Source organism: Magnolia sinica, chromosome 4 (assembly GCF_029962835.1).
Source record: "Magnolia sinica isolate HGM2019 chromosome 4, MsV1, whole genome shotgun sequence".
Taxonomy (NCBI): domain Eukaryota; kingdom Viridiplantae; phylum Streptophyta; class Magnoliopsida; order Magnoliales; family Magnoliaceae; genus Magnolia; species Magnolia sinica.
Window position 1 is genome coordinate 106722105 of NC_080576.1, and position 60948 is coordinate 106783052.

Here is a 60948-nt window from a genome sequence, read left to right on the forward strand (position 1 = left end):
ACACTGTTTCATGTAATGTGGTCCACTTGAGATTGGGTTATACCTCATTTTTTGTCTCAGATCATAAAATGATCTAGAAAAATAGATGGACGACATGGATGAAACACATACATGATGGTGGGCCCACATAGCACCGAGTGGCAGGGGAGTAGCCAATACGTTTCCAATGGAAACCGTGGACGCGGATTCACGGGGAAAGCCTTTTGCATGAAGTTCCAGCCTGGGATGTATGGTGGGGTCCACCATGATGTTTATAAGAATTCCAATCCATTCATCCGTTTTTAGAGCTCATTTTAAGACATGTAACCAAAAATTAGGATGATTAAAAACTCAACTGGGCCATACAAGATGAAACAATGGAGAAAGAAATTCCTACCGTTGAAACCTTCCTGGGCCTCTTGATGTTTATATGCCATCTAAACTGTTTATAAGGTCATTTTTATTAGGATTAAGTGAAAACACCAAAATATTAGACCGATGCAAAACTTTTGTGGCCATATAAATATTTCAACGGTGGACACTAAATCCCCATTGTTTCCTCTTGTGTGGCCCATTTGAGTTTTGTATATTCATTAGTTTTGGTATGATGTCCTAAAATGATATCTAAAAATAGATGAACGGGTTGGATTTATCACAAAAGTCGTAGTGGACCCATTTGGAATCCTTGCGCAGGAAGATCCTGCAAAAGGCTTATGCAGGTGTCCCGTTAGACACGTGAAATCGGATTGCATACGAGTCTTCTCGTACTGAGTGAACTCTATTAGGCCCACTGTGAATTCATGTGATTTATCCACGCCGTCCATCCATTTTTTCAAATCATTTTAGGAGTTGAGCCCAAAACTGAATTATATCAAAAGCTCAGGTAGACAATACCAAATGAAACAGTGGAAGTATTGATTTTCACCATTGAAGTATTTTCAAGCCCCCAATGATTTTTATTTTTCATCCAAACTGTTCATAAGATCGCAGAGACATAGATGAATGGAAAAAACAAATATCATCTTGATATAAAACTTCCGTGGGCCCCAACGACTTTTCAGCGGTAGAATTCAATTCACACTGTTTCAAGTGGTGTGGTCCACTTGATCTTTGGATATGATTAATTTTTGTTGTAAAACCATAAAATTAGATGGTAAAAGAGATGGATGGAGAATGGAATTGGTATGATGCACGAATGACAATGATGGTCGGCTCCACAGACTTTACTCATTACACTTACCGTACTAAGTTACTCAGCACGCAAACCGCTTCCGTTTAACGTCTCCGTTGGAAGCGGATTGCCTACTGAGTAACTCAGTAAGCTAAGCGTATGGAGTAAACTCTGTGGGGTTCACCTTGATTTATGTATTTTATCCACTCTGTCTATCCATTTTACCTGATAATTTTAGCGCTCTATCGAAAAATGAATTATATCCAAATCCTAATTGGACCACACCACAGGAAACAGTGTAAATTGAACATTTACCATTAAAAATTTCTTGGGGGCCATAGAAATTTTGGATCCAGCTTGTATTTGTGATTTCCCCTCATCCATGTTTTTGTGATCTTGTAAACAGGTTGGATGAGAAATAAACATCACTGTGGGCCCTATAAAGGTTTCAACAGTGGAAATCATTATTCCAACTGTTTCCTTTGGTATGATCCATTTGATCTTTGGGTATGCTTAAATTTTTGTCTCAACCCCTAAAATAAGATGGAAAAATGGATGGACGGCGTGGATACACCAGATACATTCATGGTGGGCCCAACAGAGTTTACTCAGTACGGTAATAGCGTACTGAGTAACTCAGTACGCAATCCGATTTCGTCTCCGTTATAGTTCTTATTAAATGTACTTTTTTTAATATATTTGAAATAATTGATGACGTGGCATTTTCAGTGACGTTGACCAATGAAAACGCTGGAGTCAGGGAATTCCTGCCTTCAGGAAACAGAGGATCCGCACTCTTTAAATATGGGTGGTTATGTTTGATTCTAATAAAAATGCGTGGTTCTTTCTACCACAATATGGGTGGAATTTTCTAAAGATTTCTAATTTAAATTTGGGATAATGACCAAATAGCCCATTGTTTATACTGGTCGGACCTATTACAGCAATCTTTATATTTTCCTTACAAACTATACGGCATGTCTAATAAGCAACTACCTAAGTTTTGCGTAAAAAAGATATTTTAGTATAGTTGAGTTATAAAGAAAAAGTTGTTGACTTTTAAACTATTTCAAGGTTTAACCTAGATTGAGTCCGGGTATGGCCCGGACTAATCCAGTCTGAGTCCAACACAGTCACAAGGATTGAGTCAGGTCGGGTTGAACTTTGCTTCTTCTTCTTCTTCTTCTTCTTCTTCTTTTTTTTCTTTTTTTTTTAGTTGAGTAGGGTTGTTAGATAATTAGTTATTTATATTTTTTTCATTTATATACTATGGAACCCAAGTCAAGTCCGGTTTCAGATCGGTTGAGTCTGAACTAGTCAAATTTTGGGTCAGGTTGAGTCTAGTTACTGGGTGACTCAGACTTTACTCGGTTTGAGTTCGGATTGGGTGAAGCTTACTTGGTTCAGATCGACTCAACCACTTAGTTCGAGTAAAATCAGATCCGAATGAGTCAAATGAGTTGAGTTTGCCAAGTCAACTCACCCGGTGCACACAACTCTGAATACCATTCCCAACGCCCTTTCGCGCTACTGTTGAAGCTTGGTGGGCCCTAGCTCCTGATCTTTGTGATAAATCCACCTTATCTCCCAGCTTGGCCATATCATTTTAGATGGTGGGTCAAAAAACATGGCAGGAAAAAGTGAGGTGGTAATTTGCTGCTGTTGAAACATTCCCAAGATCCACTATGATGTTCTTATGCCATCCAAAAAAATCTGTTTATAAGGTCATTTAAACACTTTGTAAGGTCATTCCTACTGCTATTAATAATATGCATGATCTTTAGAGCCACTCTTTTTTTTCTTTTTTTTTTAGCTCACGCCCTAATTAAATGATCCAGCAGAACTGATAGATGGGATGACTTTCTCACAAACATTATGCGGGCTGCATGACAGGTTGAAAGGTGGGCATTGGATACCCATTGTTTTTTACCTAGTGGCCCAGTTGAGTTTTGAGACTACCTCATTTTTGGTCCTACGTCCTAGAATGATTTTGAAAAACTAGTGGATGGCATGGATTTCTGAAAAACATTATGGTATACCCCGCAATCTAATCAACATGTGCATTTAATTAACACTGTTTACCTCGGAGTGAGTGAGAGAGTTAGCTTCAACTTTGGGCGTGCAATGCTAACTATTTCCTACCTTCTAATCCACTAGAGTTTTGGATCTGCCTCATTACCATGCCCTAATATGATATGGTGAGATTTCTGGACGGGCTGGATTATCACAAACTTCATGGTGGCCCTCAAGTGTTTCAACGGTGTTCGTTTAATGTCCATTATTTTGTTTCATGTGGCCCACTTGAGCTTTGGATCTGCCTCATTTTTTGGCCCACCACTTAAATTGATCTGGCAAAACTGGTGGATGATATGGATTTGTCATAATCATCATGGTGAGCCCTGTGATCTTGTTAATAGTGAGTGTTTAATATAAAAGGAGAGAGAGAAATATGATTTCAATGATCGGCCTTCAATATCCTGGCTTCCTGCCCATATGTTCCACTTGAATTTTGGATTTACTTCATTTTTGGGCCACGCCCTAAAATGATTGGGCAAAAATGGTGGAATGGATTGGATTTGTCACAAACATCATGGTATGCCTGTGGGATCGCTATTTCTTAGCTCAGAGGCCTACTCGGGCATTAGATCTACCTCATCTTTAGGTCCACCACATAAAATAATCCAGTGAAACTGGTGGATGGGTTGGTCCTGTCACAACATAACAGTTGACCCTTGCCTTTTTTGTGGCCCACTTGAGCTTTTGATTGCCTCAATTTTGGGCCACCACCTAAATTCATCTAATGAAACTAGTGGATAGGATGTATTTATTAGAAACATCACAGTGGGCCATATGATCTTGTCAAGGTAGGGGGTTTTAGTGTGCACCGTTTACAAAATGCAAGATTGAGAGAGTTGACTTCAATAATGGATGTTTAATTCTCACTCTGTCTTGCTGTGTGGTGCACTTGAATTTTCGATCTACCTCATTTTTAAGCCCACGACCTGAAATGATTTGGTGAAAATGATGGATGGGATGGATTTGTCACAAACGTCACGATGTGCCCCAAGAGATTCAATGGTGGTTGTTCAATACTCACTATTTCCTTCCGTGTGGCCCGCTTCAGGCTTGTAACTGCCTCATCCTTGGGTTCACCACCTAAAATGATATGGCCAAACTGGTATACGGGATGAATTTTTCATCGATCCAAAACAATAAGGTCCCACCACAAGAACCTGTGAGGATTGAATGACCACCATTGAAAAAACTTGGGGCCCACAAAAGATTAGGTTTTGGGTGATGTTTGTTTTTTCCCTCCATCTTGGTGGAAGTCACCTTGTGAACAGTTTGGATTCATTATAAACATCAACGTGGGGCCCTTGGCTAGCCAGGATAAACAATTTGAAATAGTCGGTACTTCCGTTTTCAATCATATCCAAAGAGAGGGCAACGGACCGGCAGATGGCATGGCCCGTGAAGGTAGCAACAGACAGTCACTCGCCATTCATCTCCTCGCAACATCTCTTCCTCTCCAAGTACGGGAACTGATCTTCCTAGACCGTCTTGGACTAGGAACTCTCAGAACTACAATGGTATAGTCGGTCCCCTGTTTTTTGGGTCCTTTTTCGGTATGTTTCGTATATGATAGGCGAGTCTCTCAATTTTATTGAGGCTCTCCTGAAGCGATGTAAATTCCATGTGATTAATGAAATTGTGGCAACAGTCCACTTCTCTTATAAAAAAAAAAACATCAAGGTGGGCCTCAGGAAGGTTTGAATGGTGGGTGTTTCAATCCTCACTGTTTCTTGTAATGTAGCCCACTTGATTTTTGGATCTAACTCATTTTTGGGCTCAAGTCCCAACATGAGATGGAGATATTGATGGATGGATTGGATGTTAGACGAGCATTGAGATGGGCTCCACATGGCTCTTAGTTGGATGCACAATATTGCTTCCATACCTTGAGCACAACATGGCCCAAGCTCAATAGGGCCCACCATGATATATATGTTTGACAACTTGATTATAGTTGCATTTCCTTTCTCAACTAGGATTGAGGGGAAGGATTGCATGGAGTTGACTGTGGGGCCCACCACAATGTGTCTATGACATCTTACCCGTGCATCATGTGCACCCCCCTCATGCTATTGCTATTTGCTAGGCCAAGATACTAAAAATCAGCCACACTGGAAGAAACAACGAAAAAAGTCATGCATAAAACCTATAAACCACAAGATGTGCCCTGCCTGACTTTTGAATTGGGCTGATTTTGGTTAGTCCCTTCCTCCTGATGGGTGCACCTTTTCAATGGGTTGGATTAGATATACACACCATAATGGGCCCCTACACAGCATCTTGAAAGTTTCAATGATGTGGCCTACTTGAGTCTTGGGTAAGGCTGACTTTTCACCTTAGGGTAGGAGAAGGAAGAATACCTGACAGAAGTGGTACTGGATATCATATAAGACAAGGTGGGCCCAACATAGCTCAACCATATTTATAATTATCTCTTGTATTTCTTCCAATCCAAAGAATAGTATTTTACATAGAAATTTCAGAGTCACAAACCCATTTGGTTTAGACAGGCTATATTTCACATAGAAATTCCATTACAGTCGCAAACCCATTTGCTTTAGGCTTTAGAGTAGCTCTATTTCACACCGGAAAATCTATATTCACAAACCCATTTGATTTAGAGTAGCTATATTTCAAATAAATAAAAAAACCATAGTCACAAACCCATTAGTATTAGAGATATTTCATAGACACAAACCCTTTTGGTTTAGAGAAGCTATGGACATGTGTGTCGTTATTACACAAAAAGAGGAGGTTACCCAAGGCAAGATGTGTTGGTATTACTCAAAATGGAGGTCTATAAAAGAAAAATGCCCATTTGAAATTGTTACATCGGATCTTTGCTAAATTCTCGTCCTAGATTTTTCTTTTCTTTTCTCCCTTCTCATAACAGAAATCATGGCTGATGGACGACCCTTTCCCTTTGACAAGTACGAAAATCTAAAGAAAAAATTAGATAAACAAAAGAAGTCAGGGAAGGGGTTACAATTGATATGTGAGGAGACATTGCCTAGAGACAAGGCGACTGGTTTGGAAGTAAAAGGTCATGAAGGGATTGAAAAATGTCTCAGTGGCTATGGTTCTAGTGGCTCAGCAGTTACAGTTAATTGCTATGGTGTGAATGGAGACAAATGGAAATTGCCTCTGAGCAAGGAGCAGAACGAGTACGTCTTCAGAGGGGATTTTAAGAAGATGATAGATAAAATCACGGACCAAGAAAGCAAAATACAAATATGGGGCTGCCCAAAGGCAAGTTGGGGGGACGGTGTCTGCTTGGTGTTTAGCTTCGACCTTTAGTGCATGAGAGTGATTGTGAAAGAAAGGCTGCGATAGTGACACATGAACAAGTCCACGTGTGTGTGGCATAGGATAGATGGATAGTTAAGTACCATTACACATATAATAAACATTGAGTCCTGGATACACATGCATGCATCTATAATATACCATGGCTTTTTTTCTTTCTATTTTTTGGTGATCTCTTCTTTTATTTTTTCTGATGACAGCGTTATATGAGCCCCGCCATGATATATGTGTTTTATCCACGATGTTCATCTATTTTTCTAAATCATTTCAGGACATGATCCCAAAAACGAGACAGATCCAAATCTCAATTCAACTACACCATAAGAAAACAGTGGTGATTGAACGCCCACCGTTAAAAACTTCTTATGGCCCACCATAATATTTATTTGCCATCCAACCTGTTGATTAGGTCACATAGACCTGGATGAAGGGAAAGAAAAGAAAAGGAAAAAAAAAAAACTGAGCTTCATTCAAAACTTCTGTGGCCCCTAAGAAGTTTTTAATGGTAGACGTTCAATCACCACTGTTTCCTGTGGTGTGGTCCAGATGAGATTTGGATTTGTCTCATTTTTGGAATCATGCCCTAAAATGATATGGAAAAATGGATGGATAACATGGATAAAATACATATATCATGGTGAGGTCCACACAGAAGCAATAAATTTTTGACACATCACTTAGAAGGTTTTTATTTGTTGGGTGTCCTCTCCCAACGGTTCCGATGGCGTGGCCCACCTTAGTTTCTGATTATGCTGGTTGTTGGCCTCATTGACTAACATAAAAGGGGTAGATCGGATGCACATATCAAAGTGGGCCCCACAGAGGTCATCTCTACTAGAACTTACCCTCTAGTTGATATTATACGATCATTTTCCTTGAAATAAACCAAAAAAATGGACCCGACTCAATCTGTGGGTTGGACATGGAAGTTGATATTATACGATCATTTTCCTTGAAATAAACCAATAAAATGGACCCGACTCAATCTGTGGGTTGGACATGGACTGGGTTTTTAGGTCTGATAATCAACTGGGCTGCACGTGCTAAATGTCCAAACAACTTCGCCTAAACAAGTCTGATTTCTGTTGTTGACATGTTGAGTATTTCAGTAGTGGGCCTATTCCAGATTTCCAGCTCAGTTCCTTATCCTCATGGACAGCTCGGACTTTGGGCTTTAGCTCATGGACTGTATCTGGACTTGATTGGCCCGTCCCAGTCAGACCGCACGTGGTCCAAATGCTGAAACTAAAACAGGTGGTTTGCTTGTACATTTGGTTGCATTTTCGCAATCCCTCATCTGAACCACCTTCAAGCAAACAAGTATACTAGTATTAGAAGCTAGAAATCAATTGGATTGGTTTTCTACGAGTGGACGAACAAAATCAGAATTAACTCCCTTTTGCGTGAATTGCATCCAAATGGGCCCTCTTGAGTTCCTGATACTGCTGAATTTTGGGATATCCTATAACCTAGAAGGGACCCACCAAATGCATAGAGTGGATGTCCGATACACATCACAGTGGGGCCCACACAGTTCAAGCTCATAGGAAGCTCCCATGAGGTCGACTTCGTGGCACCATTTCTAGTGCTATGAATTGGCCTGGATCCATGTCTGAATATATTCCAAAAATCCCAAAAAAAAAAAACCTAGCTTCATTCAAAACTTCTGTGGCCCCTAAGTTTTTAATGGTAGAAGCTCAATCACCACTGTTTCCTGTAGTGTGGTCCACATGAGATTTGGATTTGTCTCATTTTTGGAATAATGCCCTAAAATGATATGGAAAAATGAATGGACAGCATGGATAAAATACAAATATCATGGTGAGGTCCATAGAGAAGCAATAAATTTTTGACACATCACTTAGAAGGTTTTTATTTGTTGGGTGTCTTCTCCCAACGGTTCCGATGGCGTGGCCCACCTAAGTTTCTGATTATGCTGGTTGTTGGCCTCATGGACTAACGTCAAAGGGGTAGATCAGATGCACACATTAAAGTGAGGCCCACAGAGGTCATTTCTACTGGAACTTACCCTTGAGTTGATATTATATGATCGTTTTCCTTGAAATAAACAAATAAAATGGCCCCGACTCAATCTGTGGGTTGGACATGGACTGGGTTTTTAGGTCTGATTATCTGTCTGCATATTGTCCAAACAAATTCGCCCAAACAAGTCCGATTTCTATAGTTGGCGTGTTGAGTATTTCATTAGTGGGCCTATTCCAGCCCAAGTTCAGTTCCTTATCCTTACGGTTAGCTTGGACTTTGGGCTTTAGCAGATGGGCTGTATGTGGACATGATTGGCTCGTCCCAGTCGGACCGCACGTGGTCCAAATGCTGAAACTAATACACAATACGTTAACAACTTGGGGTCATTTCTTTTGGGTCTGTTTGGATGCAGCCGCAGGTGGTTTTGGTTTGCTTGTACATTTGGTTGCACTTTCGCAAACCCTCACCTGATCCACCATCAACCAAACAAGTAGTAGTGAGATAGAAATCAATTGGATTGGTTTTCCACGAGTGGACCAAACAAAATCAGGATAACTCCCTTTTGCGTGAATTGCATCCAAATGGTCCCTCTTGAGTTCCTGTTACGGCTGATTGTTGGGATATCCTATAACCTAGAAGGGACCCACCAAATGCATAGAGTGGATGTCCAATACACATCACAGTGGGGCTCACACGGCTCGAGCTCATAGGAAGCTCCCATGAGGTCGACTTCGTAGCACCATTTCTGGTGCTATGAATTGGACTGGATCCATGTCTGAATATATTCCAAAAATCCCAACAAATTCACCCATACTATTGGTAAAACACCATGTAAATCCGAATTAGATTCCCAGCATTTTGCCAAGATTTCAGAATTATCCCTTGGGATGTATTTGGATTCACATGGAATCCAATTCAACATTAAATATGAGGGTTGCCAAACATAGAGAAAACTCACATTTACCATCAATTCACACCAAATGCAGCCATCCAAAAGACTTCTGGTTCGTTGTTACAATTGATCTGCGAGAAGAGAATGGCTCGAGCTGATGCGAGTAACTTCGTTATAGATGATGATTTAGCCATGGCTGGTATCTGTAGTTGCTTCAGTGGTCCCAGTGATCAAATGATCTATGTTAATGGCTACGATCAGAGGGGAAGGAAATGGAATTTGTGTATGAGGAAGCAGCCCAACGGAGTGGAGTGGGCGGATATGATAAAGTCATGATGCGACGCTTCTGAATTTATTGCTTTCACTTTTGCCATTGAAAGTATCGGAATTGTCTGTTATAGAAAAAAAAAATTGTGGTAGGACTACTCATCTAACTCATATCCAACTAAGGCATGTCAACTCAGTTTCAGTCAGTACTTGACTCAAAGCAACCGAATCGAAAAGCCATGGTTGTAGATTAAGGGGACCTATTCTCAGTTTCCAGAGCACCACCGGCTTCAAACTATCCTAATTAGAAAATCGGAAAACCATTCATTTGGATTGCCAAATGCTGTTCTTGAGTGTAGATGCTTGTACTGGTTACTCGAAGGAGAGATACCTCTCCTGGATTTTATTGGCCAATTTGGATTTAGCCAATAAAAAGATCCAAACAAGATAAACCGTACATTCACCAATAAAAATGTGTGGCCCACTTAACAAGCCCATCTCATAAATTTCAGGCTAAACTGAGATGGTCAATGGAATTCACAGCACACATTGGAAGCAACTACAGCAAACAAATAGTGGTTTTCTGATAATCCTATCCATCCAACCACTCAATTCTACCAATCAAATACGGATCATTTGCTCTCTCTTTTTCTTTTTTCTTTTTTTCACTACCCATTTCTTAGCTGTCCATTTTTTGGCTTCTAGTGACAGCTAAGATAATCCAATCACTATTTTTGGGACTTTCCTAAAAATGGGCCAGAATGCACCCAAATGAAATTTCAATGAGATTTGTAATACAGATTTGTAATACACCTCAAAATGATAACAATAAGCGTTTTGTAATACAGTTTATGTCACAACGAAATCAATAGCTATTTGAATCTGTACTCAAATTGCATGCTGCCAATCGGATGACCATTTTCACCAACTGAATTCCATCCTCTGATGCATTTTGCTGTATTCAGCATTTGGCTGCAATCATTGTAGAAGCCTTTGGATTTGCAGAAGACGGTCACATTCCAGAGGAAAAATCAGTGGTGCCAAGCTCGACGCAGAGTGGTTTTAGCCCAGGTTCATCCAACAAGCTAAATGCACAAAACCCATAGTAGGTATGGTAGAGATCCGGCAGCTCCTTTGGGAATTTACTGAAACCACCGTACTGGTGCAGGAGAATCAATAGAATTAAAAGAAGAGCTCCAGAATGACATTAGTTACAATTGATGATCCTGGCTGATCCAATGGGTCCCACCATGGATGGAACACGGCCCAAAATCTCCAGGATGTGAAGATCCTGACCAATCTTTGGATCCTCGTTCCTATTAAATGTTTGCTGCATTTCTTAACTGTTTATGTCCCCATATGGGTTGGGGATCCAAGACACTGGTAGAAGGTTAGGATCATCCTGTCCAGGAGGTTTGGGGGGCTTGATCTATTGTGGGGCACATCAGATCAATAGCCTGGATCCCAATTGTATAGCATGGGAGTCTGAGGATGCTATTCATATCCTTACAGATAGCATAAATACAGGAATGAAAACTCTCCATACGGCACATACATGGTGTTCCAAACCATCCATTCACAGGCACAAGGATGAATGTCTTATGGACCAAAAAATAAAATAAAAAATTACAGCAATAGGACAATAGTAATCCAGCTGACAGTTTTTTGTACAACATATGTTTCACAATTAGGTTGTCCGATCGGAGTGATTTTTGGTGTAGGATCCATTTATTGAGCCTTACGATGAATGGATGGTTCAGCTCAACATACATGTACGCCACATATACAGTGTAAACCTTGGGAGGATTAAAATGGACTGCATCTACAATTAATAATAGAGCTATGACAGCAGAGAGAGAAGGTGAAGAACCATGTACCGGGGTCTGACAGGAAAGCAAAAAAGCACGCAGAGCATCCTTGTCAAAGAAGTGGTGAGCTCCTAAGATCTTCAAAACACTGCCGACCCTGAATGCCACATTGCCCTTTTTAAACATCACACCAAATGCAGCTGCAGACTCTTAGGGGCCTGTTCGGATTGATGGAATCCAAAGTGTAGATTTGGAAAGGAAAATGTCATATCTGAGGGAAACTGTGGATGAGGAAATCCATTGAAAAGAATCTAAAAAAGGTTGCTTGTTTTAGTTTCCATCATGTTCAGAGAATTGTGGAATAGTCAATGGTCAAAAAGTAAAACCGGTTTCTCAAAAAATTTGTGGAAATGAGGACAATCAAGTTTTTTGGAGGAAAGGGAAAGACCCTTTTTTGAGGAAAATCTTGGAAAAGAAAATCGTATTCCACAGGTTACTTTCTTGTCACAATGGGTGGAAAATGACAGATCTACAGAAGACATTTTCTTTTATACAGTTACTTTTGGATTCCATCAATCCAAAAGAGGCCCTTAACTTCATGGCTATGTGGGCTTACCAAAATGCATAACATGTGTCACTAGGCTTGTTGGTTCGGCCTTGAAATCCACCATCAATTGTTTGCCTCTGTAGTAGGAAAAGGGAATGGCGTAAACTTTCACATTCAAATGCTAACATCTGCAGAGGTTGTCACTAATATTAGAGTACAGAGGGCAGCAAAATGCACCCTGTCGAATTTGTATCGCAAGATCACAATATCCAACCATCTAATACATTTCAGAAATGACATCAGGTGCTTATTATGACACTTCAATCTTAAGCCTGAAAGCACAATCCATGATGAGGAAATCTATGATGTTGATTGAGAATTTGCTTGGCCTGCATTTTGGTGATTGAAATCGTCCATATTGTGGGCCACATGGGGGATTGGAGATCCCTAAAGATGGCACTCCTCGTACAATTCGGGCCTCATTAAATGCGGACTATCGGTTGCAATCATCCATTTTCATGATGCAGAAGAATCCTGCAGCTACCTTAGGAATGGTGTATCACAAAAATATTGATATCACATACTGCTTTGAGACTGACAAAAGAAGAAGAAGAAGAAGAAGAAGAAGAAGAAGAAAAGAAAGAAAGAAAGAAAACAAAAGAGGAGAAGAAAAGACACCTCTAAGCTCCACTCCAGCAACGCTGGCACGTTGATGACAGAAGATGAAATGAATTTGGATAGAATATCATCTTTGATGAATCCCATCAACCGTAGAGCTGCAACCGCACAGTAAGTCGCACCACCTGTGTTGCTAAGACAGTTATAGATAGTAAGCTTTCATACAGATGAGTTGACTTTAAACTAATAAAATCATAGGTGGTATGCTCCCACGATACCTCCCCCCCCCCCCCCCCCCCCCCCCCCCCAAAAAAAAAAAAAAAAAGATGTCAAGTTGGAAAGAAAGGGGTGTACTATTTTAGTCTATTTGATGCTTTCTTTGAAAATGCATATGCCAAAGATGTGATTCTTCACAAGCGCTCATCATTTTATTTGTTTGGGTTTTCCCAAAGTCATGATTTTATGACACAGACATCAGGAGGATTGCCTGAAAAACAAACAATCTGAACGAAGACCATACATTGTGACATCCAGATTGAAACCAGAAAAGCTGTAAATGGATCTATACACGAATAAAGACATTCCATCCCTCACTGACGTAATCACAGCAGCAATTCAAATTGCTATGTGTGTGTTTGGACTTAGGATAAGTGCCAAATTGTGCATCAGTGATAATTCCAGTGTGGCAGTTGAAATAAAGGCGTGCTTCCAGAAATATATTAAGTGCATAACTGCATTCTGCATCAGACAGTATGAGTTTTAAAAATCAGCATGAATTGCCCTCGAGCTCCCTTGTAGGACAAGAAATAAGAACGGTGGCAATTTGGGAAAATGGGCTTTCGGCGCAATGGGAGCTTAATAATTCCCCCACAGACCCTGAAATTTAAAGCAACCTCTTGCAGTTTCGGCCCCTCATACTTCGACAGAAGCTGATTCAAGCCCATGCTACAAAATTGTCAAAGCTTATCTTGACAGTGAAAGAAAATCCTCCAGTGTTAGTCATGGACATGAGGAAGAAATGGTCTATTTAAACTCGGTAGGAGAGTTCAGGAATTATCGAGTCAAAGTTAGACTGCCACTAAGGAGCAACTTGACTTGTCCAGCAATGTCACTCCAAATGGTGTTGGATTAACAGAATTGCTATATACACACCATATAAAACCTGTAAATATGAATAGAAAAGAACTCCAAAAAGAAAACATAGCCACAGAAGCTGCCAACGAGTTATTGCATCTTCGAAGTTACTTTTTTATTTCTTTTTTTCTTCTTTTTCTTCTTTTTTTTTTTTTTTTTTGTTTTGGGATCACTATCAGGGAATGAACCCTGGATCGCTCACACACACTACACAGTCTCCACCAGCTCATCTAATGAGCAGGAGACATCTTCGCAGTGAGTTTATGTGTGGAACCAACATCTTTCCATTGATATCTTTATAAAACCATTTAGTTACTTTTCTCAAGCGATAAACATGGATATATATTCATGAAGCTGTGGATGGACCCACACAGTTTAATTAATCATGACCCATGCGGACCTATCACCTATTTATCCGCAAAAAGAGGTAGGCTACAGCACTGCTTATGGGCCAAGATATAGCATGTTTTTTGGGTTAAATCTAGCGGTCTTTTCTTTCTGTTTGAATCAGACAGGTTGGAAATTTCAAGGATAGGTTTTTAGATAATCAGGAGCTGAGATGATCCTAGAATCAAGGGCTGAGATTTATCCCCAGATTTTGTTTTATGTATATACACATTTTAATGGGATTCTTACTAGAGTGATTGATATTCTTTTTGCTGGAATCTTTTTCGAGAAGGGTTTTCTCTTTTTCCATAGCTGTGATTTCTTGAAGTTTATCCAAGAGGTACCCTCCTTATGGTGCTTCTCCATTAATCTCTTTTAGTGAATTTTGGATTGTTTTTCTCAAGTTTAAGGTGAATCAGATGACTCATCCATACAACAGCCCCTTGTTTGCACCATATATGTACATAAATGAGCCTTGCCAATCCCACATGAGTGCAGGACCCAGCCATCATAACAGCAGCGCATGTGCCAAGATGTACGAGATTGAAGCCATCCAACAGGTTGGTCCACTGTGTAGATGACCTGGCCAAAAAATCAGGCTGCTCCACTCATTAGGTCAATTACAATGCAAAAACCAAATGGACGGTTAAAAAACAAAATCAGCCAAGTTTCCTTAGTCATATTTTGTATAACGTCGCCACCTGATGAGTGGACATGCCTAATTTTTGGGACAGAACATCTACAAGCTGGAACCAACCAATTATTGCATTAAAAACCAATATTTGAAACATGAACGACAACCAATTTCTGCACTAAAAAACGCAATAGTTGAAATATGTAAGTCGCGTGATAATATGGACTTTGCAGTATCTACTTACCATGAGATTCTGAGCCCGGAACTAAGCCAAAACCACCATCATATGACTGCAAATGACAGCTGGAATATTTAGTGTAGATGCATGACAAACCCAACATCTTTGAAAGGCATTTTATCAGGAAAAATGGTGGCAGCATAGAGCGGAAAAATCACAAAAGAAGGAGCACTAGCCACAGACCTGGCAATTGAGTATATATTCGTTGGCTTTCTTTCTGTCCATTCCACTCCAATTATTTAACATAGAACAGATGGCAGCTGAAACATCGATGGAGCCTAATGACATTTGGGAGAAGTATATCTCATATGCATTAATGAAATGATATATGCACGAATTTCTTACCAGCACAGTATATAAATCGGAGGTCCTTCTCTGCCCCTGTATGAATGGGCATAAAGCTGCCAAATGTATTAAATTAAGATCAAAAGCTAAGATATAAAATTAAAATCAATACAAACAAACCCTGTGTATTATATTACAAATATTTTTTATGGTGTGCATTTATTATATTCTAGGGGTGTGGCACATGCAACGCACGTGGGCATGGAGAGAGGTGTGGCGAGAGGAAGGAAGAGAGAAATAGAGGAGAGAAAAATCCACGCCTAGAGGGCAGAGAAAGTCGGTCGAGGCTTTCTGCAGGTAAAATACAAGCCATTGGCTGGCTTTTGTGGAAGAAATCTGAGCCATCTGTCAAACACCAGCCACATTTTCAAGTTCTTGAAATATCCCTAGCTTTACTTAAAAGGTCTTTCAAGTTCTCGAAATATTCAATGTTCTATGCCCTCTGGAAGTAATTGCAGGGGCAAAATTGGCAAAACACTACTCGTGTTATATGTAGTACAGATGATGTAAAATAAATGAAGTTCATCATAAAAATAATAATAATAATAATAATAACAGCCACCAAACACGTGAGGGGCCAAGGTAGAAAAGGACCAAGTTTGCCATCAAAATCTACTCTCCAAGACATAGGTATGTTACAAGAACACTTCACAGCTTGAAAATTTGCCCTGTCGGGTACATGTGTTGATGCAGGAATTATGGAAACCCTGGGATCATAAGTCATAATGGTTCCTCCATCTCAGCATTACCGTAAATGCTTTAAAACTTTATGTATGAATATATAAGCAAATGTGAGAGAGGGTGAAATCCTCTCCATTTCCACTTGGAATCAGGAACCAGTGCAAAACAAGCTTGATGGGTTCATTTCCAAATGCTTGCATCATCTCCAGGATCAAGAATTGAAGCCTGTTTGGATTTAGGCATAGTTGCATCGTGGTTAACATCTATGGCATGTTGTTGTCAATGCTAGTTGACAAACACCATGGATCATAGACAAGATAGATTGTGGAACATGTAGGGAATTAAAGTTTAATTGGTAGCACACATAGAAGTGCACATTGGCACATGTATCACATTTTTTAGTTCTTGAAGATTGATAGAGATACATATGCACATGTGGGATGCTTGGACAACCGCACACATGGCACATTGAAACATGTCATGCATGTGTATGGATAAATATGATCCTCATGTCCACTGAAACTACAAAGTGCCATTAACAAGTAGTTCCACTTCTCCACAGGAGACACATTCCATGGTCTAGTGGTTACACTACACATCCATGATTACTTGTCCAAAAGTGCATTGATTCCCATGCACACGGGGGGTTGACAAACCATGAACATTAACGGTTGTCCATGACGACTGGTTGAGACACAACTTTGCCCAAATCCAAACAGCCCGTTAAAGCATCATTCCATTAAGAGAGCGAAATCCTCCAATTCGTCTTCTTTGCAGTTCCTTCTATAAGTAATGTTCTAAACTAGCTAAAGTTAAAATAATAATAATAATAATAAATGTTCTAAACTAGCTTGCTCCCCAACTCTTCATTGCATTCTTGCACAAGGGATTCCTCAGTAGAAGCCTCCCAATAGAGGCTAGGGAAATGGATGTCATAGAAACATTCGCACCCAAATGTCTACCTAGCATCCAACCTTTCAGTCACCCACAATCTCACCTCTATCCCTCTTCTTTACTTTGAATCTCACCTTTATCCCTCTTCTTCACTTTGAATCTAGTTCCTGTGGACAAAAATTTTGATCAATAAGTTCGAGGAACTTGGGTTTCCATGCTTCAGAACCAAATCTACTTCCTCTAGAAACGGAAGTTCTTTGAACTTATTGACCACAATCTTTGTCCATAGCACTTTGTTCGTCTCCAACCCCTTGCTGCCATTCACAAAGAACCCCCTTCTCTCCATGATTCTCCCACACCAAGACAGCCTTCTTTTTGCTTGCTTGAACTTCACTTGATTGTGTGGAATTTATGTTTCTCTCCCTTGCCTTCACAATCTTAATCTCTTGAGATTAGTCTCACAAGCTTCGGTAGCACATCCAATCACCAATAATTCTACAAGAATTCCCAAGCATTAATAGTTACTAATAGTCCAAGCTTCACCGGAGTGCACTACAAAGGGTGAAATTAAGGTTTGGAATCAGTATGTCACATGATGCATCATTCACCACCGATACCGCTATATATCGCCATGTATTGGGCTGTTCCAAGCTGATATGGGACTGATACACCCGTATCATTCATGGTCAATACCGGTACATATCAAGTGAAATGTACCGATTTCAGACGATACGTTGAAATGGCAAATATAGGATATGGGGATGAAATGGTTGCTAGAGCTAAGGACAGAAAGACATGGGTGTGGATGGGATCAATGGCATTGTGATGCAAGATATGAAAATTAGATATGACGTGCAAGATTTTAGGCTTTAGATCATAATAATTTAGAAACAATCACAATAATTCCACATCCCACATAAAGTCAAGCATTCAACAAGGGGAATCTACAAGAGTGAAAGCCTACACATGTTAGGGTTGAATCAATTAAAAATTATAGACCAAACAATGCTCGAAGGATAGTAGATTCATCCACACATGCAAATAATTATTTTCCAATACAAGGGATTTTCACGTTTCAATTCGGGAAAACCAAAGGTTTCAAAAGTGGAATAGAACTTGGGGATTTGAGATGATCTAGGGTTAGGGTTATAGAAACAAGGCGAAAGAGGAATAAAATAGAGACGAGAGGGAATCTGTGACCAACCCGCACGTGTGGACAGCAAACCGGCCTGACGCACGTGCGTGGATGGTGGCCCACACGTGTGCGGGGCCCACGAATCTGGAATCGACCAGATAGGGCCTGGTCGGCCAGGGATGGGCCACCTTCCCTCCAAATTTCAGGCCAAACGGATGATCGGTTTGAATACGATGCTCCACCGAAGTTTCAGCCCTCCTGCAGGGCCACATTCTGAAAATCTGTTGTATGAGAAAAATTAGCTGCAAACGTGGGTGGATTTGACGAGGGGATGGTTGTAGGAGATGAGGAATATGGAAGGTAGGAAATGGGGGCGATTTGGGATGAGTATGGCTTCGCACCACGATAGAGCCCGTCGAAGAATAAAGGGTTTCGCACCTACATAGGTTTCCACAACTCAGAGAATTAGAGAAGCAGGAAAACGCATAATTTTATTAATTATCTTCAATGAAAAAAACCTACAAGGGGTTGCCTATTTATAAGAAAAACATATACCCCAAAAGTTGCGCCATGTGCGCATACTATTAATTAAAGACAAAATAATCAAAAATAATAACTAATTAATGCAATTTAAACCGTTCATGATGTTCCTAATAACGGTAATAAGCAAAACTCAAAGTCTTAGGTCACCTAGGGTAGTGGGCCACGATCATGAGATCCAATGATGGGATCCACATGATGATCGGGTCTACCCCAAGAAACCAAAACACAATCTTCTAACTAGGAAGTCCTCTATGGATGTCGTCATCGATTCAGTTCGAAGGCGGGGCCCTCCTTGCATACGTGCGTAAGGGGGGCATGCGTATGTGCGAGATGTCCCCATCACATTGGTTTGGTTTTCTCTGGTTTTAGAAGAAACTTCTTTTCCATTGTAGTCATCATCACCATCATAGCCCTGCCCCGACTTAGTTGGGGTCGCTTTTCATGTTTTGCATGCCCATCCAACATCGACCATGGTCCTTTTCATGGGATGGGGACTGGGTGGCGTGCTGCTACCAAATGGAACCTCTTCTAAAAGTTTTTGAAGATGGACCAAACAAAAAGATCTGGGAAATGCACAGCCATGACAATTCATCAATATAAAATCACTATTTCCGAAACTTACACAATAAGGCGTACGCTCATTTATCAAGGAAAATTGAAGCTCTACTTCCTTGTCACCTATGCTAGTAAATAGAAATGCTAACTAGCCAATCTGATGAATGCTCACCAAAACAAATGTTACACTATTAACAAAAAGGAGTTCTTGTACAAAGCTAAGCAGAATGAAATGGAACATTTCGCTTAGACCTGCAATCATGGATTTAAATATCATCTGAAATGTAGTCGAAACAGAATCGGTGGAGAATGAAACAAATCATTGGAGTCACACTCAGAACAAGAATGAGATCGACCAGAGTGGAGGTTTTTTTTTTTTTTTTTTTGAATGATTTCGACTAGAGTTGTGGGTGTTTTTGTATGGCTCGATGATTTTGTTGTTTATATCTGTAGGAAATTCTCTTTGATGATGATAAAAAATAAAAAATAATAATACAAGAATTTGACGCAAATTTGGTCGTGCACTACTCTTTCATTAACCAGATTTGGTCTCAAATCCTTCTTGCGTTTCGTATTTCCTGGTGTTTCCCGACCTCAACTGGCTCTCTTCTGAAGGCGTGGCATGGCGTTCGTTTTGGTATCCAAAGAACTCCTATCTGGAGAATAGCCCTTTTGGTTGTCTGGTGGTAGGGGTGTACACGAACCAAGCTAGCTCGATTAGCTCACTCGACTCAACTCGAAAAAGCTCGATTCAACTCGGTTCGAAGCTGAGTTCGAGCCGAGTCAAGTTGATTTTTTTAGCTCGAAAATGAGTTTGAGCCGAGTTCGAGCAGGCCCCAGCTCGACTCAACTCGGATCGAATCCAACTCGAATCGAACTCGGATCGAACCAGTTCTATGACTTGGTTACTTTGCCATTGATGTTGCTCACCAAGTGTTTGATAAAATGACTCAACAAAGTGTGGCTGGTGGCAAGGAAGGTATGTACATGAAACAAATACCCTTTTTTTGTTGGTTTTTCTTGGTTTTTATGTTGCTTAGAAGGTATTTGATAAAATACCTGTAAAACCATTGCTTTTGTTTCACATACAGAGGGATTTTGAAGGTGCAGTCTAGGTGTTTGTGGAAATGCTTCGATGGCGAACTCGGCCCAAGCTGGCCCGAGCTGCTGACCGAACCAAGCTGAGCTGGCCAGTCAGGCTCGAGGACCAAGCTGAGCCAAGTTCGAGCCGAGGTCAGCTAGTGGCCGAGCCGAGTCGAGCTGAGGCCAGCTCGACTCGATTCGACTCGATGTACACCCTTATCTAGTGGATTGTCTGGGAAGGGAGAAATGGCAGATGTTTTAGAGACAAATCTAATTCCGCAGCGTCCCTAGTGTGCAGAGTTAAGCAGTTTATTGTAGAATGGGCTGCTAGCGTAGACAAGCTTAAGGGTTGTAATCTCCTTTTCCTTGGAGCCTAGTCAGCCAGCTACTGTGTTTGTTTTTGTTTCTTGTTTCTGTTTTGTATTCTCCTTTTTCCTTTTAATATAATTTTCGTGACTCTTCAAAGAAAAAAAAAAAGAAGAAGAAGAATTTGAGGCATAGCGTAGATTACACTGGGAGCTTGGGCCCACTTGTATGGTTGCTTGAGCAGAGAATGTTTCCTCTAAATCAAGATATTTTGAAACCATACAACTTGTACATAAAGCAATCCAGAACCACAGAGAAAAGGAAACACAGAAGAAGACGAAGAAGATCGGTAGTTACAAATTCAGAAAAGATCAAATACGGGCTTTATAAATGTACGCAAACTTTCACATATAGCCTCATCTTTCCTACAACACGTCACTTGTGTAGGATATCTGAGCCATGCAAAAGGTGGGTTGCAACGTGAAGATCGTCTTGGGACGAAAATAAGAGTGGCCTGCCTGATGTCAAAATCAATCAACAACCAATAGGCAGACTCACATGCAGGTGCAGCTGCCTAAAGAGCAGATCAGCCTGATTTTCATAACAGGAAATCTTCATAGTGCAGCCTATCTTTTCTGCTGTTCGGATGTCCTTCACGAATAGCACGTTGGTGGGAAACATTGGAACAGCGCCTGCATGTGATAATTTCTCATTACAAACATACCTCCCATCAGGCTGTTGCAGGTGTTTCATCGAGACCACGATTGACTCCGAATCAATACTCAACAAGTCATAACCGACCATCTTCAATATGGCTAGTGCACAGTATGTACTTGCTAAGTGGCTATCATTGCGACTCGAAACCTGTCCATGTTACAACATAAAATAGGCTCTAGATAATGTATTAAAAAAATCTCAATATGAAAGTTCACTTCCAATTCATACCCCGACATCATGTGCTTGAAATTGAGAAGTTCTTGAGCTATGAAATCCATAGAATTCTCCTAAAACAGACCAATAACTCATCAGCATCAGTACATAGTATGCTAATACATTAAACTGAAATGCTATTTTGATGCAAGCTTGAGGTTTGCGAAGCCCGCACGTGTGTACAGGTCAGCTGATAGAGATGCGACCACATGTGCTAGCATGGCACACATGAAAAATCCAAGCCCTTCATCATGTGGACCTCACCTAGTAGACAACACTGCCGAAAGATAAAGTTCGTCCACTCAGTAAGTGTGCCATGGTATTAGAAATAAGTGGGCGAGTTAGAAAACTTCGGGTGATTTTTTTCCTCATCCGCACATTTGTTTACTTAATGGTGGCCTACCAGATCTAGTGGACCAATCTGATTCCTGGCATAGGAAATCTACATGGTGGTACCCTTCTGATGGATGACTTGGATGGTCCACATGTATGCCACGTTGGCATATGTGGTAGCATGTGCATTAGTTCACTTTTAAATGGTATGCGCCTAGCGAGGCTCTGAAAGCTTCCTAGAATTCATGTGAGTTCCAAGCATGGCCACATATGATCGCAGGGAACCATTTGATAGGAGGGGTCCACCATGATTGAACATGGATCCAGTACACCCCAACCAGGTGTTTACCTCAACCTACTGGCTTCAGTACATCCTACTCTGCTTAATTCATTCATTTAGCGCAAGGCGTCAACGCTTCCTCTCTCTGCTTCATTCCATAAGGCGAGTGCTAGCCTAAAGCCCAGCAAACAACGGCTTCAAAGCTTATTACTAAGGTAAAATGAACTAGCACGCCTGAATTTAGTCTTTTTTTTTTCCTGGGTCATGTGCAATATATGGTGGGTTCCTCCTATCCAATGGTCTTTATTGATCATAAGTACACTAGGCTGACTAAGCTCTACATGGAAATTTTGCCATAATAAGGTATAGAGAATCCGCATTGTATCATAGCTCCTATGACCATTGATTTGGTGGGTCACCACATAACTGGCCAAAAGCCAAAAAGTCACAATGATCAGCCAACCCTATCTAGCTGTTACAAACTGTGCATGTTGAATCTGGACAATTGCCCTTTTTTCATCCGGCATCAAGTGAACTGTCCATTTACAGGCCACCAATTGGTCGGCTACCATTGTCCATTCACCTTGATCTTTAGGCTGTGGTCCATCCAGATGACGGTCCATAAAATCCAAGGTCTAGCTCACCAAAGATGTGCCCAATGTATGGTGGAGAGGCTTAGGTGCCCACTCTAGAGTAGTCCAGGTATAAAATCATAGAAAACAAATAGGAATTATATCATACACAGCTCCTGTCTTTGTATGGTCTACGTGGTTCAAAATTCTGGCACGTGGGCATATGGCTGGACAATCCAGACCATTATTCCATTGTATCCTTCCACGGATGGACTGTGCCCCAATAACCTCCCAGATTGGAACATCCCAGTGACCAGTCTTGGACCTTCTTTCAGTTGAACACGGAACATCATCGCATTTCTCTTTCTTAACCATCTATTTGTAGACCACAAAATTAAGTCAAAATCATCCCATCGAGCAGATTTCTGGGGCATTGTCCACCCATGGTGAAGCACAGCAGATCAACAGTCTAGACCCCTGAATGACAAACTTCGCTCATCAAAATAAAAAATCAGCCAAAAAATGTGCAAAGAAGCAGGCCACACATCATACAATTCATCCACAATAGTTACCATTTTCTAATTCAGACTCATTCGAAGGATGTTCTTGTAAAGATAATACCCAATTGACGACTCCGTCTTTATCGATCTGAATTATCGTAAAAAAAAATAATAATGTGGTAAAATTCAGTACTCTATAACAATATAAAGTAAGAAATATTAGATATATTTTCTCAAGGCCGGATCCACTGCAAAGCCTGCTAGGTAATGCGTAACCTACAATTACGGGTCCACCAAGAAACATGCATGACATCCAATCCATCCATCATGTGCCCCCACCCTCGGCCTCATGTTCTCCTCGGCAGCCAAAAATTCAAGCCCATTCAAAACTCAGGTGGGTCACCCCACAAAGAACAGTTGGGATGGGTATGCCCACCATTTAAAATCTTCCAGATTATGTGGGGTCAACCTTATTTTGTATATGCCATCCAATCCATTCAGAGGATGTGCCCCACCAGGATGACTGGACTGACGAGAACTCAGGCCATTCCAAAACCTAGATGAGACCCACCACGCAATTTTCGAGTTTTTGGGCACGATTTTGGATCGGCCAGATTTCGAGTTTTTGGGCCCGATTTTGGATCGGCCAGATTTTGGGCACCACAGAGAACATGAGGAGACACACATGATGGATGGATTGAATGTCATTCACACACCTAGTGGGTCTTGCACATCGCATTGGAATCTACAAAAAGCTTTGTAACGGATCCAGCCCCATCTTTTCTCATTGGGAATTTGGATGCCTGTAAATGATTTACGGGTAAATGATTTACAGTCTGTGTTTGGATGCTGAAAAATGCCTGTAAATCATATACAGCTTTCAGCCCCATTTGATTTACAGGCAAAAAGCTGTGGCTCTCCATTTACAGCCTAATGAAGAAAGATTGGCGCTCCATTTACAGGACTTAAACAATTTACAGGCTATCCAAACACAGACAATCCTTTACAGTTTACAGCCAAACAGGAAAGGTTTTAAATGATTTACAGCACCACTTAAACCATTTACAGGCATCCAAACGACCCCTAATTGAGAAAAGCACCCTTTCTTTTCTACTTTGGTAGTAATTGCGTTGTGAAATATTTTTTTAAAAAAAGGTGTATCTATCAATTTTGAGAGAGAGGGTGAGAGAGATATACTCGATCGAGGGCGTTGAGGATGTCTAGGCCAGAGATGGCGAAGTAGGCGAGGGTGAGACGGTTGATATCTTGCTCTTGGTAGTCTGCGGGGAGGGTGTGGACCATCATTTCTAAGAAGGTAATGTGGCGATCTTTGTCGAAGGAGGAGGAGGTCAAGCCACTAGAATCCATGTCCATGCGGACTACGGCGACGGAGAGGGAGAGGGAGGGTTGCGCGAAAGAAGGGAAATGTAGATGCTGTTTTATGGATTCGTCTTGCCTCTGTCGCGAGTCGGGAACAAACGTTTGTCGCCGCCCACTGTGGCCCACATGCTGAGTGTTCCCATGATCTGAACCGTCGATGTTGTGGAATTTAAGTTATACGGGTTAACATCAATGGATCTCATTCACTTTTAAAATAAATGGTTAATATCATCACTGAGGCAAGATTGTGGGGACATAGCTTATTCGTGTTGAACAACACATAACCCAACTTTCAAATCAAATATTTAATTAATAATTATATATATAGGGAAAAGTACTATGTGCTCGAGCTGACAGGACCGTCCAATGAGGTCGAGCTGTGTGGGCCCCACCGTGATGCGTTTCGAACATCTACCCCATCAGTCAGATGCGTCATTCCATCGTGGGCCTAGGTCTCAAAAATCAAGTCAATCCGTGACTTGTGTGGGCCACACCACATACAGAAGTGGAGAGGGACCGTGCACCATTAAAACATTCATAATCATTTTTTGGGCCCATCGAGATGTGGTTTGCAAATCCAGCCCATCCATTATGTGTGTCCCACTTGGATGAGGGTTCAGACCAAGTTTCAACAGCATTCAAAACTCATGTGGGCCCCACCAAGTGCTTTTATATGTTTTAACGGTGTCTTCATATAATTTAAGATGGCATGGCCCACCTGAGTTCCATATACGGCTGATTTTTGAGATATCCCATAATTTAAAGGGGACCCATCAAATGCACAGTGTTGATGGTCGACACGCATCACGGGGGGCCCATACAACTCAACCTCACGAGAGCTTATCGTGAGGCCGAGCGCATAGTACCTTTTCCCATATATATATATATATGGTAATAGAGGTATCTTGTTGTTGGTGTAGAAAGAGGGCTTGGGCAAGTGGCTAAGTGTAGGCTATACTTCTTAAACAAGTTGAACACACATTGAGTCTGTTTAAGCGAGTGACCAATGAGAGAAAAAAGAGCTCCGGCCCAATAAGTTGAATAAAAAAAGGAAATGGTAAGAAAAAAACAAACAGCATAAGATAGTTTTAACTTTTATTTATTTATTTTTAAATATTATATATATATATATATATAGAGAGAGAGAGAGAGTCATGCTCCCCTGCGCACCTACACACGTGCGCACCTTTGCACATGTACCATGGTGTCTAATATGAACGGTCCATGTGATGCGGAATCCCATAAAATCCCATGTGACAAATTTTCACCCCGATTTAATATTCTAGTGGGCCATAGCAAAGAGAAATGCAAATCAAGGGAGGAAACTGTTTTCATTTTTCATGGCCCATCAAAGTTTTAGATCAAAGTAAAACTTGGGCTCGGGGGTTTTCAGGAGGTGCTGCTTCACATGAACGGTTCAAATTTTGGATCCACATCACGTATGATGGGTTCTCAAAAAAGTTCGTACGTAATACGTACGAACTGGTTCGCAGGTGAGCGTTTCCATGTATATATATTGTAACATCCTGGATTTTCACTGTTTTGGATTTCCAAAAAAATCCATCATTTTTTTTAAATTTAATTAACCTAAATACTACTTAATAACCATTAGCACTCAATGTCAGTGTATACAGGGGTGGTACCAGTAAAGAATCGCACAAGTCCGATTAATCAGCCGTAAAAAGCCAATGAATCTGCCCGATCACTTGAACATCAGGTGTAGTGTAACGTCGCGCCTAACCAGAACAGTGTCCTGGGGCGTCCACATAGGATTTGTCACATGATCATTCATTTAAGTCACTCATAGTGAGGTATCACAAATAAATTAGACCAAGATTAACCCAATTGAATAGACCATATGGGCCTTGATAGAACCTGGTGCTGGCCTCCAAACCAGATGACCGTTTACACTTGGCGACAGCCCGTGCGGGCTATACCGCGACACGGGAAGGTCAGAAAATTATAAAAATTTAGGGGAGCATAGATCTCATTGGGCTTGGGGACCATCGCGGACCACGGACCCAGTGGACACCCAGAAGTAGAATCTGGCACTTGCCAGATGCGCCCCACCAATGCCAGAATTGGAATCTGACATAGGTAAATAAAACTGAGATGTATGACATTTCAGCCGTTGGATTTCTTCATAATTTATGATGAGGGTCTAATATATTTTTCTCCGCCCGCCCACAAAATCTGGGTCCTGATTGTGGCACGGTGACCGTTGATCGCGAATCGGACCCGTGCGACCAAACCCCATATCCGATCGTCCCTAAATTTTGCATGGCCCTTCATCGGGCCATGGAGCACCTATCATATAAGTTTCATGGTCAGAGGGCCACGAGAACTGCCCCGGTTATCCAAACAAGCTCTAGACCGCTCGTTGGTGAACCTCTAGTTCCAAAACTATAGAATAATGTCCGTCTCATTGGGCTTGACGTCCATCGCGGGAATCGGACCTGGGTACGGTCCAGAACCGCTCAACTTGAGCCGAAGGACGAGTGCATGAGAAGTGCAAATACCCTAAAGGAAGGAGTTGGAACTTAAGTGAATTAAGTCATCCACTCTTATGCAAAGTTGAGGATTTCGGACCGTCGGTTTGCGACTAAACTTTACCCATGGAGTAAGGATATTTCCCTACTCATATCCGTATAGCTGCGGCCCTGATCGACTATCGGTGACCGTTGAACAGACTTCTTATCATATCTGTTGATCGGCGCATCCAAATGGCGGGCCGATCATATCCATACATAGATCATCATTAGGGCTAGCTATCCTACGGTGTATATTGACTTGTACACCCCATAGTGGGCCCTAGAGCTTAGAAAGACCATCTCATAGGTCTAGTATAGTAAAAACCCAACACTTGGGGCCATTGTCACCAAATCTGGCATTCTAAAAGGCCTTATTTGGGGCACCCACTCCCTCATACGAATTTGCCCTAAGGAACAAAGGGAGAGAGGAGAGAAAAATGAGAAGGAAGAGAGGAAGAAGAGAGTGAAGGTGAGAGTGAAGGTGGACCGTAGGCAAGGTGGGATCCAAGGGAGGTCAATCTTGCACCACCCTACCTCTTCTTCAAGGAAGACCCCTCCACTACCACAAGAATCATCCGTTGATCATGTAGGTAAAACTCCTCACCCCTTTTTCTTGAAATCCATGTATTGAGAAGAGATTGGCATGGATTTTAACATACAAATGCTTGCTTTAAGGATTCCGGCCGTTCAACCCCAAAAATCCATCTTCCTATGTCGTCTTTCAAGCCTCCAACAATTCATAGGTGCGGACTATTATCCTTAGGTAGCCTAGCACCAATTATAGTTGGAGTTTAATGATTTTGTTTGTTTGGTGTGTTGTATGGAATAATCTAGAAAAACCTAGGAATGACATATTGTTGGAATTGTATGAATTGCATGTTTATTTCTCTTTGATGTTAATCTTGCCTCTCTCATAATCTAGTGTATGGATGGTTACATGCTCGTGTATGGTTGATTTCTTCTTCTCATATGTGTTGCTTCATCTTGTGTATGATTTACTGCTCTTGTACATATGATTTCTCAACATGGAGGAAGTGTTAACTTCCTCACTAACCCACACCACACACCTACATTTTATTCATGATATTAATAGTTGCTTGCTAGAGAAATTTGAGTTGTATGTTGAGTAACGGGAGAATATGGTGTTGAATATATTTGATGTTACATTGGTAGTTGGCATGCTATGAGTCATTATTCCTACCCCTGGGTTGGTCAGGAATATGAGGAGAGCGAAGGTGGTTCCGTTGGTAGGACCACCTTGAGGCTAAACCCATGGGTTTGGACGAGTATGTGTGGGCGGCAGTAGTCAGGCTACATGGGTCACTTGTACCGGATGTCGTTCTGCCACATACTTACCTGAGCTCGTGCGGTTTAGTCCACTGGCTGACCCACCTAGTTGTTAACCTTGTTTGCTCACATATGTATGGAAACTGAAACACCCCACCACCGTTGTAGCCCATCAATACCGGATGGAATATTGATCCACAGTCTCGTGAGCCAGGCATGGTGGAATGGGACACTATGTCCGAGCTATCAGCCTACGCTAGGGTGACGCGCCTCCCCGTAGTGACCGCGAGCGACCCCACATTCAGCACCCCTCATATGCTTGAAGTCGGGGATGAGGGAAACCCGACGGGGTCAAGGATTGCGGGGTCTCGGCCTCACACATTGGGGGTCTTAGTCTTGCAACTAGTTCAGGGCATTTGATACGTGAGGTGTATCAGATTCCCAAATTTGCTGGATGAATGGACTTAACTAAGAACCCGATTAACATCATCATTGCATGACATTAGCTAGGTTGGTGACTCGGCAGTCGAGGTTGCACTGAGGGAGTGTTGGCATTGGTGATCGTTAGATGTTGTCGCACGAGGGAGCGTTGTGGTGAGGACATACATCATATCATCCTGCATGCATGCACATTAACAAGACTAGATAGATGTTTATGATTGATTGCTTTTCATTAAATTCTTATTATAATTGATGCTTGTTGCAACTTATAGCTAATAGCACCCACTAAGTTGATCACTCACTCCTACTCTGGGACGGTGTTTTAAAACACCAACCAGACCCGTTCATAGATGCAGGTGATATAGATTTCATGGAGCCTGACGATGTGAGCATCGAGGAGGAGAACGAGATCTCTTACTTCCAGCTGACGAACGGGCCCTCATCGGACCAGTAGATGGCACATTAGATCGCTGCGCAGAGGGCTCAGCTCTATTCTCTCTGGACATATTATTCTTTGTGATTTTGTTGGGTGACACCATGTGTGACCCTTTATTATTTTTTTTGGGTCATGTATATGTGTGTGTGTGTGTGTATATATGCTAGTTCTCTTTCATTTTCAGTAGACTTGTGTGGTTGTGCTTCATGTTTCAGGAAATTTCAGAATGCGCATTTAAACTGGATTAATCGCATATTAATGAAATTTGGTTATAAGTGACCCCGGGAACTCGGGAGTCGAGCGTATGCACGACCCCCGATTTTCAGGGTATTATATATATATATATATATATATATATATATATAAGTAAAGCTAGGTTAAGTCAAACAGTCTGGTCTCTCTCTACTTGTTCCATGTCCCGACGAAGGTAAAAGGAACTCTTATTTACTTCTGTTGCGCGCGCTCTCTTCTCAAAGGGACTACAGGCTCGCATGGGCAAACGAGTTTTTTTATAATTTTTTAAAAAAAAAAGCCCCAAAAGGATGGGGAGTATATTCTATGAAAAGGAGCCTTTACAAGACATTCGAGCCAAGGCCATATGAGCAAGCCCAGGCTGTAACGTCTCAGGAAATATCCGTATAAAGAACCGAATATCACCTCATGCAGAAATACCTACGGACCGTACCCCATCGTAATTTAGACGAAAATTAATTAAGTACAAAACTAAATTAATCGGTGAATTTAACTCTAACCACCATTTCCACAAATGGCAATACCTAAAACCAGCAATACCGCTAATTAACACTACTTAAAAACTTATGAGAAATCCCATGAGCCTGTCGCTCTCGGGAGTACATTGAAACTCTGTATTGGACCTGGAGCGCACGTCGAGAATCCGATGACCGCGAAACTATAGGGTTATGCCCACCTTACTGGGCTTGACAACCATCGCGGGAATCGAGCCCAGATGGTGTCAAGAAATGTTCAATTTGAATGCTGAGTGAAGTGTGTGAGAAATGTTAATATATTTAGAAAAGGTATTGAAACTTAAGTGAATTGGGTCATTCACTCACAAGCGAAATTGAAGATTTCAAGCTGTCAGTTTCTGACCAAACTCACCCATGGGAAAATGAAATTTCCCTGTGCATATCCGTATACTTGCGGCCCTGATTGAGTAAGAACGACCGTTAATCTGACACAGGTCCTCTACGGTCGATCTACTTATCCGATTGCACCGAAATCACATCCTAGCATAGATCCATTGTCAGAGAACTTACCCTACGATGTATGTGAGAAGTGGGCCTTCATGTGAACCGCATTTGTCGAAAACAACTGCCTAAATGGTGTAACCCATGTATATGGTGGCCCTGGGGCCATTTACATCACTATTGGGCCTATATATAGCCCCTACACCACCCCATCTCTCTCTCATACAAATTTCTCCAAACCCTACGAGAGAGGAGAGAAAAGAGTAAGGAGAGAAGATAAATTTTGGGAGATCGTTGCTGTGATTCTCTCCCACGACTCTACGCATCGAATCGTCTTCCCGTTACGTTATTCAATCCGTTTCGGTTACAATTTGGGTAAGAAATCCTAACCATAATACTGTAGTTGTGATCCGGAATGGTTGTTTGTCAACCTAGCTAACTAATTTCACCATTTAGGTACCCGACGTTCTATTTTCAGGAACGTAGAATTCGAACTGAGTCCGAATCTAGTATTCCGACGAAAAGTGCGGACTATAAATGTTTAGGTTATGGTTTTCAATATTTTCAATGTCAGCTAATGATTTACGTCTGACTTGATTGCTACTATATCGTCTTAGACACGCTGAATGTAATATACATGCATGTACTATATTGAATAAAAGATGCATCTCGTGTGTTTGTTGAAATGTTTGAATGAACATGTGAACTTGATTTTGTACTTGCCATGACTACTAATTTGGGATTCATGGTTGTCATATGCATGATGACCTTTTTGTATAGGGAATTGCCATAATATATGTCGTAACAAAATAGTCTATGTATTTTGGTGAAGTGTAACTTAGATGTTTAATAAATTGTCTGAATGAGAAATTGTTGATGATTTGTATTTATTAAGGGTATTGAGATAGGATTCTTAATTACCTTATTCATATGTATAGTTTCCTTTATGAAATCTTAATTACGTCTACGTGATTTATGGATAAATTGTAAGTGTTAGGTAGTATGATTAATGTGTCTGATGAAATTCTCAAATGAAGAATTTATTTGGATTGTTTACTAAATGCTGAGATTAGTATTGCATGTGTTCACTTACTGCATTTGAGTAAGATTGGGGCTACGACGTAGCCCAAGCAATCAGTAACAATCCCCGTTTAGGTGGCCGAATTAGTCTCGCCACATTTGGCATATTCGATGAATCCGAGTCGCATGACGATTGTCGACAATGGTTAGGCCACAAGGAGTGCTTATGCGCTCCATATCGATTAAGTCAGCGTGTGCTCATACCAATCGAACTTGCCTAATGAACCGATTGACCTATTGCATGTTTACCATGTATGGATACTACTGCTTAAATCTAAGGTACCCCATACCAATGTAAAGACCTACTTTAAGCATAGTACCACAAATCCACTAAGACTCATGAGCCGAGTATGGTGGTATGGAACATCGTGTTCAAGCTATTTGCCTACGCTGGGGTGACGAGTCTCCCGTAGTGACCATTGAGCAACCCAAACTCGTGAGCCGGACATGATGGTATGGGACATTGTATTCGAGTTGTTGGCCTACGCCGAGGTGATTAGTCACCCCATAGTGACTGCGAGTATAAACTTTGAACTTGCCTATCAATTGCTTTTCATTACGGGTGATGCCCTACAACTTGCCTATCGTATGTGCTTGATTATGAGTGATGAACTTAGATGGATCCTTCGGTTCGGGTTAATGATATAAAGGGAGGTACCCTGGCTTTCCAAATCTGCTGTATGAATAAGCTTAATTAAGTACTCGGCTAACACGACCATACATCGCATTGCATTAGTTAGGATGTGCTTTTGGTAAGGAAGGTGCACTTTAGGGAGTGTTGTCATATGCAAAATTGGTTGTCGGAGTCGCTTTTGAGGGAGATTTGTGCAAGGGCATACATCAATATTGCACTCAATTTCTGCATTAACAAGAGTAGTTAGGAAGTGATTGTTGTATTGCTTTATCATTACTGCTTGATTGACTTGATAACATGTTAACCTTTGCCTTATAATACCACTGGGTTGATCACTCACTCCCACCCCTGCGACGGTGTTTTAAAACACCAATCAGACCTTGGTTTAGATGCAGGTATTGACGAGGTTTATGCGACAGAGTAGTATTTCATAGATGATAAGGAAGAGTTCTCCTACGTCAGCTCTCGGGTGAGTCTATATAGTCTCGTATCGACGCGCAGGGATTACAAGGATTTTTGGCTTAGTCGAACACATTTACTTTCCATATTTTGTATATTTTGAAACAACAAATGTATATATTCAGCCCGATCACATACTCAGACTCCAGGGGTTGTGAAACGCTTTCATATTTAAATACATATGCTTCTGACTTCCGCTTGCTTGATTCAATTGTATCTGGAGCATGATATGTTGTTTTAATATAATCCTACTCATATTTAACTCACTAATATGGACGAAAATCTGAACATCATTATCCACGTTGCATAAGTGATATATTGAATCTCGGGAGTAGAGCTTTGCTCAACTCTCGAAATTCAGGGCGTTACACGAGCTCAGGCTTATCATAAAAGAGGAAAAATACATATGGAACTATACTTAGGATTGGACGGAAAGACGATCGGTCGTGCGAACCGCGCCCAGGTCCACCTTGTCTAGAAGAATCAAGCCTCTAATAGTTAGCAGGAGATTAGACATATGATGGGCTAGGAAATAAATTTGAAGCTCAGATCCCAATTGGGCCATTTCATCCGCCGAGTTGTTTCCTTTTCTTAGCACATAGTTGAATTTGAAGGACCCGAAAGACCTCAGCTTGCCAATTCTTTTCAACCAGTAATCCTAGCGCCAACTTAGATCAGATGATCCGTTGAGAAGAACCACCGTAGATTTTGAATCAGATTTGACTTCAACCAGCTGAATGCCAAACTCTAAGTAGAGGGCTATGACGTCATAGACGGCCCAAAGTTCTGCTTTAGTGTTAGAGCTTGGGCCGTAGCCTACCGAGAAAGCGAAGCAAAGCTCCCCATGATGATATCTACATATACCGCCTTCACCTTACACCTCGGATATTCCAAGGTGGACCCATCAATGTTGAGTTTTGCCCACCCTAGCCTAATCCATTTAACAATGGAGGAGGGAGGAGTAGTGGAAGGGTGGGGATGCCCAGCCAATCGAGCCCGTGAGGGGGAACTTGGATGCTATTCCTACCTTTAATTTTCTACAACGCATGCAAAACCATGTAAGAAAGCCTCTACTTCACCTTGACAATCATTGAAGCGATAGATGGGGTAGCCCCTTCAAACCTGGCTGAGTTACTGGACTCGGAGGGAAGAAATGGTAAACCAAAAGTGGTGGAGAAGAAGGCCCCAGGGCGAATATAGCCTCCCTCCCATGAATAAATGCAATCAAGGTACGGATGTGAATGGAACCACATGAATATTTTGAAGCTAGCTGGACTCTTTCTTCCTGGATGGCCACGTCGATTGAAATAACGTTTCTTCAGAAGTCACAAAAATTGAGATCTTTGGAAGCATTTGCTCATTGGAGTTCGTGTGGGATTCAGATTCAATGCGCCTACGTGTGCAAAATCCAGTCTGCTCATCCTGGGTCCCACCATTCAATGTACCAGTATACCCCACTGGATTTGCATACTGGTTTTCTTCCCTAATGTTATACTGACATCGTCATCCAAACCGTTCATATGACGGGGCCAACGATGGATGGACCTTTAACATAAAATCAATCATATTTGAATCCTAGTTGTTAGATCATGTTAGTGGAAGCATCCGCGACACATGAGTCTTTTTCGGAAGTGTGCCGGGTGCGTACGGAGGAATGCCTTTCGACTGTTCGCGCTTCCGTCTGAAGAGGCTGGCGGAAGCATCTCACGAGTGGCAAAATGGCACGTGCATGAGAGATCTGACTGTTCATCAGCTAGGCCCCACGGTGAATAGGCGCTGCAGTACAATAGAGGATTCTGGTCCAAGAGTACAGTGGGACCCACGATCCAGACGATTTTGATTGAGGCACGTTTTCCACGCATACAACTTCTAACTGAACGCGTATGAACGAGTACACTCCGCCAGAGTATCAAACAATCCTTCCCGCAATTTTATTACCCTTCCTGACGTCATTTTATCAAGCCCGGTATTGAGAGAGAGAGAGAACTGGCGCCCAGCTCTCCCAAGTTTATTTGGTTTCTTCAGCATTCCTCATTTTCATTTCTTCAAACATTTGGTGGTGCTAGTAACGCTTCCTTTCTTGCTCGAGTTCTCGCTATCTCTCGCACATCGAGTCCGACTCCGTAACGTTCCTCAGTTTCAGCAAGCATTTCTTCAAACACTTGGGTGTGTGCTATCAACGCTCCCTTTCTCAGTTACAGATATCTCCCATTTTTATAAGCAGAGATGAGGAATAATCACAAAGCCATGGTCCTAACACTCGCGGAAAGATGCAAGGCACCTCTCTCTTTCTCTCTCTCTCTCTTTCTCTCCATGTGTGTGTGTGTTATTTGAATTTGTATTGAGATGTTTGTACCTTGCAGAACATTTTGTCTGGTAACTGGCAAGGTCAGCTCAATACCATCAAGGCCGATGCCAAAGGAAGGTATGATGTTTTCAAACTGCATACCTTTCGAATTTTAAATGCATGTGAAAAGCACCGTTTTATAAAATTTATATATGTGCAGAGAACTATTACATTCCTCTGGTCCGAGTGGGGCACATCATTCGGTTGTCGGACATTTGATCAAAACTCTCATTTTGGATGGACCATTCCCTGAAAAATCTTTCATGTCTGAAGATCCTAACCATCTGATCTTTGGCCTATTTTCACGTTGCATTTGGACTGTTGCCGTAATCTCTTCTTCACTTTCTACTTGACGGTCATTGATTGACTAGGATTATCTCATCTGGGAGTCATTTTGGAGAATCTTCCATTCATGTGGGGCCCATCAGACCAAAGGACACAGACTGTGAGCCCAAGGCTTATACATGGTTACAGGCAGTGTATCTGATATTTTCCTAATTATACAGAGACATCAGTGGCAAGATATCTGTTGGCTGTGATAAGGAATAAAAAACATGGAGGGGGTATTATCAGGCCCAATTGACCATGTTTTCTCTTCAGGCCGGTATGCTGTCCAGGTGGGTCCCATCTCTCAGCAACCAAAATTGTTCAGCTGGTTGGCCTTGTCATTGACGGGCGATGAACAAAGAATCCCTTCCATCAAACAATCCCAGCCACTCAAGTGGATGACTTCTTCCCATTGCATATGGCTGCTGGCTATTTTAATACAAACCATCTTTTTGCAGGCAAAATGCTCGGATTTTCTGATGGTTTCGAGCATTTTTTTTCAGTGTTTTCCACTAAAGTCATGTCCCACTAGATTATTGGTCTAGATTGCTGTAAGGTAGGGCCCACTTGTATGGGTTGCAAGTCCGGACAAGAAAGCCGGTAGGCTGGGCATGTACACTTCACTAAACTATACAAAGTATTCGGTTCACATCGTGTCTTTTTAGTTGGAAGCTGTTGAACTGAATTTTCATTGATGAATTGTCTTCTTCTATTGTTTCTGGTAGCGAGGAGATTCATAGTTCAAGGGTTAAGTACTTGCTTAAGAGGGGGAAGCCATACATTTGGATACAAGAGGATGACTTGCACAACGTGGTATGAAATTTCATGCAATATGACCTTGTTAATTCCTTGTGATGTTTTATGATTTGATAATGCCATTGTTCTATTTCTCGGGAGTTTGTTCAGCTCATTGAGAATTGAGATCTCGTTACCTCTCAAAAAAAAAAAAAAAAAAAAAAAGCTGGGGGAAGAGAGAGCTGAAGAAGAAGCTAGTGTTTTACTATTAACTTTGATGTCTGAAATGTTAGACATGCCACATGCCTTGTATAGTCGATTCTATAGATAGATGATGTATAAGTAGAAGATTTTGTATTTATCGTTTTACTTTGTATGGTCGTTGTAAAACTCTATATATTAAACCCTTCAGGGTTGTCTCAAATACACAGAAAAGCAAAGGAGAATCATTTTTCCTCAAACCTTCATCGTTTTTGCTTTGTTTACATGAAATACTGAGGGTTTGAGTTCGAGTCAACTTACTATATAAGAAATATAATGTCCGAAATCAGGATCTTTTATAAGGATCAATAAGAAAAGGCTGGACTTGATTTGTTTCAAAAAATTTGGATGTCTTGATAATTTTCCTTAGCAATGGTTTTATGCTTGTTTAAAGCATATGAACTAATTAGTTTGTAGATTTCGAATGTGTTTGTTTTTCCATTTTATTATTATTATTATTTCCATTGTCAAACAAATGAGAAGTAGCATATGACCTAATTAGTTTGTAGATTTCGAATGTGTTTGTTTTTCCATTTTTTTATTATTATTATTTCCATTGTCAAACAAATGAGAAGTGGATTCATGCTCACTTAGTTGCATAGAGGGGGAGCAATTAAGGCGCATGAGTAAATATCAAGTCTCATACAGGCCTGTTTGGATTGTGGGAGAAGAAAAGAAGAAGAAGAAAAGTGTAATGACTATCCGATGGTGAATCCCCATGGATGCCATGAGCAGAAACATGCATTCCCATGATTCTAGTCCCAGGGGTCTTGTTTGGTTAGAAAGTGGAAATCTCATAGTCTTCTCACAATTTTAACCTTGTATGTTCTTCTGCCTGAATATTTTACCGCTATTTTCAATTTCGGTATTTGGTTTGCTATCCAAACAACAAAAAGGTCCAAAAAGTGAAAGCTTGAGTTTGCATTTCTTTTCCCACAACCAACTCTAGGATGTTGGAGCACCTTGGAAGCATCTATGTAACCGTAGGATGCTAGAAAAAAGCAAGGGTGAAAGGTCTGACTGGGGTCTTCAAAGCGGATAACTCTTTAAGTTCCAAATTTCTCACATGCAGTTTATAGACAACATGTTCATTTCATTTGATGCAAGTAGGAAATGGGTTTTGGGTTCAAAAAACTTATTAAGATGTTTTGAGGCAAGTTTAGGGCTAAAAGTGAGTTCGACTTGTTAAACTAACTAAATAGCGAGAAACAAAGAGATCTATATTAAGAGATGCACAAGATGCTTCATTGCTTACATTCACCACTCTAGACCAAATGACTGGAGCCCCTTTATATGTGTAGGAGGTACAACCCACTTTCCCACAAGTATCTAATGTGGTAGTGGGAACTAAACTCACAAGACAATAAACATAAAACACAACATAATAAAAGGTTGTGTTTGTATTCTCAACAGGGCTAAACAAGAGCTTGTTGGGTTGGAAAGGAGGAGGCAAGGGTGGAAGGTCTGATTGGGGACTTTAAAGTGGATGTCTCTGAGTTCCAAATTTCTCATATGTAGTTTTTGTTAGACCACATCGATTTTGTGTGATGCCAGAAGGGAGGGGTGTGAGGTCTAATCGAGTCACTAATTTGATTGTGGTGATGGGTGTAAGGCGCTTTCTTTTCTATCACCTTCTTTGGGTTACCTTTAATTCTGGTCACTGTTTGAGAGCTCATGGTGTGTGGTGATTGAAAGGGTTGAGCGGAGATTGTGGGCTTGGAAGGGGACATACTTATCTCTTGAGGGTGTATTACACTTCTTAAATCAGTGGTTAGCAACAATGCTGATTTATCATATGTCACTTCGATTCCTAACGAGTAGTAAATATATTGGAAAGACTGCACAGGGACCTGTTATGACAAGAACAAAGGACAATCAAATATCATTTGGTGAAGTGGAAAGAGCAAACCAATAAACTAGGGAGGAATATGTATAAAGTTGTTGCAAGGCATGAATCAAGCTCTTTTGGGGAAGTGGTTGTGGAGTTTGAAATGTGGTCTGAGGGAAGATGGGTGGTGCACCTCTAATACCTCAAGATACAAAACCTTAGGAGTTTCGAAAGCAACTTTAGGTGTGGCAGATCTTTTGGGACTAAGCACAGCTTTGAGCTTGGACATGGTAGAATGATAAGGTTTGGGGAGGATCGTTGATGTGAGGATTGCATGGAACTATGCTCAAATAACTTTACTGGTTAAATATGCGTAATGAGGCCAAAGTCATCAAGCTTTTATGATAGGGTTGGAGCTCATTAACCTTGAGAATAGATTCCATTCAGTCAAGGACCTCACAGTAGGAAAGAAGTAGATTTCATTTAGTCAGGGCCTCAACTCAGGATAAGAATTTGGAAGTGGGCTAAAGGTGGAAGTATTGTGTCAAATCCTTTTGTGTAAACATTAGAAGGGATGGAAGGAATGTGGTTTCAATGGCATGGCTATGAGTTGTGAAGGGCCCTACCAGTTAAGGTATTAAAAATGGTTACGTAGTGGCCATAACGGCCATTATGTGACGGTAACGGTGGTGCCCGTTATGGATACAGGCCGTAGCACCTGATTTGAAAAATGAAAAGGTTTGTAACAGCCGTAACAGGCCGATTGGGGCCAAAATGAGCCTGATATATTTTTCCCTTTAAAAAAATTTCAACCATTGTAGGGCCATAATGGCCATTACGGCCCTTATCGTAACGGTCATAAGGCCAGCCATTACAGCCACCGTTACCATTATTGAATATGTCTCTCATACTAGTTGCATTCGGATAGTTGGTTGGCTGGAATAAGCTGATCACCATTGGAACGACAACAGATCATAGTGAATTTTTGTTGTATATGTCTAATGGATGCAAAATGCTTGAACCACCGCTTCATCCACAACTAGTTTGTTACCACTATCGCAGATGGTGCTTCTATCAAGTTTGAATGGCATGGTCAATGTTGGCTTCGATCATAGCTTGTTTGAGGCGTGTTGGGGGCCCAAGAGGGAAAGGAGAAAGTGCTTTGGAATATATGCTTCTTAGCAGTTTTATGGGTGTCTAGAAAGAAAGAAGTAATAGGAACTTTAACGACAAGGTAGAATCCATAGTCGAAGTGATAGAGACAGTAAGGTCTATTTTAGGGTTGGGTGAGGTCACTTAAACAATTTTTGGGGCAAAGGTTTGATGGTCCCATATCGGCACTGTTATGGGGCTGAAACGGCCATAACAGGGCTCATTTTGAATATTTTTATCTTTAATTTTTCTCTTTTTTGTTGCGATCATTCTTTATTTCAACTTTTAAGGATCAAAATGCGAATTTGAGTAGATACCTACCCCCCCCGCCGCCCCCCCCCCTTAAAAATAAAAAAAAATAAAAAATAAAAATCTGGAATCCCCACATTTTTTAAAAAGAATTTTCCAGTAATTTTTTTAGATATTCTTCCCCCAAAACTTTTTTTTTTGCCATTACAAGGCGATTCGATTACATAATACCTTGCTTCCTCAGTATGTTTTATTCTTTGCTGATGTTTGGAGCTTAAAGATTCCTTCCACTAAAAAAATAGCATGAACCTTATATATATATATATATATATATATATATATTGTGGAAGAGGAAATGAGGTACCACTAAAAAAGAAGAAGAAGGAAATGAGGTACCACTATATAAACTCAGTCTTGTTGCCTCATCCTTGTCTAGGATGTCAATAAATCATTTGCTTTTCTACTCACATAATAAAACTATGTTTTATGGTAAAAACGAATAAAACAGTATGTTTCTTAGAAGCATCTATATAAAAAAGCAAATGAAAGTAATAATAAAATTAATACCGATAAAAAGTTGACTATATATTTCCATAATGGTAAATGCTATTGCGCCACTTTCAATGAAAGTGAAGTTAGCATGTTCCCAAAGCTTATAAATTACATGTGCGAAAGTCAATTATCAGTCTGGACTATTCATTTATTCCAAAGCAATATTGGCATTTGGCAGGCTATGGTTGAGAAATCACACTGATTGGATGATCCTAACCATCTGATGATAGCATAAAAATGGGCAGTAAAGATCAAGCAGAGAAAAGAACAGGTCTATCATCATCTTGATACATTCGAAAGACCCCATTGTGCATTGCTTATGATTCTAAAGAAGCACTTTGGTTAGGTGATGCTAATAATCTGATCTATGGCTTGTGAAAATTGGCAGTTGCGACAAAATGACAAACATTCGAAGGGACAGAATCATCTAACCAATTTGAGTTGCATCATGGCCTACCGATCAAGGTTTTCCATGATGGTAATGATGGCCGTAATGGCCACTGCCATTACCATTATGATACGGGCTGTAACAGCCTTTTTTTAGTGAAAAAAAATAATCTGTTTCAGGACCATTATGAGGCTGTTATGTGTCATTTTTTTGTAATGGCCGTTTCGGCACCGTAAAGCGTAATGGTTACAACCATAACTGCTATGGAACGGTTGTAAACCATTTTGGCATACATGCTACCAATAGTAGTCTGGAACAAATGAACGGTCGATTGATTGTCCCATGTCTCATTATAACCTTTGGGGACAATACTAACATCCCCAAAGGTGAGGACACTTGCATTTACTTAATGAAGTATAATTTCAAATGTTTTAGTCGTTTTGTTCTGTTGAAAGTCAAAATATCTAGCATCTAATATTCAATGAAATGAAAAAAGCTGGATGAGTGTGGCTCTTTATCAACCAATAAATTGACTAATCATCTAGCAGGAGAACAAATTTGGGTTATCAACCATTTTGCCATATATACCATTGACCTCTTTGTGTTTCTTTTGTAGAACACTATTTTGGATGAGCGTGGTTCTTTATCCGTGACCAACATCATGCCAGGTCCACTAATGAGCTTGCTGAGATCTATAAAAAAGGTGGTGCTTCTCTATATTCATATGACAATATCTTCAGACAATACCTTCTTTAGAATCTCTTGGGAATTTGAGTTATTAACAGGAACCTGCATGGCCTCTCTTTTTAGTTGGTTCATGGAGCTGTCATTTGGAAACGCTTCTCATTGTGAAATTTGTTTGTATCAGATTAGTTCTGTTTCAGTGGATTCATAGAAAATGTGCTCACTGCTTTTTGTCCTGTTTTGAAATTCTGCCAAATGTAGACAGGACAGCCCATCCACCATGAAATTCTTATATTGGAGCCATCTGGGAAATGGAGCTGAAAACATGGATGGGAAAGTGAGAGGCTCCCTCCCATCCACTTCTTAGTGAAAGGGACAAACAATATCCCATGCAAAATGTATATGGGTGGATCTGCACATCCTACAGTCCTCATTTTAGGGTACTGGGAAACCACCAAACAAGCCTTTTCATTTCTCCTCGTAATTCCTATAAAACTCATTACTACAATATCTGGATCCTCATGTCTTAAAAACTGGGGCACAAGGGCTGGTACCATTGTGAACATGTCCATTGTGTACATGATGGGACATGGTTTCACCAGTTAAGATTTATGTTTTACACAGAACAACTATGTATAAATTACAGCAACAGGTGAAATTATCGATGTGCAGAACGCCGATGCAGAAACATATATATGTTATTTACTAATTCCAGATATACTGTGCAGTGTATACACTAAAGTTGGTTTGCTTGCTGCAGTTACCAGCTCGGGTTGCTTTGGTGGGTGATGTTGTGCCTCTTAAAGATGAAAAGGTAAGTTCTCTATTCATTGTCCCAAAGACTCCTAGCACTTGTTTACTGCAACATGGTAAGAATTGATTTTCTCGTGTGCAAGCCTTATAGGGTTTTAAATTGAGCTGTTTGAAGCACCCCTACTTCAATCTTTTAGTCAGATGTCCTAATATATTGCTTTAGTATATACCTTGGGTGATTCAACTTTCAGTCCCAAAGCTTTGGAACTCCATCTGCATATCAATATGCTTAGTTAGCCTTTTTTTTTTTTTTTAAAAAAAAAAATACAGTTTCCGATGCTTTGTAAATGTTCTTGATGAAGTTACTTTTCTGGTCTCTCAACAGGTGAAATCTGCTGCAGAAATTCTAAGAGAAACCATATTGTCAGAACGAAATGCAGTTAGTCGAGCCAGTTATTCAGTTTCTGGTATATTAAGTTCTTCCAGTATCAGTTGTAATTCTAGAAGTGAAAATCTCCAGGAGGTACTGGAAGAAAGTGATACCTACGGAATTTATAAGTTTAATATTAGGTAGGAAAGCTTCATTTGTGCCCTTTCACAACTCAGTTATCTTACTTCATCTATTCCAGCATGAACTATTTGACAACAATTGGCTGGTGTGTCTGCGCCTGATTTTTTTTTTTTGGTCGAAAGAAGACAGTTTTCTTTGTTTTCTTCTTAATCATTTGAGATGGATTCAGTGCAGCTAGACTTTCACTCATCAGTGATACGTTGATGGAATCTATGACTGCCTAGTCATACTATGCTGGAGATAGTATTGTCTTTTGCATTAATTAGCAGAATATGGCATCAATGACATACTAGGTGACAGAAGTAGCTGCAACTATTATGCATTAATTAGCAGAATATAGCATCAATGACATACTTGGTGACAGAAGTAGCTGCAACTATTATCTTATAAGCTTGTCTTTGTAATCTAAAGATTGCTGCATGCAAGGATCAAACCTGAGTGTCAAAGTTTGGTTTGCTTTGTGATGTGAGCTAGGATCAAGAATACCCCTATATTCGCACAAGATTGGAGCATACAAGCTGAAGATGCTCAAGAGTACTTTTTGAAGCATCTTGGTGTTGGTTCCATCCCAATTGCCAAGGAACCTTTTTTCTTAAGATGACAAAATCTTATTAGAAACGAAAACAGACTTAAAAAACGGTTTTTTTTTTTTTATTTTGGTTTGACGGAATAGTAAATTTTATTAGGAAAAAAGGAACAAGCTCTCCATTAAGGCAGTTGATAGCATTGTTCAAAGTAGCTATGATAATATCCCGATTTTATCCATATCTCCATAAAGGCAGTTGATAGCATTGTTCGGAGTATCTCTGATATTATGATAATATCCCCGATTTTATCCATTTCTCTAGCTTGACGATACTGATAACACTGGTAGTATCAGAAATTCCAAGTATTGACGATACGTCGTTAAGTATCGCCGATGTATCGATATCACCAATGTATTGCCAATATTTTCGACTGTGTAAATTCCAAGTGTCACTTATATCGCCAGTGTATCGATATCACCAATTTATTGCCAATATTTTTTACCATGTAAATTCCAGGTGTCATTTCTATCGCAAATGCATCAGCGATATTCAATAATATTGCCAATGTATCGATATTGCCAAGAATTTGTTTATTAAGAAATGTTTAGAAGGACGGATGGATGGATGGGATGGTGGGATAGATAGATGGGATGGATGGACGGATGTTTGGATGGATAGATGAGATGGATGTTTGCATGATTGAATGGGATGGATGGATGGATGGGATGATTGGATGGATGGATGGATTGATAGTTGGATGGTTGGATCAAGTGTTTAAATTATTGGCGATATTATCGAATTATTGCCGATAATATTGATATCGCTAGGTAACCGAAAAACTATAACCCTTTTTTTCGTCGCTCTTCCGGATATCGTCGATTTCTTGCCGATATTTTCATTTTGTTGACATTTCCTAAATAATCGGCGATAATTCCTTGTTCCCACCAACCACAGGTGGGAGCTGTAGCCAGCTACCTCCATTTTCTTCCAATAAAAGGTCGACATTTTTGGCGATAACAAAAAAGAAGAAGAAAATACTTGTTTTTTCTCTCAGATTTGTTTGAGGAAGAAGATTTCAATGGCCAACAATCGTTGGATTACAGATTGACCACCGTTCTTCAAAAGGTACGAATCAAACCCTAAAAAATTTAGACTTTCCGTCGAAAAATCCTCCAATGGCGACTTCTCCAGTGTTGCCAGCCTTGGAACGTGTTGTTAGGGTTACGAAATTTCAGGGATATGTTTTTTTGGGAGAATTTCGAATTTTAGGGTAGGGAGAGGGATTTTTTTTGGGGTTACAGATGGAGAGCGACTTTCCGTTTTCGTTTTTAACCCTTATCAAGGGATCGGAGGACGTTGATTTCTTGCGGAAGCCTTTCGCAGTGAGTTCCTGTGCTGGGAACCTAGGTGAGGGCCACTGATGTTTGTGAGAAATCCACCTTGTCCATCCGTTTTGTGAGTTCATTTTCGGACATGAGGCAAAAAATGAGCCGGATCCAATACTCAAGTGGGCCAAAAACATGAGGATTGAACGTCCGCAGTTGAAATATTCGTGGGGCTACAGAAGTTTTGAATCATGCTAATATTTGTGTTTTCAATTCATCCCAGTAGGCCGACGTTATGCATGGATGTATAATGTATGAATGCATTAGATATATGTGTTTGCTTGTTAATTGGTTTAATGAGATTTAGGTGATTGTTGTGTTACTATTGGAATAATTTCTTACTACAACACATACTTTTAGGCCCCACAAACAGAAACTTATTATGTATGCATTCTTTTTTAGGAGTTTTTAATTCCTAAATATGCGAACATGTGTATTTTAGCATCTCCTGAAGTTTCACTGAAAATTTTCATCGTTTCCCCATGTTTCCCCAAATTTCAGGAAATCGACGATATTCTTTGCGATATTGATATTGTTTCCATATCCTTGACTAGTGAAACTTGTAGCGATACTAATTCTTAACAGCTGCCAATTGCAAGAGAATTCTTGGACACACGTTCCTTGGCCATGTTATCAGCCCTAAAATTGGCATCTCTTGGATAACCCAAAAACTAGCGTACCCAATGCTAGACTAACAATGAAATATCTTTTTTCCAAGGCAACTTGAAAGATGCGGAGGCCTAGGAGGTAGCAGATCTAGAATTCTCTTCCACAATAAGATGCCCCAAGAACAATTCCCAAACTAACTTGATACCCACAAGAATGGTTACAGGTTTGACAATATTGGAACCCTCGATGCCGGTTGGGCCTGAAGGGAAAAAAAAACATTTTGATCCTCCCATGTTTGCTCCAAACAACCCAGTCAATACCTGACTATCCTGGATTACTGAGAGAACGCCCATTGGTGTTCAACTTCCCCTAGTTGCTTGACAGTGGCTGCCACACAGATTCGTCGTTGGGCTTTCTACTTGTTCATTTAAGAGTCTTGAGCCACTTCATTGAGAGATTCGAAGGAGAGACACTGCTAATTCTTTGTTCGTAAGCCCCCGAGAGGCCAAGTATAATTTGACTCAAAAAATTGTTCCTAGGCTGAGAGACACCCAAAAAAATTTCTTCTATTTTGTTCTTCCTAGACACTCAGCATCTGAGTTCTAAATGTTGATTGGTAGTACAACAGCTCCTGACACCTTGCTGATTGCAAAATTATATAGCCAAGATAGACTGTAGTTATGAGGCTTATCTAGTTACATCCTCAGATGAAGGAAAACAACGCATTAGCAGGACTTGTAAGTCACTGATATTCTTGTCTAATCACTATACTGGGATGAAGAGTCTACGGAAATATTATCAAGTCACTGATATTCTCCTTTCTGCCATCTTTTTTGTTCTTCTTTTCTTTTTTTATTTCTCTTTAAAAAAAAATGCTTTTTCAATGCCTTAACTTTATTAACAATTATGGGATGTTTACTAGAACTCCAACTGACTCCAGAAATCTTCTGTACAGATCATGCACCTACATTGATGGTAGTGGATGCACACATGATGTGGATCCAGGCGATTTTGAACTTTCTAAATCAGATCTATTATGTAAGACCATAATGACCAAGGTTTAAAGTATTATTCACAACCATTATGTAGCACCTGGTAGTACTGATATTGTCCATGAATGATATGGCTGCATCGGTCCATACCGGTTCCAAATATTCCAATACAGGGCGATACGGGGACATGTTGGTGGTGAATGATACGATACCCGCTACACCAAGTTTAAAACTTGATAATGACAGTTGCATTTAACAGAAGAGGTATTATTACCACTCGTGAGCATGGATAAAACACTTGGCGACTCGGACAAACTCTCCGCTTTCTAGTTGAATCGCGACTTGGTCAAATTGGGGGCGAATTGTCTCAGTGAGTCATGGTGTCAAACCAGATCGGGTCTGACCAAGTCCGAGTTGACTTAGACAAGTCATGTGGATTTATCCGAGTCTTAAAACCATGCTTATGGGAGTATTTGAATACTACGGTTCCCATAGGTTCCGATGAGACATGTGGGCACGAGATATGGACCATTCATAAGCTTGGTCCCATTGTGGTCTGAAGATCAGGCTAGTTTGGTCATCAGGTGGGCCACACATGCATGAAAAAAATGCTGTTGGAAAGGATTGCCCAAGGGCCCACATTCACATAAGCCTGCCTGATGATAGGACTAGCCTATTTTCAAGTCCCATGAATAGTGGGACCTACATGATGAATGCCCTGGATCTCTCAGGTATGTCGTGTGTTAGGAGGCTGAGATTGAACATCCCACTATAGAGATGATGAGGACATTCCAAGATGGAAGTGGCCAAAATTGGTCCTGATGTGTTCCAACTTCTGTGCAGCACCATTTTCTGAAAAGCTAATTGACGGGATCAATCAAAGTCAGGCAAGGCGCAGAGCACTGATGCTTTTCTGTTTTGTATACTTAAACACAAATGCCCGAGTAAGTAACAATGCCTTATTGTATTTTTAGAGACTTTCTATTAACATTTACATTTACTGAGAATAGGCTGAAAAGCTATCAAAACAGTTTTCTGGAATTGCCATTTTTGTTACCTATGTTTTTAGTAGTTTAAAATTTTAAAAATCAGGTATGATTAAACAGACCGCCTTTAACATCCACATATCTTTCCTTTCAACTTCTTCCATTTGGAAAATTGCAAAAAGTAGATTCATGCTATAGATAACTTGTATTGAGGATTTGCTAAAATTTCAAGTGGTATGAAGGAACCAGAAAATTTGAATTTTTACGTAATCAATTGGTGTAGACCATTGGTGAGGCAAAGAAATGCTTAAAACTTATGACCCTTTAGTGAGAGAGTTGATACATGCGCACAAGCAGTGTTGTTGAAAAAAGTGTGGAAAAAAGAAAACAGGGAATTTGGGGAAACGGGAAACAAATAGTGATATGATACTCTCCCTTGTAATCCTTATCAAGAAGTCATAACTAGGAGGAATTATACGATCCTGATTCATTAGAATGTCAACTGTACTAATGGGACCAACAGCTGAAATCAAGACTGTTGATCTGATGAGCACCACCACGGGTGGGAAATGCCTGGAAGACCTCCCAGATTGGAATATCCTAACCCTTAGTTTAGTGACCAGCAAATAGATGGCCAAGGAAGAGATACAGCAACAGGCTGGAAAGCATACCAAATATTGGGATATGTATCATCTTCCAATCTGAAAGGCTTTTGGGACATTGACATCCACGGTGGAGCCCATTAGATCAATGGATTTGGATCAACAAACATGGGCTCCACTTGATAATCACTGGACATTGGGGTACACATCCCCACAGCTGAACTTTTTTCCTATTTTCAAGAACAGTGCTCCACAACTAGACTCACTAGTCACGAGTAAAAAATAGTAAAACTCATAGTTCTAAATGTCGATATCGGTCGGCGTATCAGCCCAGCAGAAAAATGATACGATACGGCGCCGCGTATCGGTATCGGGGTCGTATCGGCCCGTATCGGTCAGAATTTTTTTTTTAAATAAAGGAAAAATATTAGAAAATTAGGGGGAAAATGAGATTTCCAAGAATCTATACCTTTTTTTTTGTGTGTTTTGACCATGTATTCAGTGGTGTGTCAGACCATTCTTGGATGAGAATGTTGTCTGTCTGTTTAATTTGTTGAAGGTCAACTAAATAGGCCCTAATCAAACACAAATCAAGCATGATTTGGTGAACTAGGGCCCATTACATGGAAATACAATTAAAAATAGAAGAAGATGAAAATATAAAAAAGAAAGTGAAGGTTTACCGTTCTTTCCGATTTTTCCCATGATGGTCTACTTCGCTTTGATTTGTCAAATCCATTCAAATCATTTGTTTTGATCTCAAAATAGGTCTAGATCTAGCTTAAAATGAGGTTTTAAGCTTCTTCTATGGTTTAAATGAAAAAAAGAAGAGGACACGAGTGAAATTTTGAAAAGATTTTTTTATTTTTTTTTTCAAAATTGGGCTTTTATGGGCGTATCAGTTTATACCGGCTGGTACGGCTGTACTGGCTTCAAATCGGTGCCGATATGGCCCATATCAGCCGATACGGGCCAATTTTATCGTATTAGGCTGATATGACCCCGTATTGCGTATCGTCTCATGCCGATACAGATACGATATGGCCGTATCGGCTGATACAATACCGATTTTCATATCCATGGTAAAACTACATAGAAACAACTAACAACCAATGCAACTCAAGCCTCAGTAATAATGTCTTACAAACAGGCATTCTAACACACTGTAAATATTACACATGGATATAGTTTATGTTAGCTTGCCTAAGATGTCCTGCAACTAGTTTCTCCCGACAGATTTGGCAAATATGTCAAACTGGTTGGCCTTTACTTCTGGAGCCAATTTTTCTTTCATTACCATCTTCTCTCTCGCAAAGTGATGGTTGACTTAAATGTGCTTCATCATTTGATGTAACTCTTGATTAGAGGAAACATGTATGATTGCTTGGCAGTTACACATCCATTGGAAAATGAACCCCAACAGTCAGTCGGGTTTCAGTCACCAAATGAAGTATCAGTCATGGCTTTGCAATTCCCACCTCAGCCTTTGTTTGACTTTAACATCACAATTTAGTGACTAGATTGCTGAGTTTAACTTGGTATGGTCAGTCGAATCTTATATAAGATTTGGTCCTCTACCTTAATTAGAGAGCTCTAATTGATTATGATATGTGTGTGTGTGTGTGTGTGTGTTGCCAAATTTGTTTTTGTTATAAAATTTATATTTCAATTTATTTATTTAACAATGTGTTTCATAATTTGAGCTTTGCTAAGAGCACACGAGTTTGCAATGAAGCTCGTGTATATGCGTGTATATGCAACATGTGCTAGCATGGCACACAGATGTGAGACCCAACCCATCCAAGGGCCCAACTTCCAACCTTGTACATGTTTTCCCAGGAATACATCTGGTCTACTTAGCATGTGGACCCCAATATTGGAAATAAATGGAAGGGTTAGAAAACTTTAGCCAAAATTTTCAGAGTCGTATATATGTTTTGCAAACTATGGCCCACCAGACCAGTGGATCAACCAAATTCCTGGGCTAGGGCATCAATATAGTGTGTGGACGGATTGAGAAAGGAGGAAAGAAAAGAAAAGGAGAAGGAAGAGAAAATGAGATTTTGAGTAACGATTAGGGTTCACATGTCCCCACCTCTCTCAAGTCTATTAAAATGGGCCATATAACAGCCTGCATTCATATTCGATGACCCTCCCACTCAAGCTAGAGCATATATATCATGAATGCCCGGGTTGATAAAAAGATGATCCAATTGAGTACAACACAGAGTTTCTATAAATATATTTGGTAGTTGATCTTGGGACTTAACAAATCACATACAAATTTCCCTAGCTATAACTTTCTCGTAGATGAAGTGGCAATCAACTTCATGTAATTGGTCCTCCCATGATAGACAGGGTTGTTAGCAATATAAGAGGCTGCTTGATTCACTATAGCTTCATAGAAACCTCAACTATAAATCCAAGTTCACCCATTAATGTTTTTAGCCAAATAAGCTCACATGTTGCATGGGTCATTGCTCTGTATTCCATCTTAGCACTTGAATAAGCCACAACACTCTGCTTTTTTACTCTTCCATGTAAACCTACAAAAGTACAGTAGCCAGATGTTGATCACCTATCAAATGGAGAACCAGCCCAATTTGTATCAGAATATCCTTCCACCCAAAGATGATCATTTCACTTGCAACGGATACCACAATTAGGAGGTCCCTTTAAATACCCGAGGATACAAAGCACGTCTTCCATTGAGAAATCTAGAGAGCCTGCATAAACAGACTAACCACTCTGGCAGGATCTGTAATATCATGTTGGGTAATTGTTGGATAAATTAATCTTTCCGCCAGCGACAATATCTTCCTACATCACCAATTAATTCACCCAAATTTACACCAAGTTTTTATTTTATTTTATTTTATTTTATTTTTTATTTTTATTTTTATTTTTGTATCTATGGGATTTTCGATAGCCTTGACTCTCAGAAGACCCATCCATCTAGTAAATACACCACATATTTTCGTTGTGACAAGTTAACGTCCGCCTTGGACCTGGCCACCTTAATGCCCAAGAAATATCCAAGACGGCTCAAGTCCTTCACATAGAAATGTTACTATAAGAATTTCTTCAACATTGTCAACACTTGTTCTGTGACTGCCTATGACAATGATGTCGTTTGCATATAAAAACAACACAATAGTGCTTGTCTCACTTTGCCGAACAAAATCAAAATGATTGGCTTGGCTACGTTTCATCTCGGACTCTAATACTACTTTACTAAACTTGTCAAACCAAGCTCTCGGAGACTGTTTCTACCTATAGGATAATTTCTTGAGACGGCATATTTTATCCGACTCCCCTTGAGTAACAAACCTAGGTGGTTGCTCCATGTATACTTCTTCAACGTAATCTCCATGAAGAAAAACATTCTTTACATCAAGTTGATATAATGCTATTGAGTTTTACAAAGCCTACATCTTTCCACTGTGCGCATGGATCTTCAATTTCGACAAGTAGGAACCATGTTTGGTAATCCAAACCATTGGTCTATTACTCTCCACTGTGGATGGCCTTTGTCCTAAAAATCTCAATGGGACTAATTCTTCTGATTTGTGGCTAAAGATGGATGATTTGGAAGGGGAATGCCATAACATTCCACATGCAACTGAAGGAAGTCCCAAGGTTGGTCTTTAGGATCTTTCGACCTAGGAGATTTTGGGGCATGGTCCATCAAAGGTGTGATGCAACCATTGTTTGAATTATCTCCGATATTATCGAAATATCTCCAGCTTGGCGATACCGATAACACCGGTAGTATTAGAAATTCCAAGCATCAACAATGTATTGCCAAGTACTGCCAACGTATCGATATTGCCAATATTTTCAATTGTATAAATTTCAGGTGCTGCTTGTATTGCCAATATATTGATGTCGCCGATGTATCACCAATATTTTCGACTGTGTAAATTCTAGGTGACGCCTATATCACAAGTGTATCAACAATATTTCAATAATATCGCCAACGTAGAGATATCACAGAAAGTTCGTTTATTAAAAAATTTATATTTCAAAATTTTTTATGAGCGCGTTGTTGTTTGCAGTTTTCAATTTGTCATTGCTAATATTGATAATATCTCAATATTATCATTATCGCAGCATGCGCGATGTCAAGACCACAATCTTTTGTTTCACTTCCTGTTGTTGATGATTTCTTGGCAAAATATCTGAGTTATTGATATTCTGCAATATTGATGGATGTTTGGATGGATGATTGGATGGTTAAATGGTACGAATGGGATGGTTAAACTATTTCTTATGACAACACATGCTTTTAAGCCCCCATTAAATGGATACTTTTGTGTATACATTCTTTTTGCAATTTTTTTATTCCTAAATATGCAAATATGTATATTTTAGCATCTCCTAAACTTTCACTGAAAATTCTACTGTTTTTCTCATATTTTCTTGCATTTCTGGTTATCAGCGATATTATCGGTGATATCGATATTGTTTCCGTATCCTTGACCAACGAAACTTGTAGCGATACTGAAACTTCAAACACTGGATGCAACAGACCAATTGTTTGGGTTACTGAACCGTAGGCCTCTGTTTTCAGATATCAGAAATGAAAACCCATGTATACTGTGCAAGGAATTGGGCCACATCTCTTTGCCGCCAACTACTTGAGCATGTCCTTTCTACCTCGTTTGATGGTGGCACCAGTGTCCCTGAGTGCCAACTTGGGTGCCTGTGTCTGTTACCTGATGCGAGGGTACTCCATGTGCGCATGTGCCTCATGCTTAGCAATCTGTCTAGCATCTGCCCTTACATAACAGATCTTTGTTTGCATGCCTTTCTTTTTTTTTCTTTCTTTTTTTGGTTGGTGCTTGTATTAGTTAGGCTGAGGGCTACCACCAGGTGGGACCATGTTGATACATGGATGTTGTCATTTTCAGCTACTTCTATTGTGACTCCAGAGCCGAAGTAATACAGGAAGGCTGACATTCGTTGGTCAGCTGATTGTGTAAGCGCCCATTTGGACGCACCTTCAAAAGGGGCATTTGATGTTGCAATACCTTTTTGAGCCAAAACCTCAGTCTGTGTTGTGTGTTTGTACTTCATATGCACTTTCACAACTGTCTCATTGCCCACTCATCAAGATAGAAGCTAAAAAGATCACTTTCCAAAACCAATCTGACTGGTTTTTGGTGAGTTGACTGATTTGTCTATTCGAAGTTGCAGGAAAATCCCAACCCTTTTTGGGAGTTCTCTAAATGGGCCCTAAAATCTTTTACTATGCCGACATGCTGTGAGAAGTAGTAAGATGGTGGTGATGGTGTTTTGATGTGTGTTTTATATAATTGTTTTAGTACCTGACTTGTTATGAACTTGCAATAATATCATTAGTTCATGTTATGAACTGTTTTGATTGGCAGGAGTGTAATGCCTAAATCAATTTCTTCTTCTTCTTCTTTTTTTTTTTTCCATAAAGGTAACCATCTTTCTCCAAGTGGAGCTAAACTAAGCACAGGCGTCTGCAATCCAGCTCATGTGCATGGCACATAGGTGCAAGATCCAACCCATCCAAAGGTCCAACCCTGTACATGTTTTCCCAGGAATACATCTGGTCCACTCAGCATGTGGACCCCAATATCAGAAACAAATGGAAGGTTTAGAAAACTTTAGCCAAGTTTTTCAGAGCTTCACATCTGTTTTGCGAACTGGGGCCGACCTAACCAGTGGATCAACCTGATTCTTGGGTAGGGCATTAATATAATGGTTCTGTTCTAATGGATGGATTGGATCGGACCTATCACGCCATGCTGGCACATGTGTAGCACGTACATAAGCTTTATTTTACTGCACACATTTGGGTTTACCAAAGCTCCTCTAATCGAATTGTTGACTACCAGCATTGAACTCTTCTTCTCCAAACTCAATGCTAAATGTTTGTGCATGTGAAGGATGCATTTATGGTCTCGGTGGACCGGAAAGGATTTGATGTCCTTGGCAAGGTCTCTGGTCAGATCAACAAAGACGGTTTCAGTCAGTACGAATGGAAGGAGTTCAGATTCACTCTCAAAGAAGAGGCCCGTGACATCGAAGCCTTCTGCCGGCAACTGGTTGAAATGGAAGAGGAGGCTCTCAAGAATGTCTCCAGTTACAGTGGCCTGGGGTTGGTTTGAATCTCACAATCAACTGAGCCAGGCAGCAGCCACAGATCTTGCAGCCCGGGGCGTTTGAATCTCACAATCAACTGAGCCAGGCGGCAGCCAGATAAGATCTTTTGTTGGTGGTTTTGATTCTAGTTTGGTGATAGGATTGTTGGCTCAGGCCTTTTGCATTTTGTGTAGTTTGATATTAACATTTACCTGTGTTCCTTCGTTCCGATTCAGAAGATTTTATCATTTGAGAGGAATTAGGTGTGGTGTGCTTGGTATATACCTTTATGTTTGTTACATGCGCTTTGAGGATGCAAATTTGGAAAATATTATCACAGAGTTGTATGAATTCGATCCAGCAGATGTGTGGTGATGCATCTGGACACACCCCACATATCTGCTCTTGGTTCCATAAAAAGCTCATCAGCTCCACACTAGTGTAATTTTAGGCCACATGTTCCATGCACGTTGGGGGAAGAAGCACACATTCTACTGAAATTTTCAATCCCATTGTTAATAAGTATAGCACCTGCCATGGACATGGAGAGAGGAGGGATGGGAGGGAAAGGCTCAGGCTACAGGCATGCACGCAGAAAGGTATAGCCTACCTGTGAGATGAGAGCCTGTGCAGTCTAGTCTACATGTAGAGAGAGAGAGAGAGAGAGAGAGAGAGAGAGAGAGAGAGACTGTAGGATGAGATGGGAGATTCAAAGACTGAGCCATACATGCAGGCTACATGTGCATGTGCAGACAATCCATGTTCCATTAGTAAGTGTAGTAGTGAGCTTTATGATGCTTTATGTTCCATTAGTAAGTGTAGCACTGTGCTTCATGATGCATGGGGTTAAAAATATAAGCCATGAAAACATTGGACGGCCCTCAAAAGTTCCTAAATAGCTTTATTTAACAAGACATCTGAAGTCTGCCGTTAAGTAGAGGGAATTGACAGTAAATGAAATGGCATTTGAGGTGTGTTTGGGACGGGTTTGGATGGAGTAAATGGAGTGGAGTGAATTGACAATAAATGAATGTAAATGACATTTGAGGTATGTTTGGATGAGAGTATTTGAAATCATTTATTTTTTACTAAATTATATATTTTAATAGGTTTATTATAATCACTAATTTAGCATGTCATATATGCTCCATTGAATATATTGAAAAATTGTAATGCATTACATTCCAAATCCTCCTCTCATTTCCTTGCCATTTACTCATTTACCTCGGGAACTAACTTTCAGCACTTTGAGCGATGATCCAGACTGTTGATCACCATCGGATCACTCGGAGGCCTTCCAAAGAAATGCCTTATCCGATCGCTGCAATTTTCACACACAGCAGTCTCTCCCAAACACCCTACCGTGTGGGGCCCACCTTGATGAATGTGTTTTACATCCAGACCGTCCATCCATTTTTCCACTTCATTTTAGGATGTGATCCCAAAACTTGCACAAATCCAAATCTCAGGTGGCCTATACCATGGTGAATGACCATTGAAGACTTTGTGGGCCACAAAAGCTTTCGATAAGCCTATCTTTATATTTCCATCCAAGTCCGGTTGTTCCTATTATGAGTTGGATGGCAAATAAACATTAAAGTAGGCCCCAGGACGTCATAATGGTGGGGCATTCAGTCATCACCATTTCCTGGATCTGCTTAATTTTTGAGACCAGGTCCCAAAGTGGGAGAAAAAAGGATGTATATATGACAAAGCATAAAGGTGGGCCAACACGCAATACAGTAGCCCTATTTGGTTGGATGGGGTACTTGAATCCCACAGCATCAGAGCAGCCGTCTGTTTGGACAGGCGTGGATTCGCGACTGGATTGCTGGATTGTGGGGGTTATCGGGCGTACGGCGCAATCATGCGGGAGACGGTTATAACCCAAGAACGGCCTCCCTGAGGCTGGGAAAGAAGAAAAAGTCTCATTTCTACCAACATCCTCATGAAGTGTCTCTTTGATCTTGTGAAATCCGTGCTTGAAAACCCCGAATCCGAATAGCAACCCGATCAGAACCACGATCAGGAGCAAACCCGTGCAGATCCTGCACATCTTGCCCGCACGATACATCCTCTCTTGCTACTCCGGCTTTCCTTCTTCCTCTTTGATGCTCAGCCCTGAAAAGATGAGAGAGAGAGAGAGAGAGAGAGATCTGATAGTGGTTTCGGTGAATTTTCGATTTGGGTTTGGTGGATTTTGGGACCTTCTGTGGAAGGGCCTATCGGAGGAAATTATATCATACGTGGGCCCCACAATTTTGTAATTTGTACACAGGTTTTTATTATAGGGATGTGAGGCCCACTTCTTGGTAATCCAGACCATTGGTATGTTGACTTTGCTCTACTATCCTTTTGGATTGGAAAGTCTAATTGATCATTGTTAGGATCATTCTGTTGAATATGAACCGTTGCTTTGTTTCTATTCTTTTCCGTCTATCTGTAGTGTAGAAATCGAAGGAAGTTTTGATAAATAGTCCGTCTGTGATGGGACACAACAAACTAAATAGTGTGGATGAGAAAAATATGGGAGGTCATGTCAGACTAGAAAAATCAGCTTTTACATGGCTGGGCATGATTTCCTTTTCATCTCAATAAAGGAGTCTATGCTGCTGTAGATGAATCCCATGAATGGCATCCAATCCCACGCCTGTCCGAACACAATCACTGTATGCATTCTAAATTGCCGTCCGCCCGTCCAAACACGCCATACCTGTGTAATCCACTGACACCATCTTGAAAGGCGGGCAATCCACCCTAATACAACCCAATCCCATCCAGCGTGCCCGTCCAAACACGCCCTAAGCCACTCCCCCAGCCAGCCAAGTGCATTGTTTCATCTGCAAATGAAATGGACAGCTTTAAAAAGCAGTCCTAACTATCCATACGGTATTCTACCAAATGGCCTGAATTTTTACTTCACTTGGTCCAACCAGTATCCTAACCGATTTAACCCTTCAAACAAAACCCTAGGCCAAATGGTTCACTACTTCTGATCCACGACTAACATTTTGAGAGAGAGAGAGAGAGAGAGATTGCTATGCTACGAACTGTAGGTATATTACTTCCATTGTAAACTTAAAATTTATAGTATTTAACCCCCAAAATCAAGTAAACCCAAAAAAAGAAAACATAAACTGGCATTAGCTCCCTCTTCCCATAACCTCTGAGGAGAGCTCCTTCCAAAAACACGAGCAGAAACCTATCCCATTCCCATTTAAAAAAAAAAAAAAAGAAGAGCAGAATCCCATCCCATCCCCAAAAAACACACACAATAAAACATAAGATCAAACTCCAGCCACCTTAATCGACCTCCTCAATCTTCGGGCCGGCACCGCTCCCACCACCAACCGAGGGACCATCGTCATCCATGCCGCTGCTAGCATCACCACCAGCTCCCTGGTACATCTTGGCAATGATGGGGTTGCAGATGCTCTCAAGTTCCTTCATCTTGTCATCAAACTCGTCAGCCTCTGCCAGCTGGTTGCTGTCTAGCCACTGGATTGCCTGCTCAATTGCATCCTCTATCTTCTTCTTGTCGGCTGGGTCAAGTTTCGATCCTATCTTCTCATCCTTGATGGTGTTCCTCATGTTGTACGAATAGTTCTCGAGGGCATTCTTTGACTCCACCTTCTTCTTGTGCTCTTCATCCTCTGACTTGTACTTCTCTGCCTCCTGCACCATCTTCTCTATCTCCTCCTTGCTCAGTCGTCCCTTATCGTTGGTGATGGTGATCTTGTTCTTCTGCCCTGTTGTCTTGTCCTCCGCTGAGACATTCAAGATGCCATTGGCATCAATGTCAAAACAGACGGTGATCTGGGGTACACCCCTAGGGGCAGGCGGGATGCCAGAGAGCTCAAACTTGCCCAGAAGGTTGTTGTCTCTTGTTCTCGTCCTCTCACCTTCATAGACCTGAATCAAGACACCAGGCTGGTTGTCGGAGTAGGTGGAGAAGACCTGCTCCTTCTTGGTGGGGATGGTGGTGTTCCTTGGTATCAAGACAGTCATGACACCACCAGCGGTCTCAAGACCAAGCGAGAGAGGGGTGACATCCAAAAGCAGGAGGTCCTGCACCTTCTCGTTGCCCTCCCCACTCAAGATAGCAGCCTGGACAGCAGCACCGTAGGCCACAGCCTCATCAGGGTTGATGCTCTTGCAGAGCTCCTTCCCATTGAAGAAGTCCTGCAGAAGCTGCTGGACCTTGGGAATTCTGGTGGAGCCACCGACAAGGACAACATCATGGATGGTGCTCTTGTCCATCTTGGCATCCCTCAAGCACTTCTCTACAGGCTCCATGCACTTCCTGAACAGGTCCATGTTAAGCTCCTCGAATCTGGCCCTGGTGATGGTGGAGTAAAAATCAATGCCCTCATACAAGGAATCAATCTCAATCGTGGTCTGAGCTGTGGATGAGAGGGTGCGCTTGGCCCGCTCGCAGGATGTCCTCAGCCTCCTGAGCGCCCTTGGGTTGCCACTGATATCCTTCTTGTGCTTCCTCTTGAACTCCTGTACGAAGTGGTTCACCATCCTGTTATCAAAATCCTCTCCTCCCAGGTGGGTGTCTCCAGCAGTGGCCTTTACTTCAAAGATACCCTCTTCAATGGTGAGGAGGGAGACATCAAAGGTGCCCCCGCCAAGATCAAAGATGAGAACATTCTTCTCACCAGCACTCGTCGCCTTCTTATCAAGACCATAGGCAATAGCAGCAGCTGTGGGCTCATTGATGATGCGCATGACATTGAGGCCTGCAATCACACCAGCATCCTTGGTGGCCTGACGCTGTGAGTCGTTGAAGTAAGCAGGGACAGTGACAACAGCGTTCTTGATGGTGGAACCGAGGTAGGCCTCAGCAATCTCACGCATCTTGATGAGGACCATGGAGGAGATCTCCTCTGCAGCAAACTGCTTCTCCTCACCCTTGTATTGGACAACAATCATGGGCTTGTCGCCAGGGCCTGCAATGATCTTGAAGGGCCAGAGCTTCATGTCGCTCTGGACAGAGGTATCGCTGAATCTCCTGCCAATCAATCGCTTGGCATCTACAAACACAATCAACAAAAGATTCACCAAAGACAATTCAGAATCCCGAACAGAAAAGTAAAGACCAGTTGCTTAAAACCAATAATATATTAAAAATAAAATTACCAATAATATATTAAAAATAAAATTACCAATAATATATTAAAAATAAAAATAAAAAAAAACCCCTCTCCAGAAACTGAAAGCAAAACAATCAAAACTACACGACAAAACAACTATTTTAGATGGCAATATACGGCTAATAACTGCTCTAATCGCTCTACACGGCTAAATCAACAAACGATCAACACGAAACCCTGGGAGAAAAAGGCAGGAGGAATGGGTAATAACAACTTAAAATACAAAAAAGCAAGTGAAGTTCAGATGCGTCGATCATAATGCGCAGCAAATCAAGATCGACGGCCTCTAACAACCCAAGAGCACGGCAAAGAGGGTCAGATCTCAAAACCTAAGAAGAAAAACGCAGATCTCACACAAAAATCAAGATTTACGGCTAATTACAGCTCAACATCACCCAAAAAAAAGCACCAGGCCTCAAAAAACAAAGATCAGATCACAGATCTCACTAAAAAAACAAGACCTACGCTAGTAACTACTAAAAATCAGGACAAATCTCAGAATTAAGGATGGAGAAGCTGAAAACTTACCGAAAACGGTGTTAATCGGATTCATAGCGACCTGATTCTTCGCAGCATCACCGATAAGACGCTCCGTGTCCGTAAACGCGACATAGGAAGGCGTCGTACGGTTCCCTTGGTCGTTTGCAATGATCTCGACCCGATCGTGCTGCCAAACGCCCACGCACGAGTAGGTCGTGCCGAGATCGATACCGATCGCCGGACCATCGCCCTTTCCTGCCATTTGCTTGTAGAGACCGAGATCGGGAATCGAAGACGAAGAAAATAAGAAGATAAAAGGAAGGAAAATCGAAATAAATGCCCGCTTTAGGGTTTTTCTAATTGCAGAGAGGGGGGAGGAGAGTGTTTTTATAGTCCGTGTATTAAGGTTTCCAGAAACTTCTGTCGTGTCTCGGCCGTTTGATCTTTTCGGGATGGACGGCCGAGATGGGATTATAAGTCTATGGAGGAGGGACGCGGATTTCGTGCGAAAGCCTTTCACACCAAGTTCCTGCGCTGGAAATTAGGTGGGGCCCACTGTAATGTTTGTGAGAAATCCTCTCCGTCCATCCGTTTTGTGAGTTCATTTTAGGACAAGTTATCAAAAATGAACCGTATCCAAAGCTCAAGTGAGCCAAAAACGTGATAATTAAATATCCACAGTTGAAGTATTTGTGGGGCCAAAGAAGTTTTGATTCATGCTAATATTTTTATTTTCAATTCATCCCAATAGGAATGACGTTATTAACGGTATGGATGGCATCTAAAGATCACCGTTAAACCTAGGAAGGTTTCAATGGTAGGAATTTCCCTAACTATTAGTACGGATCACTCAAGCTTTGGATACGGTTTATTTTTGACAACATGTCCTAAAATGAACTCACAAAACGGATGGACGGGGAGGATTTCTCAAAAACATCACAGATGGCCCCACCTAAGTTCCCAGCGCAGGAACTTCCTGCCGAAGGCTTTCGCAGGAAATCCGCGTCCAGCGAGGAGACCCGGCGTTGCGAGACATGAGAGTTGTACGGCTCTGGCTTTTTCTAGAAATTTCGAGCTTCCGCTCGAGCGTTGTCTTGCTGTCGGCGCGCAAAGTAACGGTCTTTATTGGTCCGTTAGATGGGCCCACGCTTTTATGTGGGGGCCATGCCTTTTTAGGTGCGTGCACGTGATGTTTCCCCAACGTGTTTTGGATGGGCACAGTTTGGTCTGTATGCCCGGATCCACCGACCTACGTCTGATATCACCATGATGTATGTGCATTACATCCATACCGTCCATCCATTTTGAAATCTCATTTTAGAGCGTAATTCCAAAATAAGGCAGATCCAATTTTTTAGCGGACTATAATGCAGGAAACTGTTGTGATTGTCTCCCACCATTAAAAACTTTATGAGCCATCGTAGAGTTTATTTTCCATCTAAGCTATTGATGAAGTTACAAAGATCAAAACTAACAGACCGTGCAAATTTCAGCTTGTCCAAAACTTTTGTGGCTAATGAAAAGTTTTTAATAATCTATTACTACTGTTCTCTATATCGTGGTCCACTTAAGATTTGTATTGCTTTATTTT

General features: G+C 40.9%; 3 protein-coding genes across 10 annotated transcripts; 1 reads left to right on the forward strand and 2 right to left on the reverse strand.

Moving 5' to 3' along the window:
* Positions 1 to 10415: 10415 nt before the first annotated feature.
* On the reverse strand, positions 10416 to 24739 carry LOC131243679 (geranylgeranyl transferase type-1 subunit beta-like). The gene is made up of 11 exons (XM_058243186.1): positions 24395 to 24739; positions 23270 to 23345; positions 21528 to 21586; positions 21307 to 21446; positions 15386 to 15441; positions 15224 to 15300; positions 15047 to 15092; positions 12708 to 12832; positions 12099 to 12166; positions 11552 to 11639; positions 10416 to 10833 (listed from the first exon to the last, which is right to left on the reverse strand). Exons 1-11 carry the CDS (start codon positions 24569 to 24571, stop codon positions 10687 to 10689), a joined length of 1059 nt encoding a protein of 352 aa, XP_058099169.1. The 5' UTR covers positions 24572 to 24739; the 3' UTR covers positions 10416 to 10686.
* Positions 24740 to 34981: 10242 nt separating this feature from the next.
* On the forward strand, positions 34982 to 54057 carry LOC131243681 (uncharacterized). Of its 8 annotated transcripts, none has more exons than XM_058243189.1 (9): positions 34982 to 35078; positions 35786 to 35927; positions 36053 to 36140; positions 41109 to 41195; positions 41937 to 41990; positions 42315 to 42499; positions 45977 to 46059; positions 46857 to 46957; positions 53523 to 54057. In XM_058243189.1, exons 2-9 carry the CDS (start codon positions 35899 to 35901, stop codon positions 53742 to 53744), a joined length of 849 nt encoding a protein of 282 aa, XP_058099172.1. In that variant the 5' UTR covers positions 34982 to 35078; positions 35786 to 35898; the 3' UTR covers positions 53745 to 54057. The 8 variants fall into 8 exon arrangements, with proteins under 8 accessions (XP_058099172.1, XP_058099173.1, XP_058099177.1 ...); XM_058243190.1 differs by having other exon boundaries at positions 34986 to 35078; positions 35831 to 35927; XM_058243194.1 differs by having other exon boundaries at positions 34993 to 35078; positions 35786 to 35883.
* Positions 54058 to 56759: 2702 nt separating this feature from the next.
* On the reverse strand, positions 56760 to 59711 carry LOC131243682 (heat shock cognate 70 kDa protein 2). The gene is made up of 2 exons (XM_058243196.1): positions 59406 to 59711; positions 56760 to 58757 (listed from the first exon to the last, which is right to left on the reverse strand). The coding sequence occupies exons 1-2, from the start codon at positions 59617 to 59619 to the stop codon at positions 57022 to 57024; spliced, it is 1950 nt and encodes a 649-aa protein (XP_058099179.1). The 5' UTR covers positions 59620 to 59711; the 3' UTR covers positions 56760 to 57021.
* Between the last annotated feature and the right edge of the window lie 1237 nt (positions 59712 to 60948).

Bases quoted from the DNA above. Each gene is read 5' to 3' on its own strand.
- LOC131243679 (XM_058243186.1), bottom strand. From the start codon at position 24,571: ATGGACATGGATTCTAGTGGCTTGACCTCCTCCTCCTTCGACAAAGAT. The intron at 23,346-24,394 runs GTATATCTCTCT...ACGATAATTCAG, and splicing joins TCCTCAACGCCCTCGATCGA to ATCGATAAAGACGGAGTCGT. The intron at 21,447-21,527 runs GTATGAATTGGA...TAACATGGACAG, and splicing joins TTCAAGCACATGATGTCGGG to GTTTCGAGTCGCAATGATAG.
- LOC131243681 (XM_058243187.1), top strand. From the start codon at position 35,586: ATGTTTTCTCTTCAGGCCGGTATGCTGTCCAG. The intron at 35,618-36,052 runs GTGGGTCCCATC...TGTTTCTGGTAG, and splicing joins CAGGCCGGTATGCTGTCCAG to CGAGGAGATTCATAGTTCAA. The intron at 41,991-42,314 runs GTAAGTTCTCTA...GTCTCTCAACAG, and splicing joins TGCCTCTTAAAGATGAAAAG to GTGAAATCTGCTGCAGAAAT.
- LOC131243682 (XM_058243196.1), bottom strand. From the start codon at position 59,619: ATGGCAGGAAAGGGCGATGGTCCGGCGATCGGTATCGATCTCGGCACG. The intron at 58,758-59,405 runs GTAAGTTTTCAG...TTGTGTTTGTAG, and splicing joins TCCGATTAACACCGTTTTCG to ATGCCAAGCGATTGATTGGC.